Here is a 72,089-nt window from a genome sequence, read left to right on the forward strand (position 1 = left end):
GTGGCAATGGAACGCTGGCTGCGCGTGTCATAATAGGCTCTAAGCCTTTATATACCTGCGCACGGCAGCAGCCACCTTCAGTCTGCTGCTGGACAGCCAGCAGCAGCAGGAAAGGTAAGTAATCAGCAACACTCCTGCTAAGTGTAGACAGCTGCTCGTTCCACACCCCCCCCCTTAATTGGTTCTCCTCCCTTCCACCGGTGTTGAGGCGGGTGGGAACAGCAGGGGGTGAGGGTGCGGTGCTAAAATAGGAGGAGTTATGCAGATCTAAAACGCGTGGATTGCAGCAGCAGCAAGCCGAAAAGTGCAGGCATGTAAGGGATCTAGAGGTTGACAACATGTCTTCTTAACGGGAGTCCAGGTGCCCATCTCCACCAATGGACTTTTCAGGATCCGAGGGTGGTACCGTAGGCCGAAACCAATTCTGGTTATCGCTTCTCGGCCTGCTCAGAGACTATTCCATCGTGGACGGTCCGGAGGACGAGGATGAGGACTAAACTCCTCCTCCCCCTCTCCCCTTATGTGTCTTGTCTTTCAATAAAGCTTCGGGCCTGTAATTTTCCCCTCCCCATCCCCTTTTTCCCAATCCCCATCCCTTATCACGGCTCGTCGTACTGTATTGATTGACACGCTTTTTCTTTCAGATTGAGTGTTTTGTGTAGCATAGGGGTGTGATGTGTCTAGTTAGTGCGTCGTATCCTCATGCTATGTAAATATGATGTAGAATTCTGTGTGTACTGGTCTGCGGCACTGTACACTGTCTGTTAACTTATTTTCTGTGCTAATAAAAGATATATTCAACCAAAATCTGTTTTTATCAGTTTAATATCTGATACGTCCCCTATCTGGGGACCATATATTAAATGGATTTTTAGAACAGGGAGATGGTAAAAGAGCTTGCTCTGTCCACTCCACGCATTGACCTGGTATTGCAGCATTTCCAGGACCGGTGCACACCTTCTTTAATGCAGTTTCTAAAATCAGAAAGAATTGAATTCAATACATTTTGTTGCTTTTGCTTGTTTGTTGCATTTTTGGAAGGACATTTTAGCCTTGCTTTTCTTCCCCTCATTGGATTTTTCATGTTACAAGTTGCAGAAGCCAGATGACAAACTTGTTTTGGTTCAACTTCAGAAACTCTGCATTGCATTTTAATCTACTGTAATGCAATGCTATGTATCCAGCTATACCCCCCTTTTCTTCCTTTTGGATAAACAGCCATATTAGGCAAGCATTTTGGAGCTTTCACCTAACTAACTACAGGTGGTGAGATAAGCTGCACAATATAATTGTTCTTTCAGTATATTGTTGCACACACACCATCTATTTAGCAAATGCCCTTGTTATCAACAGCAGCCGTTTAAACTCACCTGAGCTAACAGGTATGTGCGCTGGTTATACTCTGCTGCACTTAAAATTTCTTTTTTGGCTTGCTCCAATGCCTTTTCTGAAACATTGTCTCCCTCTGGTGGAACACTGACTTCTTTCATTTAACGCCTGCAGACTATAAAAAATAACCCAACCCAAAAAGTTTGGTTGATTAGTCTGTGGCATTCTTTTAAACTGTTGCTTATGGCGGTCTCTGTGTGCTTCTCAGTGCCGTTCAGCCAGCCAGGTATCCTGCCTGCAGTAGATGGAATGTGGCAATGGAACGCTGGCTGCGCGTGTCATAATAGGCTCTGAGCCTTTATATACCTGCGCACGGCAGCAGCCACCTTCAGTCTGCTGCTGGACAGCCAGCAGCAGCAAGAAAGGTAAGTAATCAGCAGCACTCCTGCTAAGTGTAGACAGCTGCTCGTTCCACCCCCCCCCCCTTAATTGGTTCTCCTCCCTTCCACCGGTGTTGAGGTGGGTGGGAACAGCAGGGGGTGAGGGTGCTGTGCTAATATAGGTGGAGTTATGCATATCTAAAACGCGTGGATTGCGGCAGCAGCAAGCCGAAAAGTGCAGTCATGTAAGGGATCTAGAGGTTGACAACATGTCTTCTTAACGGGAGTCCAGGTGCCCATCTCCACCAATGGACTTTTCAGGATCCGAGGGTGGTACCGTAGGCCGAAACCAATTCTGGTTATCGCTTCTCGGCCTGCTCAGAGACTAATCCATCGTGGACGGTCCGGAGGATGAGGATGAGGACTAAACTCCTCCTCCCCCTCTCCCCTTATGTGTCTTGTCTTTCAATAAAGCTTTGGGCCTGTGATTTTCCCCTCCCCATCCCCTTTTTCCCAATCCCCATCCCTTATCACGGTTCGTTGTACTGTATTGATTGACACGCTTTTTCTTTCAGATTGAGTGTTTTGTGTAGCATAGGGGTGTGATGTGTCTAGTTAGTGCGTCGTATCCTCATGCTATGTAAATATGATGTAGAATTCTGTGTGTACTGGGCTGCGGCACTGTACACTGTCTGTTAACTTATTTTCTGTGCTAATAAAAGATATATTCAATCAAAATCTGTTCTTATCAGTTTAATATCTGATACGTCCCCTATCTGGGGACCATATATTAAATGGATTTTTAGAACAGGGAGATGGTAAAAGAGCTTGCTCTGTCCACTCCACACATTGACCTGGTATTGCAGCATTTCCAGGACCGGTGCACTCCTTCTTTAATGCAGTTTCTAAAATCAGAAAGAATTGAATTCAATACATTGTGTTGCTTTTGCTTGTTTGTCGGATTTTTGGATGGACTTTTTGGCTTTGCTTTTCTTCCCCTCATTGGATTTTTCATGTTACAAGTTGCAGAAGCCAGATGACAAACTTGTTTTGGTTCAACTTCAGAAACTCTGCATTGCATTTTAATCTACTGTAATGCAATGCTATGTATCCAGCTATACCCCCCTTTCCTTCCTTTTGGATAAACAGCCATATTAGGCAAGCATTTTGGAGCTTTCACCTAACTAACTACAGGTGGTGAGATAAGCTGCACAATATAATTGTTACATAGTTACATAGTTACATTGTTTATAAGGCCGAAAAAAGACAAGCGTCCATCCAGTTCAGCCTATTTCTTGTACACTGCAGCTATTCCGCAGCGTTGATCCAGGGGAAGGCAACAAAAACCCATGCGGTATAGGCCAATTTACATCATTGAGGAAAAATTCGCTTCCCGACACCAATCTGGCAGTCAGATTAAATCCCTGGATTAATTAACTAAGCATAAGATGTAATTTTATTGTTCTCAAGAAAGGCGTCCAGGCCTCTCTTGAACTCATTAAGTGAGTTGGACATCACCACTTCCTCTCCCAGAGAGTTCCAGAGTCTCACGGCTCTGACCGTAAAGAATCCCCTTCTATGCTGGTGCAGGAACCTCCTTTCCTCCAGACGCATAGTGTGCCCCCTCGTCTTTGTCACCATCCTTGGTATAAACAGGTCATGGGAGAGATCTCTGTAATGCCCCCTGATGTATTTATACATGTTTATGAGGTCTCCCCTAAGCCTTCTCTTTTCCAACGTAAATAGGCCTAATTTTGACAACCTCTCTGGGTATTCTAGTCCCTCCATTCCCTTTATTACCTTAGTCGCCCTCCTTTGTACCCTCTCTAGCTCCAATATGTCTTTCCTGAGCACCGGAGCCCAGAACTGTGCACAATATTCTAAGTGCGGCCTTACCAGCGCTTTATACAGAGGAAGAACAATGTTCTCATCATATGCCCCCATTCCTCTTCTGATGCATGCCATGACTCTATTTGCCTTCGCAGCTGCTGCCTGACACTGGGCACTCCAATTTAATTTGCTATTAACCAAGACGCCCAGGTCCTTCTCCATGTCAGATTTCCCCAACGGTTTCCCATTTAATATGTATGGGTGACTGCTGTGTTTCTTTCCCATGTGCATGACCTTACATTTATCGGCATTGAACCCCATTTGCCATTTTTTGGCCCAACTCCCCAATTTATCTAAATCCTCCTGTAGCTGTGCCCTATCCTCATCTGTATTAACTACTTTACAAAGTTTAGTATCATCTGCAAATATTGCTATTTTACTGTGCAACCCTTCCACTAGATCATTAATAATATATATTAAATAATATAGGGCCCAAGACAGACCCTTGAGGCACCCTGCTAGTAACCCTGACACACCCTGAGCTTACTCCATTGATAACCACCCTCTGCTTTCTATCACTCAGCCAGCTATTTACCCACTTGCACACATTATCCCCCAGACCAAGCATTCTCATTTTATATACCAACCTTTTGTGTGGCACGATATCAAACGCTTTGGAGAAGTCAAGGTATACAACATCCACTGACTCTCCCCGGTCCAGCTGTGAGCTCACCTCCTCGTAGAAGGCCATCAGGTTTGTTTGGCAGGAGCGATCCCTCATGAATCCATGTTGATATGGAGTTAGACAGTTATTATCATTAAGATATTCTACAATAGCATCTCTAAGAAATCCTTCAAACAATTTACCCACAACAGACGTTAAGCTGACTGGTCTATAGTTCCCAGGGTCACTTTTAGACCCCTTTTTGAATATTGGTACCACATTTGCTTGGCGCCAGTCTAGTGGGACAGTCCCTGTCCATAAAGAGTGCTTGAATATGAGATAGACAGACTGCTGTATCACATTACTTAATTCTTTTAGTACCCGGGGGTGTATGCCATCTGGGCCTGGTGACTTGTCTATTTTGATATTATTTAGGCGTTTCTGAACTTCCTCCTGGGTTAGGTGGGTGATATTTAGCGGAGGGTTTACTTTATCACTCTGCATTTCCTCCGATAAATTGTTTTCTTTTGTGAAAACAGTGGAGAAGAAGCTATTGAGTAGGTTTGCTTTACCCTCATCGCCCTCTATGATTTTACCCAGGTTATTTTTCAATGGGCCAACTCCATCAGTTTTAATCCTTTTACTGTTTATATAGTTAAAGAACAGTTTGGGATTAGTTTTACTTTCCTTGGCAATTAGTCTCTCTGTCTCCTCTTTTGCTATTCTTATTTGTTTCTTACAGATTTTGTTTTTTTCCCTATAAGATATTAGCGCTTCCTCGCTGCCTTCTTGTTTAAGTTTACCGAAAGCCCTTTTTATGTTTTTCATTGCCCTCTTGACTTCCTTATTTAGCCACATTGGCTTCCTCCTATTCCTAGCCCTTTTATTCCCATAAGGTATGTACCTTCTACAGTGACTATGTAGGACTGTTTTGAAAATTTCCCATTTTCTATCCGTGCTCCTATTACTAAAGATACTATCCCAATCTATAAGGTGAAGGGCATCTCTTAGCTGATCAAACTTTGCCCTCCTGAAGTTCAGTGTTTTTGTGACTCCCTTGCTGGGCACCTACTGAAGCACATGTGGAATTGTATAATGTTGTGGTCACTATTTCCCAGGTGCCCCCCGACCTGCACCTCAGTTATTCTGTCTGGCCTGTTAGTTAATATTAAGTTTAAAAGGGCCGTCCCTCTAGTTGGTTCCTGCACAAGTTGTGACAAATAATTGTCTTTGATAATTGACAGAAACCTGTTTCCTTTCTGAGATCTACAGCTTTCGGTTTCCCAGTCTATATCGGGGTAGTTGAAGTCCCCCATAATAATCACCTCGTTATTTTTTGCTACTTCATCTATTTGTCTCATTAATAGACTTTCCGTGGCTTCTGCTATATTTGGTGGTTTATAACAGACTCCTATAATAATTTTATTATTGTTTTTTGCCCCATGTATCTCCACCCATAAGGACTCGACCTCCTCATTTCCCTCCCATACATCCTCCCGTATTGTAGGCTTTAGACACGTCTTTACATATAGACAGACTCCACCCCCTTTCCGATTTCTTCAATCCCTTCTAAACAGACTGTAACCCTGTAAGTTAACTGCCCAGTCATAGCTTTCATCTAACCATGTCTCGGTTATTCCCACTATGTCATAGTTACCTGTAGATATTTCTGCTTCCAGTTCATCCATCTTGTTTGTCAGGCTCCTGGCATTTGCTAGCACGCAGTTTACACGATTTTGTTTTGTTCCAATCTTCTCCCTGTGGATTGTATTAGAAATTTTCTTACCTCCCTTCCAAGCATCTTGTCTTGGACCTTCTTTGTCGCACTTCATATCTTTCATTAGTATGTTCTCTGGTTGCATGTTCGTGTCCGGCGTTTTTCTTCCCATCCCCTCTTCTTCTAGTTTAACGCCCTCCTGATGAGTGTTGCGAGTCTCCTGGCGAATGTGTGTTTCCCGGGTTTGTTCAGGTGTAGTCCGTTTCTGGCACGGTGTCTGTCATAGAGGTAATTCACACCGTGGTCCAGGAATCCAAATCCTTGTTGTCTGCACCATCATCTCAGCCAGTTGTTCACATCAAGGATCCTGTTCCATCTCCTGACGCCATGCCCGTCTACTGGAAGGATAGAAGAAAAAACTACCTACGCATCCAGTTCTTTTACTTTCTTCCCCAATGCTTCAAAGTCCTTGCAGATTGTCGGTAGGTCCTTCCTTGCCGTGTCATTGGTGCCAACATGTATCAGAAGAAATGGGTGGACATCCTTGGAACTGATGTGCAGTCATCCGAGTTTACTCACAGTTCTGTTTAAGTTCCTCAGGTACACTGTGAGGGTGTCAGCCTCCCGCGTCGCACCGCGTTCACCAGACAGGGGTTCAGCACTTTCTCAGGTAGATCAGGAGTGCTTGACGGGACCCCGCTTTTGTGTGTTCCTCTCTAGACCGACTTCCCGCGCTGGGTCTTCTCCCTCCTGCCCTGCGCCTCCCAGTAAAGTCCCGAACAGGTACTCTGTGATCCCTCTGGGCAACCTGGAGTTCCCGGACCTTCTTAGTGCCCTCTCTCAGTGACTTAGATGTGGGAGTATGGTAACTGCACCCTGGAAGTGCAGAAGCCTCTGGTTTTCTGGCTGAGACGTGAAGTACTCGGCCAGTCCTGGGACCGGTTCCCCTCTTGCGGCCTGGTCCCTCTGACACCTGGCAGATTCGGGCGTATGGGTGGCTTCCTGGTCCTTCCTTACCCCTGGGATCCCTTTCCTTAACGGAGCCTTCTCCTCTGCTCCCCTCCTGGGCCTTCCTGGCTAAGCCCCACTCTGGAGCAGAGCTCCCGAAGAGCCTCTGCTCCCCTCCTCTCCAAGACTACTCCTCCTCAGACTCTGACTCCTTCTCCTTCTACCTTCCCTCTCAAGATGGCTTCTCTTTATATATGTTTTCCAAAGTGCTCCCATAAACTACGCCCTCCACCCACACCCACTACATGGTTCCCCCTCTCTTTGGTTCCCCCCACTCCAGCCAGGGACAAGGCAGCAAATCACAGTGCATCTTGCCCTTCCAGCTGGCCTGGAGCAGTGTAGTGTTGGGTGCAGGTGTTGGGGTCTGGGGCAGCACTCCATCCTTACCTGAGAAGGAGATACCACACCTCTGGGTGAGGTGCAGTACCCCTGTGGCGATTGAACCCTCAGGGGCGCCACATTGTCATGTGATGCAGGTCCTGGACGATGTGCAGGCAGGTCTTTGCAACAGCGGTGAATGGAAATGTCACTTAGCTCCTCCAAAATAGGAAATAATATTAAACAAAACCCAAAGCAGCTCCACCAGCAGTCCCAAAGGGACAAACAGTAGAAAGTAATGCTAGTATGCCAGTGATCTTAAGCGCTAGAGTGATGGATGGGGATAAAAAAACGCTGAATAAAACAGGGCTAAATGGTCAATTGAGACCTTTTATTAAAAAAAGACAGCAGGCAGGCCGTCTTCATCAGGTGATACAAGGGGGTAGGCTTGGAAAGTTTAAAAAGGGTCCAAGAGATACTGATTGGACCATCAATTGATGACGTAACAACAGGACAATTAACCCCTTATATTTTAAGGGGTTAATTGTCCCCATCCATTTTATCCCCATCCATCACCCTAGCGCTTAAGATCACTGGCATACTCGCATTACTTTCTATATATAAGAAAGGGGCTTAGTGACCGGCTGTGGAGAGGAGCGCCCAGAAGATGCTGGTTAGATGTTAGAGGAAGTGTTCAACATGAGGGCCAGGTCAAAACTTGTAGACAAGCAGACAAGATAGGTAATATGCCTTATACTTCTGTTCTACGTGGTCTAGGGTACCGGGTATGCTCCACACTCGGTACCCTGAACCACTTAGGTAATATGCCTTCCATTACGTCATGTTTGGTGTTTCTGCTTTGTGTTTTAAGAACGTAGATTTTGTTAGAATAGATTGTGGGCTCCATTAGCTGAGCCCCTGAGGTGTCAGAACACGCCCCAGGTGACCCCATATTGGAAACTTCACTGCCTAAGGAACTCATCTAGGGGTGTAGTGAGTAATTTGAACCCATAGGTGCCTTACAGAATTTTATAAAATTGAGTCATGGAAATATGACATTTTAGTGGTAAAAATGCAATTTTTTTAATTTGCTGCAAATTTGTCAGGTACACAAGGGTTAATAGGTGAAACTGGACCCCAAAATTTATAAAATAATTTCTCCTGAAAGCGGTGATGTCCCATATGTCATCAGAAATTATTGTTAGGCCACACGTCAGGGGCCTATCATCATGTCATCATGATGACATCCGGGTGACCAGAGCTAACAAGTTATTTAGGTCATGTGCAGTGCACGATCTATCTAACTGGTGTCAGTGCAGCACTGACTGTTATAAAGTGTAGCAAAGCTCTTACATTGCTATGCTTTACAATGACTGCGATCAGACGTGTGAAAGTGAAAATCTCATAGTGGGACTAAGTAATAAAAAAAGTAGAAAAAATAAAATTGTAAAAATATTTTTTTTTCATTTACAAAATAATAATTCTATATAATATTTTTTATGAAAAAAAAAATAGAAGAAAAGTACAATTGTTATCGTCGCGTCCAGAACGACCCGACCTATAAAACAGTCCCACTAGTTAACCCCTTCAGTGAACACTATAAAAAAATAATTAAAAAACAAGGCAGTGGGCGAGGCCTGATGCTTGATGTGAGCAGACACACGGACTGAGAGCTCCTGCTCATAATCCTGTAATCCCAGCCTGCACCGACCGAAAACAGATTTATACCGCTGATCCTACCTCCTAACACACTCCGGGACCTGTGAGGAGTTGATATCGGTGGTCCCCGATGAGAATGAACCGTCAAAAGAGCTGCACTGGCAAGGAGGACAGCCAGCCCAACATGGCACTGGCTGAAGAAACAAAACACTGAGATGTCAGAGACTGCAACTTCTCTGAGACGCTTTGCCCGGGTGACAGAGGCTGCTGTATATTCTCTTAAAGGTCAGCGTGGGGAGGAACAAGGAGAAGCGTGTGCTCCTGATAAAGTGCAGATGACGCAGCAAAAAATTCAGCAGCAACTTTCCTGGGTATCAAGTGAAGGAATTTACTTGGCTCCGGCAGTAAACATAGAGCATACCACAGACCAGGAACCCACCATGAGGAATGTGCTATCTGAGGTCAATATGTCCAACAAGTCCCTGACCAGCATTACCACCCATATGGGATTTATGAAGGAAGATATGTCATCTATAAGGAGAGACATTCAAAGGGCGTTTGAAAGAATTAAAGAAACAGAGGGCAGAATTAATAATATTGAGGATCAATTGTGTCCTATGCAAGATATGAAAACATACAAACAAAATCTGATTACCCTGCTTAATAAAGCGGATGACTTAGAGAACAGGCCCTGTTGAAACAATCTACTCCTTATAGGAGTCCCAGAAAGAGCTGAAGGCAAAAACGCGGTTGAATTTATGGAGACCTGGTTCAGGGATGTGTTTTGAATAGAGGCGCTGTCTCCTATGTTGGCAATAGAGTGTGCTCATAGGGCGCCTTTCAGACCCCCTCCACCAGGAGCTCCACCAAGGCCTTTTGTATTGAAGTTACTGCAATACAGAGATACAATCACGTGACTGTCCTAACTTATCCATTGAAAATACCAAGGTGGCCATCTTTCCTGACTTCTCTGCTGAAGTGCAGAAACGCAGAGAACAATTTACACCTGGAAAGAAAAGGCTGCGAGACTTACTACTCCCATATTCTGTGATGTATCCGGCACACCTGAGGATTGTAGTCTCAGGAAAGGGGCTCATCCATGAATCTCCGCGGGAAACTACACAATGGCTGGACATCAACGACGCTAAATTGAAAGCAGATAAATCCGGACCTCCATAATCATCAACACTTTTGCTTTGGTGGCTTTTGAATCTTGATGCCATTTGATATGGACCGCGGGAATCTCTGAAAAGGTTTTGAAGAAGAGTTTTTCTTTTTAAGTCAGGTGTTGGACTTATAAAGGCTTCCAATCTCCCTCTGGGGAGAAATGTCTGTGATGTTTGATTGATTGTATTGCAATGTTAGAAGTTATTTATGTTATGTGTTAAAAAGGGGTACATGCAAAAAGAAGGGAGGGTGGAGGAACAGCTCAAAACGGTCTACTGGTTAGTCTGTTTCCCTGCGCACATATGGCTAAGCTTGTAAATACTATAGCGTGGAAGGTGCGGGGAATGGGAGACCCAACCAAGAGGTGTGCTGTATATACTTGGCTACATCAATACCAACCAGCAGGTCGTGGATAGGCCATGCTTTTCATTCAGTATTTTCTTCTCATGCTGGAGGGGTATCTGTTTTGATTCATAAATCAATCCCATTTAAATCCCTTAAAACTGCATTGGATACTGAGGGACGATATATTGGTATATTAGTCTATATACAGAATTAAAATAATTTTGGTAGCTTTATATAAACTCCCTCCATATAAAGATACAATTATTAAAAACGTATTATACTTTACATTGGAATCTCCTAAGTCTCCAGTTTTTTGATGGGAGATTTCAATAATTATTTCCACCAGCATTGGGATAGACTACATATGGTTAACATACCTGACCCGGCCTCCTCTACGGGGATGGTTAGATTATTTTCAGAAATTGGGTATGTGGTTATTTGGAGACAAAGAAAACCCTCAATTAGACAATATTCATGCCACTCAATGTCACACCATTCCTTGTCAAGGACTGACTTGGCAATTGGAACAGAATCTCTGAATCCGTTAATTCACAAAGTGAAATATTTACCCAGGGGAATCTCAGACCATTCTCCGATATGTGTGCAATTGAGAACAGGGGGAATAGAGGGGGTAATGAAATGCCCGTGGCAATTAAATCCATAAAAGAGGACCTGATAGAATTTTTTTAAAATAAACGAGGGATCAACATCAAAAATCAAGATGATGAGTTGATTGAGAAATTTCCTCTAAGCCCTAATCAGACATTACAATTGGAACAAATTAGACGCTCTATCATGAGTCACCTGAAAGACACCTCCCTAGAAATTACTACTAATGGCTTTGATAGCTTAGTGAGGGCCACGAGGACGTCATCATCTATCTCTTTCTTATACAATGCAATGAGGGATGTGATGTTGGGAGTAAATACTGAATTTTTTTTCAAACACTGGGAGAAACAATTTAATGATCAAGACATTGGAGTTAAGATAAGAGAAGGTTGGGGAAAACCTGTAAAGCAATAACTAATGAGATGTGGAGGGAAACCCAATTTAAGATCATTCATAAAGCAAGATACGCCTTTGATCTCCCCAAAACGCCCCTTAAACCTGATAGAATTCTACAGACTTATTACATGGGCTTTGGCTGTGTCCAAGACTACATATCTTCTGGGGGGCTATTCTAGATTGCATTAACCCCTTTATGACCTGGAACGTATTAGTATGCCCCAGGTCATCACCCCCAGTTCAGCGTGGGCTTCGGCGCTGAGCCCGCACTGAACCGGGCACATGTCAGCTGATTTATACAGCTGACACGTGCCCGCAACAACCAAGGGGGGAATCGCGATCCACCCGCAGATGTTAACCAGTTAAATGCCGCTGTCAATCTCTGACAGCGGCATTTAACATTGCCGCGCCGGAAGCAAGGCATCAGCCCCGCCCATCGGTGACTCCGGGTCATCGATGGGTTGGCATGACAACCCAGGGTCTGCAACAGACCCCTGTGGTTGTCATGTCCTTATTTCTATGAGCGCCGCCCAGTGGTCGGCGCTCAGGCGCTCATAACAAGTGAGCATTTCTGCTGCATACAGGTGATCTGCTCACTGCCTGCATGCAGCAGAGGCAGACAAAAAGTGTAAAAAAATGTTTCTAAAAATATAAAAAAATAAAACAAATATGTATAAAAGTTTAAATCACCCTCCTTCCACCCCATTCAAAATAAAACAATAAAAAAAAACAAAAAACACATACACGTTTGGTATCGCCGCATTCAGAATCACCAGATCTATCAACATAAAAGAAGAATTAATTCGATTGGTAAACGCCGTAACGAGAAAATAATTCTAAATACCAGAATTACGTTTTTTGGTCGTCGCAACACTGCAATAAAATGCAATAACGGGCAATCAAAACATCGTATCTACCCCAAAATGATATCAATAAAAACGTCAGCTCGGCTCGCAAAAAATAAGCCCTCATCCGGCCCCAGATCACGAAAAATGGAGACGCCAGGCGTCTCGGAAAATGGCTTTTTTTTTTCCACCACTTAAATAAAAAAGAACCTATACATGTTTGGTGTTTACGAACTCGTAATAACCTTGAGAATAATAATGGCTGCTCAGTTTTAGCATTCAGTGAACGTGGTAAAAAAAACAACTGTAGAATTGCATTTTTTTGCAATTTCACCGCATTTGGAATTTTTTTCCCGTTTCCCAGTACATAATATTATAAAACCAGTAATGTTGTTCAAAAGTACAACTTGTCCCGCAAAAAATAAGCCCTCACATGGCCATATTGACCAAAAAATAAAAAAGCTATACCTCGGGGAACAAGGGGAGCAAAAACTAAAAATGCAAAAACGGAAAATCCCAAGGTCCTTAAGGGGTTAAAGAAATGTGGATCTTTAAAACACAACTCCCTCTTATGATGAAATTGTTCCACTTCTGGCCTAGAGATAAAATGAAAGAGGGAACTTCTCCGTTTAAGATCCCCCCATTATTCTATGTTTTGGTTCTATTGGCAAACCGTATGTTACGAGGCTGCTGGTTGGAATCTTCAATCCCGACTTTACAGGATTTCATCTCACAATTAAAAATCTATTATATTTAGAAAGAATAGAAGCAGAAAAAATTAAACTCATGAGCAAATACTTTGTTAAATGGAAAAACTTTTATTGGAAAACACTGAAATCAAAAAGAAATCACATATTGTAACGACGTTTGTTAACTCTGTTTGGTGTCACACTGAGAGATTGAGAGGGTCCCTAGAAAAACTCCTACAAGACCCAACAGATGATTCTGCAAATATTGTTTGATACATAAGAATCTATTGGTAGAAGTAATAGATATTAGAACATAATGAGAAACCAACTTGCATAAAGGTGTGAAATGGTTAGACAAAGATTAATAATCAATAGCATGTAGATCAGGGAAAGGAAGGAGGATGAGAATAAGAACAAATTAGAAAGGAAGGATTGATCCATGTCACAACGTATGGCTGAAAGCTCAAGAATCAACAGCAAGACCCATCTGGATTGATTATTTCTTGTGTTTGGATGTGTTTTGAATTATCTTTACAAAAATACCAATAAAATATGTTTAAAGAATAATAATACTATGGGATGCCATGAAGGCCTATGTTAGAGGAACACTTATAAGAGATATTATTAGATACAAAGCTAAAACTAAAGAATTCACACAAGATCTCCAAAATGGGGTACAACAGGCTGAGGTGCAATACACCCTAAACCCATCAGCTGGTAATGGCCGGGAGTAAGAGGCAGCTCAGAGATTATTTCATGATCATCTTATCTCTAAGGCGGAAAACAAGCAGTTCTTTACAAAGCAAAAATATTTTGAACAGGGGGAAAGTGTGGGGCATCTTCTTTCTACCGTAGATAAATCACAGGAGGGTCTAGAAAATGGAGACAACACATCAGGAAACAATAATGTGCTAAATGTCTTTCATACTTACTATTCTAGTATTTATGAATCAAGATTTAGAGGAAAAGAGGACGAACTTGGATTGTTTCTTGAGGATATAAAATTACCTAAGTTTAAAGAGGAAAGTAGCTCCTACCTAGGAAACCCACTGACAATGTCTGAACTTGAGGATGCATTACAGTCCCTTGCTAATGAAAAGTCACCCGGCTCTGATCGACTGCTATGTAAGAATATAAGGATCTCCTAATCCCTAAACTATTAGATACTTTTAATGAAGCATTAGAATCGGGTCACATGCCAAAATCTATGCTGTCATATCGTCCCATTTTTCTTCTATTGGTAGACACTAAAATTATTGCAAAGGCCCTGGCAAATAGATTATTTCACATTATTACAGAGATTATTCATCAGGATCAATCAGGCTTTATGCCAAACTGGTCCACAGCAATGAATTTACTAAGGCTTTTTTTGAATATTCATAAATCAGATGTAATAATAGGACATAAAGCTATTCTTTCTTTCTCTCGATGCGGTGAAATTGTTCAATGGCGTAGAATGGAAATACCTGTGGGAGGTTCTGAAAAGGTTTGGGTGGGTCCCAAATTCCTATCATACATACAGGTTTTGTACTCAGGATCTCAGGCTAAAATAAGAACTAACGGTCTCTTATCTGCTACAATCACGTTGGGGAGGGGCACACGGCAGGGATGCCCCCAGTCTCCCTTCCTTTCCGCGATGGCCATTGAACTTGTGGCCTGTATGTTGAGTGCTAGTCCGGATATTGTAGGCTTTAAATATGGTATCTTAGATGAACGAGTTTCACTCTATGCTGACGATTTACTGATATATATACAGGGTGGGCCTTTTATATGGATACACCTAAATTAAATGGGAATGGTTGGTGATATCAACCTCCTGTTTGTGGCACATTAGTATATGGGAGGGGGAAAACTTTTCCAGATGGTTGGTGACCATGGCGGCCATTTTGAATTCTGCCATTTTGGATCCAACTTTATTTTTTTCAATGGGAAGAGGGTCATGTGACACATCAAACTTATTGAGAATTTCATAAGAAAAACAATGGTGTGCTTGGTTTTAACATAACTTTATTCTTTCATGAATTTTTTACAAGTTTATGACCACTTATAAAATGTGTTCAAAGTGCTGCCCATTGTGTTGGAATGTCAATGCAACCCTCTTCTCCCACTCTTGACACACTGATAGCAACACCGCAGAAGAAATGCTGGCACAGGCTTCCAGTATCCGTTGTTTCAGATGCTGCATATTTTATTTCAAGCTAGGAAACATATTGCATCCAAATGGATTAACCCCTCACCTCCAGAAATGAGTGAACTCAAAAATAGGATAAATAATATCAGATTAGAAAAAGGGGTATATAAAAAACATAACTGAATGAATACATTTGAGAAAATATGGGGCTTAAGGTTGGATACACCTGGAATGCCATCAAGGGGGTTATTGTTGGAGAGACAATGACTTATAGGGGAAGGGGGGTATTGGCGAGGTCTAATGTTTCATTGTAATGTGTACTGGAATTCCTTAACATGTGGTATGGGTAATATAGCACACCTATATGTGTATAGGATTATAATGTTTATTACAACATTATGGTTATATAAAAGATTTCAAGAATGTGGAATGTTAATTGTAAGAAATAGTAACTGCAAGTTATCAGATGGTAATGGGCAAGCTGAAAGGATATAGAGGAGAGATGCATATATGTGATCCCTATGGTATGTTATTTTATTATTGTATGTACTGGTTTCTTGTTTTTTAAAAAAAATAAAAAAAAAACTAATGAAAAAAATCTCAAATGTATTGGATTAAAAAGAAAAAGATTAGGAAAAAGGCTTCTCCCCTGTGTGAGTTCTCTGGTGATTAACCAAAGCTGATTTCTGATTAAAACATTTCCCACATTCTGAACATGAAAAAGGCTTCTCCCCTGTCTGAGTTCTCTGGTGCTTAATCAAATCTGATTTCTGGTTACAACATTTCCCACATTTTGAACATGAAAAAGGCTTTTCCCCTGTGTGGGTTCTCTGGTGAATAACTAAAACCGATTTATTGTTAAAACATTTCCCACATTCTGAACATGAAAAAGGGCTTCTCCCCTGTGTGAGTTCTCTTGTGGCAATCAAGAATCATTTTACGATTAAAACATTTTCCACATTCTGAACATGAAAAAGGCTTCTCCCCTGTGTGGGTTCTCTGGTGATTAACCAAAGCTGATTTATGGTTAAAACATTTCCCACATTCTGAACATGAAAAAGGCTTCTCCCCTGTGTGAGTTCTCTGGTGCTTAATCAAATATGATTTCTGGTTACAACATTTCCCACATTCTGAACATGAAAAAGGTTTCTCCCCTGTGTGAGTTCTCTTGTGGCAATCAAGAGTCATTTTAAGATTAAAACATTTTCCACATTCTGAACATGAAAAAGGCTTCACCCCTGTGAGGGTTCTCTGGTGATTAACCAAAGCTGATTTCTGGCTAAAACATTTCCCACATTCTGAACATGAAAAAGGCTTCTCCCCTGTGTGAGTTCTCTTGTGGCTATCAAGAATCATTTTACGATTAAAATATTTTCCACATTCTGAACATGAAAAAGCCTTCTCCCCTGTGTGGGTTCTCTGGTGGCTAATAAATTCTGATTTCTGGTTAAAACATTTCTCACATTCTGAACATGAAAAACGCTTCTCCCCTGTGTGGGTTCTCTGGTGGTTAATCAAATTTGATTTCTGGTTACAACATTTCCCACATTCTGAACATGAAAAAGGCTTCTCCCCTGTGTGGGTTCTCTGGTGATTAACCAAAACCGATTTATTGTTAAAACATTTCCCACATTCTGAACAAGAAAAAGGCTTCTCCCCTGTGTGGGTTCTCTGGTGGTTAACCGAAACTGATTTATAGCTAAAACATTTCCCACATTCTGAACATGAAAAAGGCTTCTCCCCTGTGTGGGTTTTCTGGTGCTTCACAAAATCTGATTTCTGGTTAAAACATCTCCCACATTTGGAACAAAAAAATCTATTGTCCACTGTGTGAATTTTTTGATGTTTAAGAATAGAGTTTTCGAGGGTAAACCTATTTCCATTTTCTGAAAGTGAAAAAGTCTTCTTTGCTTTAGGAGCAGTTCGTTTTTTAATGCTTATTTTTTTATTTTGACTTTCCTTAGTAGTCTGTAATGAATCAGAAGACAGAACCTGTTTCAGAGGATCAGATGAAATATCTTTGCTGTGGAGGGATGATGGTATATCTGGAGTAATGATATTCACTTCAATTGTATCCTGTGGGATCTCAAGATAATCAGATTTAAAAATCTCCTGTCCCTCTGATCTCCTGGTACAGTCATCTGCCAAGAAAAAAAAACAATTATTAATTTTGAATAAAATATCCTTGAAATTTATATTTTTGAACATTTCTACTTAAAATGTCTGTAGAAATGACAAGTTATTGACAGAATAACAGTGAAACGTGAAAACCTCATAGGATGAACCAGTAGAGCGTGGTGTTCAACTGTTTGCTCATTCAGCCTCCAAAATATGGAATAAGACGCCATCAAAAAATGTTATGTAGGCGAAAATAATACCAATAAAAACTTCTACTCATCAATAACCCAATCCAGCAATATCCGCTCTCCCAAAGTCAAATCTCCCCCTCGCTTCTGAGTCTTGCGCCCAAACCACAATTATCATCCATGTATTTGGCATTACTATAGTGAGAAGAACCCACTTAATTTACGGTGTGTGTCTCCTGGAGCACAATCTGGGCACTATGTGTTGGGTATTAAAATAGTATATTTGCCATTTTCACTCTCCATTATCCACTGCATGCTAATTTCCAGAAGGTGCCTGTGGAGTCAAAATAGTCACTACTCCTATATATTAATTCACTGAGGGTTATAATTTCCAAAATGGAGTCACTTTATGGTTTTCTGCCATTTTGTCATATTAAGGTTTCTGTAAATGGTGTGTCCCATCTCCTCTGGGATCTGCTCCTGCGACGTCTGTTTCTGTGACGTCTGCTTCTGTCACCAGGAGCCACCTTAATCATTCTGCAGGTGGCACTGGTGATGAGGGACGTTAGAACCAGAAGCTCTGGGTGGCACAGAACTTGTCCAGCCACTACCATTAGGATGCCTGGGAGCTGTAGTACCATCCAGTCTGGCAGTATGGGTTGTGTGTGATGCAGATGGAGTAACCTCCTCCCTGCTTCAGCCAATTGGAAAGCACCGCACCCTACTAAAGCTGGAAGCATATTGCCGGGAGCTGCCAGATACAGCCTTGTTCTCCTCTGGTTCAGTCCTCTGTGCTCAGCTCCCGGCTTGTGGATTTGTTTCTTGTTGTGACCCCGGCCCGTTTACTGACTACTCTTGTGTCTTCTGATTTTGTATTTTCTCTGCCCTCCTGGTTCTGACCTGGCTACCGGACTATTCTTCTTGGGTTTAAAAGGTGATGAGCAAGGCAATCCCTGGGACCTGGAAAATGGAGTATATAGCGCCAAGTTTGTTTGTGGTAGCCATGTTTTGAGTTGCCAGGTGACCATGAACAGTGCCCCCAATACATTGTGTCTGCAATCTATTCCAGCAAGATCTGCCTTCAAATAGCTAAATGTTGCTCCTTCCCTTCTTAACCTGCCATGTGCCCAGACAGTAGTGTACAACCATATATAGGGCATTGTCACATTCAAGAGAAGTTGGAAAATAATTTGTAAGGTCCATTTGTTTCCTATTATCCTTTGTGAAGAATTCCAACACTTATCACCACATAAAGTGACAAATGTCAGATTTAAAAAATGGTAACAAAGAAAATGACGGCACTTCCACTACAAGAAATAGGTGTGAACAGGTGCTTACTAAGAGCAGCTACCTCCATATATAATGAACAAATAAAGTAGCACACTGTAACTCTGAGTATATAGATATGAAATATGAATAGCATAACCGCTGTAGAAAATAGAAATAAATGAAAAAAATTTTTGAAACATTTTTTTTAGCGCATGTAAATATGAATTATGGAAAATGAATAGCATTACTGCTGTAAATAAATGAGAAATTTTAGCGCATAAATTGGCCAATTCATGTGTACCTGACAGCCGCTGTAAGGCGTTTCCCGATGTCAGGACCTACCAATGTGAATACCTCTCTAAGAGACCTCCGTCTGCTTATGTGTGGGAAAGACAGATCCTGATGCATTTAAAACCACCTGCGGCATGGGGGTGGGGGTGGAGTGCTCAGTCAATGCTAAATCTAGTAACAAAGAAAATGACGGCACTTCCACTTCAAGAAATAGGTGTGAACAGGTGCTTACTAAGAGCAGCTACCTCCATATATAATGAACAAATACATTTTTTCATTTATTTCTATTTTCTACAGCGGTTATGCTATTCATATTTCATATCTATATACTCAGTGTTACAGTGTGCTACTTTATTTGTTCATTATATATGGAGGTAGCTGCTCTTAGTAAGCACCTGTTCACACCTATTTCTTGAAGTGGAAGTGCCATCATTTTCTTTGTTACTAGATTTAGCGTTGACTGAGCACTCCACCCCCACCCCCATGCCGCAGGTGGTTTTAAATGCATCAGGATCTGTCGTTCCCACACATAAGCAGACGGAGGTCTCTTAGAGAGGTATTCACATTGGTAGGTCCTGACATCGAGAAACGCCTTACCGCGGCTGTCAGGTACACATGAATTGGCCAATTTATGCGCTAAGATTTCTCATTTATTTACAGCAGTAATGCTATTCATTTTCCATAATTCATATTTACATGCGCTAAAAAAAAATTTCTAAAATTTTTTCATTTATTTCTATTTTCTACAGCGGTTATGCTATTCATATTTCATATTTCATATCTATATACTCAGAGTTACAGATTTAAAAAATGGGGCCTGATTGGGAACAGAAAACTGGCTGCAGGAAGAGGTTAAATCAGAGTATTTTGAGCACTAACTACTATAGTAAAAAGCAGTGACTATAAACAATAACACATCTACTGAAATGATCAAACTCAACAGTCTCCATCAGTAAAAAAAGAGTAACAAGTATGGGGCTCGGTGGTTCTTCGTAATCTAAACTATCGTAAGGGCCAATATTTTCTGTCAGATGACTTTCAAGAAGAAATATTAGACATTGAAGGAGAACTTTTTATAAATAGTGCAGAGCTGAGGTGTCTTAAATTTAGCCCTCGGGCATTGGGAAGACGTAATGGAGACCTTCTTTTAAAGACTACCAGGAAGTAGTGTTGTCCTCTTACTGGATAGATCTGGAGGAAATATACAGGGTGTAACGGGTCCGGGAGGCGGAACCTCTGAGCTACTATACAAGGGGGCGGCCCTTGTAAGGGAGCGGGTGGCAGTCTCTGGGTGAACGGACAGGGAGTTACGGCAAGTGATCAGGGCAGTCTCTGGGTAAGGGGTAGGTACGACCTGTGATGGCAGAGCCTCCGGGTAGGCTAGCAGGCAGATGGTAGATGTGTGCTCCCAGGTGAGCAAGCGAGAGTCTCTGGAATAGCAGGTGGTCACGGCACGTGACGGCGGAACCTCCGGGCTGGCAGGCAGGTAGGTAACGGAGAAGCGCTCCCAGGTGAGCGGGCAAGAGTCTCTGGAATAGCTGGTGGTCACCGCACGTGACAACGGGACCTCCGGGCTGGCAAGCAGGCAGGTAACGGAGATGCGCTCCCAGGTGAGCGGGCAAGAGTCTCTGAGATAGCTGGTGGTCACAGCACGTGACAACGGAGCCTCCGGGCTGGCAAGCAGGCAGGTAGCGGAGAAGCGCTCCCAGGTGAGCGGGCAAGCTGGTCCATAGACAGACTGACCGGAGTTGTAAGGCAGACCGTCGGACCTCAGGCAAGCAGGCAGGTAGCTGATGTGCGCTCCCAGGTGAGCGGACAAGTTGGTCCTTAGACAGACTGACCGGAGTTGTAAGGCAGACCGTCGGACCTCAGGCAGGCAGGCAGGTAACAAGTATTCAGGCAGGAATCAGGCAGGTAACTAGCAGGAAACTGGCAGGAAACTGGCAGGTAACTGGCAACGGGACCTGAGGGCTGAAGCACAGGTGAGACACAGGTGCAAACAACATTGCTCGGGCACCTCCATTTTGGAGGAGGTGCCTTATATATGATGAAGTCCTCCGGCCATTGGCCGGGGACTCCTTAGGACGGCGCGCGCGGCCCCTTTAAGAGGAGGGGAGCGCGCGCGCGCGCGCCCTAAGCACAGGGGCCGGGAAGGAGCGCGCGCTGAGAGCAGAGCGGGAGGAGGACGCCGGGAAGGAGCGCGCGCTGACAGCAGAGCGGGGAGAGGACGCCGGGCACGGAGCAGAGCGGTGAGGGGAGCAGCGTCCCTGCCTAGCAGAGGGCAGGGACGCCAGCGCTACAGTACCCCCCCCTTTAGGCCCCCCCTTTTTTAGGCCAGACAGAAATTTAGCTAGGATGAGAGGGGCATGGATGTTCTCCCGGGGCTCCCACGTTCTCTCCTCAGGACCAAACCCCTTCCAATCTACCAGAAAAAAGGTCTTTCCTCTTACCCTTTTGGTGGCAAGAATGTTCTCTACCTCAAACTCGTCCTCAGCAGAAACCGGAGCAGGAGGCGTACCTGTAGACTTGGAAAAAGAGTTAAGCACCACAGGTTTGAGGAGAGACACATGGAAGGAGTTAGGGATCCGTAAGTTGGCCGGGAGTTTCAATTTATAGGCCACCGGGTTGATCTGACTGATGACCTCCAGTGGGCCAATGAACCGAGGCCCTAACTTATAGGAAGGGATCTTGAGCCGGACATATTTGGACGAGAGCCAGACTTTATCCCCAGGGCGGAATTGAGGAGGGTCCAGACGTTTTTTGTCAGCGTGTCTTTTCATACGCTCGGATGACAGAAGGAGTGCGGACCGGGTACTCTCCCATATGGAGGAAAATTTGTTAACAAGAGATTCCGCAGCCGGATTGTCCGCCGAGGTGGAGACGGGAAACGGGATCCGAGGATGCTGACCGTAGACTACAAAAAACGGGGATTTGGAGGAAGACTCGCTCTCGTGATTGTTGTACGAGAATTCGGCCCATGGCAGGAGATCCACCCAGTCAGAATGGTGGGCATTAACGAAGTGCCGAAGGTAACTGGTCAGGTTCTGATTGATCCGCTCCACTTGACCATTAGACTGTGGGTGGTAAGCGGAGGAGAAGTCCAGGGTGACGTCCAGCAATTTACAAGTGGCTCTCCAGAAACGGGAAGTGAACTGTACCCCACGATCCGACACGATGTGACGGGGCAGGCCATGAAGACGGAAGATGTGGCGGATAAAGTCTTTAGCCAGCTCGGGTGCAGACGGAAGACCTGGCAGTGGAATGAAGTGAGCCATCTTGGAGAAGCGGTCAGCGACCACCCAAATGACCGTACAACCGGCAGAGACGGGTAGATCAGTAATGAAGTCCATCGCTATATGCTGCCAGGGGGCAGCAGGTACTGGCAGAGGTAGGAGGCGGCCGGCCGGCAGGTGTCTCGGAACTTTGTTGCGGGCGCAGGACACACAGGCAGAAACAAAGTCTATTACATCCTTGTGCAGGTTAGGCCACCAGTAGTGCCGGGTAATAAGCTGGAGGGTCTTTTTCTGACCGGCGTGGCCAGCTAGTTTAGACGAATGACCCCAGTGTAGGATCTTCTCCCGATCAGGTACTGGTACGAACGTCTTACCAGGAGGAAGACGATTTAGACTCACGGGAGCCACCTGCATTACTCTGGCGGGATCGATGATATGTTTCGGATCCTCCTCGAGATCAGACACCAGAAAGGACCGAGACAAGGCGTCCGCCTTGACGTTTTTGTCAGCCGGGCGAAAATGAAGGACAAAATCAAAACGAGCAAAAAACAAGGACCACCGGGCTTGGCGCGGGTTAAGTCTCTGGGCATGCTGGAGGTAAGCCAAGTTCTTGTGGTCAGTGTAAATTATTACCGGGTGAAGAGCCCCCTCGAGCAGGTAACGCCACTCCTCCAATGCCAGTTTGATGGCCAATAACTCTCGGTCTCCTATGGAATAGTTGCGCTCAGAGGAGGAGAAGAGTTTAGAGAAGAAGCCACAAGTTACCATCCTCCCGGAAGATGATTTTTGAGTAAGTACCGCTCCGGCTCCAGAGGAGGAGGCGTCAACTTCCAGGAAGAACTGTTTGTTGCCATCTGGGCGATGCAGCACCGGGGCGGAAGAGAAGGCCTGTTTAAGGGAAAGAAAGGCCTCCTCTGCTTCGGGTGGCCACTCTTTGGGATTAGTACCTTTACGGGTGAGCGCAGAAATTGGGGCCGTCCGGGAAGAGAAGTGTGGTATGAAGAGGCGGTAGTAGTTGGCGAAGCCCAGGAATCGCTGAATGGCCTTCAACCCCTCCGGTCGGGGCCATTTCTCGATGGCAGACAGTTTCTCAGGATCCATTTGTAGGCCGGTCTGAGAGATAATGTAGCCCAGAAACGGAAGCGAGGTCTGCTCAAAGAGGCACTTCTCAAATTTAGCGTAGAGATGGTTCTGCCTTAGCCTGAGCAGGACCTGAAGAACGTCCCTCCGGTGAGTCTGGAGATCCGGAGAGAAGACCAAGATGTCGTCCAGGTACACCACTACGCAGGAGTAGAGAAGGTCCCGGAAGATGTCATTGACCAACTCTTGAAAGACGGCAGGAGCGTTACAGAGACCAAAGGGCATTACCAGGTATTCATAGTGGCCGTCCCGAGTGTTGAATGCCGTCTTCCATTCATCCCCCTGACGAATACGAACCAGGTTGTACGCCCCACGAAGGTCCAGTTTGGTGAAGATCCTAGCCCCCCTCAGGCGATCAAATAATTCTGGAATGAGCGGAAGGGGGTACTTATTCTTCACCGTGATCAGGTTTAGGCCTCTATAGTCTATACAGGGACGGAGAGAGCCGTCCTTCTTTTTGACGAAAAAGAAGCCTGCTCCCGCCGGGGAGGTAGATTTCCGGATGAATCCTCTGGCCAGATTCTCCTCAATATATTCGGACATTGACCGGGTCTCAGCAGCGGATAAAGGATAGATACGCCCACGGGGAGGAGTAGTACCGGGTAGCAGATCGATGGGACAGTCGTATGGTCTATGTGGTGGTAATGTCTCTGCCTCCTTTTTATTAAAGACATCTGCATAAGACCAATAAGGAATCGGAAGTCCAGGTAGATTAGCTGGGGTAGGAGAGGGACGGACGGGATGGACGGGAACCAGGCAGGTTTTATGACAGTCTTGTCCCCAGCGAAGGACCTCTCCGGTTTGCCAGTCTAGCACGGGTGCATGTCTCTGGAGCCAGGGCAGACCTAGCAAGAGGGCGTGAGAGAGTCCAGGCAGAACATGAAAGGAGATACTTTCAGAATGCAGCATTCCCACCTGCAGGGTAATGGATTCGGTGATGAGTTGAATGGGGCGAGGTAAGAGGCCCCCATCCACGGCAGCGACAGACAAGGGTACAGCCAGAGGTTTGGTGGGGATGCGGTATTTCTCAACCAGGGACTGTGAAATAAGGTTCCCGGCTGCTCCAGAGTCAAGTTGGGCTAGTTCGAAATAACGGCTCTCCCCGTAGATGATCGAAACTGACAACAGCAGGGATGGAGAGGATTTATTCTTGTCTAGGTGGACCTCTCTGAGCGAACCTAGACACAGGCGTTTCCCGACCTCTCCGGGCAGGCACGGATCCGGTGCTCCTTACTGCCACAGTAGAAGCAGCTCCCCTCGGCACGGCGTGAGTCCTGACGGGTTTTGACCATCTTGGTCTGGTCGACCTGCATAGGCTCAGGAGAGTGTACCTGGGGAGAGATGGAGGGAATGACGGGTTTCTGGAAAGTAGGAGCTAAACGTGGAATCCTTCTCTCACGGGTGACCTCTTTGGCACGCTCCTGGAACCGTAGGTCAATCCGGGTGGCAAGGGTTATTAGATCATCGAGAGAGGTAGGAATGTCCCGACCAGCAAGTTCATCTTTAATACGACCGGACAGACCCTCCCAGAAGACGGATACCAGAGCGTCGTTATCCCAGGCCAGCTCCGAGGCAAGGGTGCGGAACCGTATGGCATATTGGCCCACGGTGAGACCCTCCTGACGGAGGCGTAGCAGAGAGGATGCGGATGAGGTCTTCCGTCCGGGTTCGTCGAAGACTTTCCGGAAAGCCGAGAGAAAAGCAGGCAAGTTGGACACCAGGGGGTCTCCTCTCTCCCATAGAGGATTTAGCCAGGCCAGGGCCTCCCCGGTGAGATGGGACATGATAAAGGCAATTTTGGCCCGGTCGGAATTAAACTGATGGGACAAAAGTTCAAAGTGCAGGGTGCACTGATTTATGAAGCCCCGAGCCTGGACGGGGTCGCCTCCGAAGCGAGGAGGTGCAGAGAGCCGGGGTCCGGGGTAGGATACCATAGTATTAGTGGGCAGCGGAGCTGCCGGATTGCAAGATATGGCACTGGCGGAGGTTGTTGGTGGATCAGACAGAGTGTTCAGGCGAGTATTAACATTCCGCAGGTGACCCAGGATGGCCTCCTGTTGGGACCTCTGACGGGACAGTTCAAGACAGAGGTCCGAGAGCGAGGGAGCTTGGGTGCCACCGGGTTCCATGGCCCGAGCAAACTGTAACGGGTCCGGGAGGCGGAACCTCTGAGCTACTATACAAGGGGGCGGCCCTTGTAAGGGAGCGGGTGGCAGTCTCTGGGTGAACGGACAGGGAGTTACGGCAAGTGATCAGGGCAGTCTCTGGGTAAGGGGTAGGTACGACCTGTGATGGCAGAGCCTCCGGGTAGGCTAGCAGGCAGATGGTAGATGTGTGCTCCCAGGTGAGCAAGCGAGAGTCTCTGGAATAGCAGGTGGTCACGGCACGTGACGGCGGAACCTCCGGGCTGGCAGGCAGGTAGGTAACGGAGAAGCGCTCCCAGGTGAGCGGGCAAGAGTCTCTGGAATAGCTGGTGGTCACCGCACGTGACAACGGGACCTCCGGGCTGGCAAGCAGGCAGGTAACGGAGATGCGCTCCCAGGTGAGCGGGCAAGAGTCTCTGAGATAGCTGGTGGTCACAGCACGTGACAACGGAGCCTCCGGGCTGGCAAGCAGGCAGGTAGCGGAGAAGCGCTCCCAGGTGAGCGGGCAAGCTGGTCCATAGACAGACTGACCGGAGTTGTAAGGCAGACCGTCGGACCTCAGGCAAGCAGGCAGGTAGCTGATGTGCGCTCCCAGGTGAGCGGACAAGTTGGTCCTTAGACAGACTGACCGGAGTTGTAAGGCAGACCGTCGGACCTCAGGCAGGCAGGCAGGTAACAAGTATTCAGGCAGGAATCAGGCAGGTAACTAGCAGGAAACTGGCAGGAAACTGGCAGGAAACTGGCAGGTAACTGGCAACAGGACCTGAGGGCTGAAGCACAGGTGAGACACAGGTGCAAACAACATTGCTCGGGCACCTCCATTTTGGAGGAGGTGCCTTATATATGATGAAGTCCTCCGGCCATTGGCCGGGGACTCCTTAGGACGGCGCGCGCGGCCCCTTTAAGAGGAGGGGAGCGCGCGCGCGCCCTAAGCACAGGGGCCGGGAAGGAGCGCGCGCTGAGAGCAGAGCGGGAGGAGGACGCCGGGAAGGAGCGCGCGCTGACAGCAGAGCGGGGAGAGGACGCCGGGCACGGAGCAGAGCGGTGAGGGGAGCAGCGTCCCTGCCTAGCAGAGGGCAGGGACGCCAGCGCTACACAGGGACTGAATTCATTTTTTACACATAATTAGATAAGATAATTATAGGCTGTGTGTATTTAGTCCTGTCTATTACCTGGTGATGTGAGGGGCTGGGGAACCTCCATCATGACGTTCTTGTACAGATCTTTGTGTCCTTCTAAATACTCCCACTCCTCCATGGAGAAATAGACAGCGACATCCTGACACCTTATAGGAACCTGACACATACAATGATACCGTCATCCCCTCGATCCCTTCATAGCATTACTGTATAATGTCCCAGCAGTGTCACCTCTCCAGTCAGCAGCTCAATCATCTTGTAGGTGAGTTCTAGTATCTTCTGGTCATTGATGTCCTTATGTATCAGGGGGTGAGATGGAGGTCCTGTGATTGGGCTCAGGGGTCTTCCCCATCCCTCAGACACAGGGTCCTGACAGCGCCCACTAGAGGTCTTCTTCACTACTGTGTAATCCTGGTTATGGAGAGACACATTAATAAATCTCACTACAGACATTTCCAGAGTCCTCACCTCTCCAGTTCTGTCCATCTGTTATTCCCATAGATAAGAATGATGTAATGTGACGTCATCAGAATCTCTCACCTCTCCAGTAAGCCGGAAGAGGATCTCTAGGGTGAGGTGCAATATCCTCTCCACCATCTTGTCTCTGTCCATATCCATCCTTGATAGGTGATTCAGAAAAATTCTCTTAATATAGAAGATCTTCACTGAGAGAATCCGATATTGTAGAGACCTGAATGAGAAGAAGATGAGCCGATGTAACATCATAAAGATCCTGTGTAATAATACAATTACTGGAGACAATAAGGGAAATATATCAGAAGATGTGTAGATGTTGTACAATAAGGGAAATATATCAGAAGATGTGTAGATGTTGTATTCTCTAGTCTTTTATGGACTGGAACACAGGTTGAATTGATGACTTAGACATCTCCTCCATACTTCCAATCACTGGCTAAGTTGACCACTGCTTCAGTAAGAATCACCCAGAAACCCAAGCAGCAATGGTATTTTTATTATTTTACAACATTCTGCTTTTGTCCCTGACGTACTAATAAAACCTATATATTTTAGGCCACAGACAACAAGCAGTTTCTTCCTTGGAGTCTGCAGCTGAATACGTGTCTTATAGACTCATCTTCCATAAAGCTAATTCTCGTCATATACATTACACATGGCATGAGAAATAACAACTTCATGATGAGGACGACATCTTCATCTTCTAATACGGCTCTAGAAACAAATTTGGCCAGAGTCCGTCGCTGACCTCATCATCACTGACTGTCCACATGAATGTTTCCCGTCTTTCCCAGGTTGTAATCTTTTATCACGTTAGATCTCATTTATAAGAGCTTGTTTGTAAGAACACAGACAGGAGTTATTTGATGCTAATGTCTCCATGTACAGTGTTTTTTTTCCTGGATATTATGTTTCTTTTAGCATTTTCCTGTAGGCTTCCATATATTACATGAAAAACACCAAAAAAAGAAAACCAAGTGTTAAAACATAAAATAAAATTGGGGTTGGCGGCACTGTGGGATCATTATACTGTATGTGGGGGGGATGGTGGTATTGTGAGAACATTATACTGTATGTGGGGGGGTTATTGTGGGAACATTATACTGTATGTGGGAAGATTGCGGTACTGTGGGAACATTATACTGTATGTGGGAAGATGGCGGTACTGTGGGAACATTATACTGTATGTGGGAAGATTGCGGTACTGTGGGAACATTATACTGTATGTGGGAAGATGGCGGTACTGTGGGAACATTATACCACTGTATGTGGGAAGATTGCGGTACTGTGGGAACATTATACTGTATGTGGGAAGATGGCGGTACTGTGACAACATTATACTGTATGTGGTTAGATGGCGGTACTGTGGGAATATTATACTGTATGTGGGAAGATGGCGGTACTGTGAGAACATTATACTGTATGTGGGTAGATGGCGGTACTGTGGGAACATTATACTGTATGTGGGAAGATTGCGGTTCTGTGGGAACATTATAGTGTATGTGGGAAGATGGCGGTACTGTGGGAACATTATACTGTATGTGGGAAGATGGCGGTACTGTGAGAACATTATACTGTATGTGGGAAGATGGCGGTACTGTGGGAACATTATACTGTATGTGGGAAGACGGCGGTACTGTGGGAACATTATACTGTATGTGGGAAGATGGCGGTACTGTGAGAACATTATACTGTATGTGGGAAGATGGCGGTACTGTGGGAACATTATACTGTATGTGGGAAGATGGCGGTACTGTGGGAACATTATACTGTATGTGGGAAGATGGCGGTACTGTGGGAACATTATACTGTATGTGGGAAAATGGCGGTACTGTGATAACATTATACTGTATGTGGGAAGATGGCGGTACTGTGACAACATTATACTGTATGTGGGAAGATGGCGGTACTGTGGGAACATTATACTGTATGTGGGAAGATGGCGGTACTGTGAGAACATTATACTGTATGTGGGAAGATTGCGGTACTGTGACAACATTATACTGTATGTGGGAAGATTGCGGTACTGTGGGAACATTATACTGTATGTGGGAAGATGGCGGTACTGTGAGAACATTATACTGTATGTGGGTAGATGGCGGTACTGTGGGAACATTATACTGTATGTGGGAAGACGGCGGTACTGTGAGAACATTATACTGTATGTGGGAAGATGGCGGTACTGTGGGAACATTATACTGTATGTGGGTAGATGGCGGTACTGTGAGAACATTATATTGTATGTGGGTAGATGGCGGTACTGTGGGAACATTATACTGTATGTGGGAAGATGGCGGTACTGTGAGAACATTATACTGTATGTGGGTAGATGGCGGTACTGTGGGAACATTATACTGTATGTGGGAAGATGGCGGTACTGTGGGAACATTATACTGTATGTGGGTAGATGGCGGTACTGTGGGAACATTATACTGTATGTGGGAAGATGGCGGTACTGTGGGAACATTATACTGTATGTGGGAAGATGGCGGTACTGTGGGAACATTATAGTGTATGTGGGTAGATGGCGGTACTGTGGGAACATTATAATGTATGTGGGTAGATGGCGGTACTGTGGGAACATTATACTGTATGTGGGTAGATGGCGGTACTGTGGGAACATTATAGTGTATGTGGGAAGATGGCGGTACTGTGGGAACATTATACTGTATGTGGGAAGATGGCGGTACTGTGGGAACATTATAGTGTATGTGGGTAGATGGCGGTACTGTGGGAACATTATAGTGTATGTGGGTAGATGGCGGTACTGTGAGAACATTATACTGTATGTGGGTAGATGGCGGTACTGTGGGAATATTATACTGTATGTGGGAAGATGGCGGTACTGTGAGAACATTATACTGTATGTGGGTAGATGGCGGTACTGTGGGAATATTATACTGTATGTGGGAAGATGGCGGAACTGTGAGAACATTATACTGTATGTGGGAAGATGGCGGTACTGTGGGAACATTATACTGTATGTGGGAAGATGGCGGTACTGTGGGAACATTATAGTGTATGTGGGAAGATGGCGGTACTGTGAGAACATTATACTGTATGTGGGTAGATGGCGGTACTGTGGGAATATTATACTGTATGTGGGGGGATGGCGGTACTGTGGGAACATTATAGTGTATGTGGGTAGATGGCGGTACTGTGAGAACATTATACTGTATGTGGGTAGATGGCGGTACTGTGGGAATATTATACTGTATGTGGGAAGATGGCGGAACTGTGAGAACATTATACTGTATGTGGGAAGATGGCGGTACTGTGGGAACATTATACTGTATGTGGGAAGATGGCGGTACTGTGGGAACATTATAGTGTATGTGGGTAGATGGCGGTACTGTGAGAACATTATACTGTATGTGGGTAGATGGCGGTACTGTGGGAATATTATACTGTATGTGGGAAGATGGCGGAACTGTGAGAACATTATACTGTATGTGGGAAGATGGCGGTACTGTGGGAACATTATACTGTATGTGGGAAGATGGCGGTACTGTGAGAACATTATACAGTGTGGGGAAATAGAGGTACTATGAGAGCATTATATTGAGAGGCTTAATGACTGCAGTCGCTCCTGTGACCGGGCCCAGCGAACACCAACCCCTGCTGCAGCTGGATGTGTGTTCTCGGACTGACATTCACCTTAGTGCCACAATACACGCTGCCGACCAATCAGAGGCCAGCAGCTGACATCGGCATGTACGTCATTAGGGGCGCATGGAAGTAACATCATCCTCTCCTGTCGCTTCCAGCTGAAGTCAGCGGCAGCTCCAGAAAAAGACACCGCGCGGTGAGGGAGCGGAGAGAAGGCGAGTATAATGTTTTGGTATTTTTTAAATCAGCGAGTACACGGTGCCCTTGGCCATAATACTACATGTAAGAGTGTGGGCTGTGCATTACACTACATGTACGGACTATGGGCTGTGCATTATACTACATGTACGGACTATGGGCTGTGCATTATACTACATGTACGGACTATGGGCTGTGCATTATACTACATGTACGGACTATGGGCTGTGCATTATACTACATGTACGGACTATGGGCTGTGCATTATACTACATGTAAGAGGATGGGCTGTGCATTATACTACATGTATGGACTATGAGCTGTGCATTATACTACATGTACGGACTATGGGCTGTGCATTATACTACATGTACGGACTATGGGCTGTGCATTAGACTACATGTACGGACTATGGGCTGTGCATTACACTACATGTACGGACTATGGGCTGTGCATTATACTACATGTACGGACTATGGGCTGTGCATTATACTACATGTACGGACTATGGGCTGCGCATTATACTACATGTACGGACTATGGGCTGCGCATTATACTACATGTACGGACTATGGGCTGCGCATTATACTACATGTACGGACTATGGGCTGTGCATTATACTACATGTAAGAGGATGGGCTGTGCATTATACTACATGTATGAGTATGGGCTGTGCATTATACTACATGGATGACTATGGGCTGTGCATTACACTACATGTACGGACTATGGGCTGTGCATTATACTACATGTAAGAGGATGGGCTGTGCATTATACTACATGTACGGACTATGGGCTGTGCATTATACTACATGTACGGACTATGGGCTGTGCATTATACTACATGTACGGACTATGGGCTGTGCATTATACTACATGTAAGAGGATGGGCTGTGCATTATACTACATGTATGAGTATGGGCTGTGCATTATACTACATGTATGGACTATGAGCTGTGCATTACACTACATGTACGGACTATGGGCTGTGCATTATACTACATGTACGGACTATGGGCTGTGCATTATACTACATGTAAGAGGATGGGCTGTGCATTATACTACATGTACGGACTATGGGCTGTGCATTATACTACATGTACGGACTATGGGCTGTGCATTATACTACATGTACGGACTATGGGCTGTGCATTATACTACATGTAAGAGGATGGGCTGTGCATTATACTACATGTATGAGTATGGGCTGTGCATTATACTACATGGATGACTATGGGCTGTGCATTACACTACATGTACGGACTATGCATTACGCTACATGTACGGACTATGGGCTGTGCATTATACTACATGTACGGACTATGCATTACGCTACATGTACGGACTATGGGCTGTGCATTATACTACATGGATGACTATGGGCTGTGCATTATACTACATGGATGACTATGGGCTGTGCATTATACTACATGGATGACTATGGGCTGTGCATTATACTACATGTAAGAGTATGGGCTGTGCATTATACTACATGTATGGACTATGGGCTGTGTATTATACTACATGTACGGACTATGGGCTGTGCATTATACTACATGCATGACTATGGGCTGTGCATTATACTACATGGATGACTATGGGCTGTGCATTACACTACATGTACGGACTATGGGCTGCGCATTATACTACATGTAAGAGTATGGGCAGTGCATTATACTACATGTATGGACTATGGGCTGTGTATTATACTACATGTACGGACTATGGGCTGTGCATTATACTACATGTACGGACTATGGGCTGTGCATTATACTACATGCATGACTATGGGCTGTGCATTATACTACATGCATGACTATGGGCTGCGCATTATACTACATGTAAGAGTATGGGCTGTGCATTATACTACATGTAAGAGTATGGGCTGTGCATTATACTACATGTATGGACTATGGGCTGTGTATTATACTACATGTACGGACTATGGGCTGTGCATTATACTACATGTACGGACTATGGGCTGTGCATTATACTACATGTACGGACTATGGGCTGCGCATTATACTACATGTACGGACTATGGGCTGCGCATTATACTACATGTACGGACTATGGGCTGCGCATTATACTACATGTACGGACTATGGGCTGTGCATTATACTACATGTACGGACTATGGGCTGTGCATTATACTACATGTACGGACTATGGGCTGTGCATTATACTACATGTACGGACTATGGGCTGTGCATTATACTACATGTACGGACTATGGGCTGTGCATTATACTACATGTACGGACTATGGGCTGCGCATTATACTACATGGATGACTATGGGCTGTGCATTATACTACATGTACGGACTATGGGCTGCGCATTATACTACATGGATGACTATGGGCTGTGCATTATACTACATGGATGACTATGGGCTGTGCATTATACTACATGTACGGACTATGGGCTGTGCATTATACTACATGCACGACTATGGGCTGTGCATTATACTACATGTACGACTATGGGCTGTGCATTACACTACATGTACGGACTATGGGCTGCGCATTATACTACATGTACGGACTATGGGCTGTGCATTATACTACATGTACGGACTATGGGCTGTGCATTATACTACATGTACGGACTATGGGCTGCGCATTATACTACATGTACGGACTATGGGCTGCGCATTATACTACATGGATGACTATGGGCTGTGCATTATACTACATGTACGGACTATGGGCTGCGCATTATACTACATGGATGACTATGGGCTGTGCATTATACTACATGGATGACTATGGGCTGTGCATTATACTACATGTACGGACTATGGGCTGTGCATTATACTACATGCACGACTATGGGCTGTGCATTATACTACATGTACGACTATGGGCTGTGCATTACACTACATGTATGGACTATGGGCTGTGCATTATACTACATGTGTGGACTATGGGCTGTGCATTACACTACATGTACGGACTATGGGCTGTGCATTACGCTACATGTACGGACTATGGGCTGTGCATTACACTACATGTACGGACTATGGGCTGTGCGTTATACTAGATGTATGGACTATGGGCTGTGCATTATACTACATGTACGGACTATGGGCTGTGCATTATACTACATGTAACAGTATGGGCTGTGCATTATACTACATGTAAGAGGATGGGCTGTGCATTATACTACATGTACGGACTATGGGCTGTGCATTATACTACATGTAAGAGGATGGGCTGTGCATTATACTACATGTACGGACTATGGGCTGTGCATTACACTACATGTACGGACTATGGGCTGTGCATTATACTACATGTACGGACTATGGGCTGCACATTACGCTACATGTACGGACTATGGGCTGCACATTACGCTACATGTACGGACTATGGGCTGTGCATTATACTACATGTACGAACTATGGGCTGTGCATTACACTACATGTACGGACTATGGGCTGTGCATTATACTACATGTACGGACTATGGGCTGTGCATTATACTACATGTAACAGTATGGGCTGTGCATTATACTACATGTAAGAGGATGGGCTGTGCATTATACTACATGTACGGACTATGGGCTGTGCATTATACTACATGTTCGGACTATGGGCTGTGCATTATACTACATGTATGGACTATGGGCTGTGCATTATACTACATGTACGGACTATGGGCTGTGCATTATACTACATGTAACAGTATGGGCTGTGCATTATACTACATGTAAGAGGATGGGCTGTGCATTATACTACATGTACGGACTATGGGCTGTGCATTATACTACATGTACGGACTATGGGCTGGGCATTATACTACATGTACGGACTATGGGCTGTGCATTACACTACATGTGCGGACTATGGGCTGTGCATTACGCTACATGTACGGACTATGGGCTGTGCATTATACTACATGTACGGACTATGGGCTGTGCATTATACTACATGGATGACTATGGGCTGTGCATTATACTACATGGATGACTATGGGCTGTGCATTATACTACATGTACGGACTATGGGCTGTGCATTATACTACATGTACGGACTATGGGCTGCGCATTACACTACATGTACGGACTATGGGCTGTGCATTACACTACATGTACGGACTATGGGCTGTGCATTACACTACATGTACGGACTATGGGCTGTGCATTACACTACATGTACGGACTATGGGCTGTGCATTACACTACATGTACGGACTATGGGCTGTGCATTATACTACATGTACGGACTATGGGCTGTGCATTACACTACATGTACGGACTATGGGCTGTGCATTACACTACATGTACGGACTATGGGCTGTGCATTACACTACATGTACGGACTATGGGCTGTGCATTATACTACATGGATGACTATGGGCTGTGCATTACACTACATGTACGGACTATGGGCTGTGCATTATACTACATGTATGGACTATGGGCTGTGCATTATACTACATGTACGGACTATGGGCTGTGCATTACACTACATGTACGGACTATGGGCTGCGCATTACACTACATGTACGGACTATGGGCTGTGCATTATACTACATGTATGGACTATGGGCTGTGCATTATACTACAAGTACGGACTATGGGCTGTGCATTATACTACATGTACGGACTATGGGCTGCACATTATACTACATGTACGGACCATGGGCTGTGCATTATACTACATGTACGGACCATGGGCTGTGCATTATACTACATGTACGGACCATGGGCTGTGCATTATACTACATGTACGGACTATGGGCTGTGCATTATACTACATGTACAGACCATGGGCTGTGCATTATACTACATGTACGGACCATGGGCTGTGCATTACACTGTGTTCCAAATTATTATGCAAATAATATTTTCTCAGATTTTCCCAAATTACCTATATGAATTGCAGTCATTGTAATTTTCCAGTCAAATAACTATTAGAGTACAATTGAAAGGTTTTTGTACAAACTGCCTATGATAACAGTATATTTAAAAAAAAAAAAAAAAACTCAAACTGCACTCAAAATGCATGTTCCAAATTATTATGCACAGCAGAGTTTTCAACCTTTTCATTTTAATAAAGAACAAAAAAATGGTCATTTTTGAAATTATAAGCATTGGCAGGTTATTACAAACTGAAATCAAACAGTTTTCAACTCAAAACTTTATTCTAGGTGATGTTACATTTGCACATAGGACCCCTTGTTGGAAAGGAGCTTTTGAACTCTCTTATCTATTGAATTTGTCAGGTTTTGGATGGTTTCTGCTTCAATTGTTTTGCATGAGGACAGAATACCCTCCCAGAGCTGTTGCTTAGATGTGGCAAGCAATCCCCGCAATGTGCATATCCGAGCACCCGATGCAAACTCAAGTAGCGAACACTTGCGCTCAACACTAGTCGCCATATCGTCATCTATTTTTTTTTTAAATATCCCAACCTTACCCCCAACCCTAATACAACCCCAACCCTAACCCTAGAGTTTGTTTTTTGCGCCGTTCCTCGTGCGGTATAAGTGATTAGACGACTTTATTCTTCGGGTTGGTGCGATTGCAGCGATACTAGAATCATATCGGGTTTTTATGATTGACAGCTGTCACTCACTAAAAGACGCATTTTTTGTAAAATCTAGCTTTTGCATCGCCATATTTTGAGAGCTATAATTTTTCTATATTTTGGCCGACAGAGTCATGTGACAGCTTGTTTTTTGCAGGATGAGTTGACGTATTTATTGGTATCATTTTCAGGCACGTGACATTGCTTTCTATTCCGATTTTTGGGAGGCAGAATAAACAAAAAACAACAATTCAGGAAATGTTTTTTTTTTTTTACAATTTTTTTATGCCGTTCCGCGTGTGGTAAAATTGATAAGGCAGCTTTATTCTTCGGGTCAGTACGTTTACAGCGGTACCACATTTATATAGTTTTTCTATGTTTTGACGCTTTTACACAATAAAAGCTATTTTATAGAATTTTTTTTTTTGCATCGCTTTATTCTGAGAGCTATAACTTTTTTATTTTTCGGCTGATTGAGCTGTATGGCGGCTTGCTTTTTTGTGGGACAAGATGACGTTTTCAGCGGTACCATTTTTATTTATATTCGTCTTTTTGATCGTGTGTTATTCCATTTTTTGTTTTTGCGGTATGATGATAAAGCATTGGTTTCTGCTTAGTTTTTTTTTTACCGTGTTCACTAAAGGGGTTAACTAGTGGGACAGTTTTATAGGTCAGGTCGTTCCGGACGCAGCGATACCAAATATGTGTACTTTTATTGTTTTGTTGTTTTTTTTTCATAATAATATTTATTGATGGGTACATTATATTTTTATTTTTGGTGGATTATTTTTTTGATTTTTTTTTTTTAAATATTTTTACAATTTTTTTTTTCATTTTTTAACAATTTTTTTTTTACTTTTAGACTTTTTCCCACAATAGGACTTTTTTCACTCTGATCACCTGTATAGCATAGGGATGGAGCACCATCCCTGTGCTATACAGGCTGTCAGTGCTGCAGATGCAGAAGATACTTTGGTCGTGCACTGCATATGACCAAAGTATCCTCCTGCTGTCTGGTGACCCGGATGTTTTTATGACATGGCAACATCCGGGAAGCCGCGGCAGACAGTGTTGGACGCCGGCAGGAGAGGTGAGTATGGGCGATCACCTCCCCAATCGACTTTGATCGTACATTGCATGGGTTAATGTGCCAGGCACATAGCACCGGGTGTCAGCTGTGACAATCAGCTGACACCCGGCGGCGATCACGCCCGCACAGCCTATGTGCGGGCAAAATCAACAGGGCGCACTAATACGTACCTGGCTCTGAAAGCCCAGGGGGCAGGTGCGTATTAGTACGCCCTGGGCTTTTAAGGGGTTAAAGTACACTCTGCACCCCATCTTGACTGAAAAAAAACAGAAATGTAGAAACTTTTGCAAATTTAATAAAAAAGAAAAACTGAAATATCACATGGTCATAAGTATTCAGACCCTTTGCTCAGTATTGAGTAGAAGCCCCCTTTTGAGCTAGTACAGCCATGAGTCTTCTTGGGAATGATGCAACAAGTTTTTCACACCTGGATTTGGGGATCCTCTGCCATTCTTCCATGCAGATCCTCTCCACTTCCGTCAGGTTGGATGATGAACGTTGGTGGACAGCCATTTTCAGGTCTCTCCAGAGATGCTCAATTGGGCTTAGGTCAGGGCTCTGGCTGGGCCAGTCAAGAATGGTCACAGAGTTGTTCTGAAGCCACTCCTTTGTTATTTTAGCTGTGTGCTTAGGGTCATTGTCTTGTTGGAAGTTGAACCTTCAGCCAAGTCTGAGGTCCAAAGCACTCTGGAAGAAGTATTCATCCAGAATATGTACTTGGCCGCATTCATGTTTCCTTCAATTGCAAGCAGTCATCCTGTCCGTGCAGCTGAAAAACACCCCCATAGCATGATGCTGCCACCACCATGTTTCACAGTTGGGATTGTATTAGGCAGGTGATGAGCAGTGCCTGGTTTTCGCCACACATACCGCTTAGAACTTTTTGATGATAATTCTATCTTCGTCTCATCAGACCAGAGAATCTTATTTCTCATAGTCTGGGAGTCCTTCATGTGTTTTTGTTCAAACTCTATGCTGGCTTTCATATGTTTTGCACTGCGGAGAGGCCTCCGTCGGGCCACTCAGCCATAAAAGCCCGACTGCTGGAGAGCTGCAGTGATAGTTGACTTTGTGGAACTTTCTTCCATCTCCCTACTGCATCTCTGGAGCTCAGCCAAGTGATCTTGGGGTTCCTCTTTACCTCGCTCACCAAGGTTCTTCTCTCACGATTCCTCAGTTTGGCTGGACAGCCATGTCTAGGAAGACTTCTGGTGGTCCTAAACTTCTTCCATTTAAGGAATATGGATGCCACTGTGCTCTTGGGAACCTTGAGTACTACAGAAATTCTTTTGTAACCTTGGCCAGATCTGTGCCTTGCCACAATTTTGTCTCTGAGCTCCTTGGGTAGTTCCTTTGAGCTCATGATTCTCATCTGGTCTGACATGCACTGTGAGCTGTGAGGTCTTATATAGACAGGTGTGTGCCTTTCCAAATCAAGTCCTATCAGTTTAATTAAACACAGCTGGACTCCAATTAAGGAGTAGAACCATCTCAAGGAGGATCACAAGGAAATGGACAGCATGGGACTAAAATATGAGTGTCTGAGCAAAGGGTCTGAATACTTATGACCATGAGATATTTCAGTTTTTCTTTTTTAATAAATTTGAAAAAACTTCTACATTTGTTTTTTTTTCAGTCAAGATGGGGTGCAGAGTGTACTTTAATGAGAAAAAATGACCTTTTTAGAAGTTACCAAATGGCTGCAATGAAAAAAAAAGTGAAAAATGTAAAGGGGTCTGAATACTTTCCGTACCCACTGTATATATCAGGATGGGTGGTGGTCAAAATCAACAAGCAACAGGTCCCATCATAGTTATGCCTCTGATTATACTGTGTGGGGGGATGGCGGTACTATGGGAACAATACACTGTGTGGGGGCGTCATACATCCTACATAAGGGGCATAATGGGGGAATTACACTGTGTGGGGCATCATACATCCTGCATAAGGGGTATAATGGGACATTACACTGTGTGGGAGCATCATACATCCTGCATAAGGGGCATAATGGGGGCATTACACTGTGTGGGGCATCATACATCCTGCATAAGGAGCATAATGGGGGCATTACACTGTGTGGGGGGCATCATACATCCTGCATAAGGGGCATAATGGGGGCATTACACTGTGTGGGGGCATCATACATCCTGCATAAGGGGCATAATGGGGGCATTACACTGTGTGGGGGCATCATACATCCTGCAAAAGGGGCATAATGGGGGCATTACACTGTGTGGGGGCATCATACATCCTGCATAAGGGGCATAATGGGGGCATCATACATCCTGCATAAGGGGCATAATGGGGGCATTACACTGTGTGAGGGCATCATACATCCTGCATAAGGGGCATAATGGGGGCATTACACTGTGTGAGGGCATCATACATCATGCATAAGGGGCATAATGGGGGCATTACACTGTGGGGGCATCATACATACTGCATAAGGGGCATAATGGGGGCATTACACTGTGGGGGCATCATACATCCTGCATAAGGGGCATAATGGGGCATTACACTGTGTGGGGGCATCATACTTCCTGTATAAGGGGCATAATGGGGGCATTACACTGTGTGAGGGCATCATACATCCTGCATAAGGGGCATAATGGGGGCATTACATTGTGTGGGGGCATCATACATCCTGCATAAGGGGCATAATGGGGGCATTACACTGTGTGAGGGCATCATACATCCTGCATAAGGGGCATAATGGGGGCATTACACTGTGTGAGGGCATCATACATCATGCATAAGGGGCATAATGGGGGCATTACACTGTGGGGGCATCATACATACTGCATAAGGGGCATAATGGGGGCATTACACTGTGGGGGCATCATACATCCTGCATAAGGGGCATAATGGGGCATTACACTGTGTGGGGGCATCATACTTCCTGTATAAGGGGCATAATGGGGGCATTACACTGTGTGAGGGCATCATACATCCTGCATAAGGGGCATAATGGGGGCATTACATTGTGTGGGGGCATCATACATCCTGCATAAGGGGCATAATGGGGGCATTACACTGTGGGGGCATCATACATCCTGCATAAGGGGCATAATGGGGGCATTACACTGTGTGGGGGGCATCATACATCCTGCAAAAGGGGCATAATGGGGGCATTACACTGTGGGGGCATCATACATCCTGTATAAGGGGCATAATGGGGGCATTACACTGTGTGGGGGGCATCATACATCCTGCATAAGGGGCATTACACTGTGTGGGGGCATCATACATCCTGCATGAGGGGCATAATGGGGGCATTACACTGTGGGGGCATCATACATCCTGCATAAGGAGCATAATGGGGGCATTACACTGTGTGGGGGCATCATACATCCTGCATAAGGGGCATAATGGGGGCATTACACTGTGTGGGGGCATCATACATCCTGCATAAGGGGCATAATGGGGGCATTACACTGTGTGGGGGCATCATACATCCTGCATAAGGGGCATAATGGGGGCATTACACTGTGTGGGGGCATCATACATCCTGCATAAGGGGCATAATGGGGGCATCATACATCCTGCATAAGGGGCATAATGGAGGCATTACACTGTGTGAGGGCATCATACATCCTGCATAAGGGGCATAATGGGGGCATTACACTGTGTGAGGGCATCATACATCATGCATAAGGGGCATAATGGGGGCATTACACTGTGGGGGCATCATACATACTGCATAAGGGGCATAATGGGGGCATTACACTGTGGGGGCATCATACATCCTGCATAAGGGGCATAATGGGGCATTACACTGTGTGGGGGCATCATACTTCCTGTATAAGGGGCATAATGGGGGCATTACACTGTGTGAGGGCATCATACATCCTGCATAAGGGGCATAATGGGGGCATTACATTGTGTGGGGGCATCATACATCCTGCATAAGGGGCATAATGGGGGCATTACACTGTGGGGGCATCATACATCCTGCATAAGGGGCATAATGGGGGCATTACACTGTGTGGGGGGCATCATACATCCTGCAAAAGGGGCATAATGGGGGCATTACACTGTGGGGGCATCATACATCCTGTATAAGGGGCATAATGGGGGCATTACACTGTGTGGGGGGCATCATACATCCTGCATAAGGGGCATTACACTGTGTGGGGGCATCATACATCCTGCATAAGGGGCATAATGGGGGCATTACACTGTGGGGCATCATACATACTGTATAAGGGGCATAATGGGGGCATTACACTGTGTGGGGGGCATCATACATACTGTATAAGGGACATAATGGGGGCATTACACTGTGTGGGGCATCATACATCCTGCATAAGGGGCATAATGGGGGCATTACACTGTAGGGGCATCATACATACTGCATAAGGGGCATAATGGGACATTACACTGTGGGGGCATCATACATACTGCATAAGGGGTATAATGGGGGCATTACACTGTGGGGGCATCATACATACTGCATAAGGGGCATAATGGGGGCATTACACTGTGGGGGCATCATACATCCTTCATAAGGGGCATAATGGGGGCATTACACTGTGGGGGCATCATACATCCTGTATAAGGGGCATAATGGGGGCATTACACTGTGTTGGGGGCATCATACATCCTGCATAAGGGGCATAATGGGGGCATTACACTGTGTGGGGGCATCATACATCCTGCATAAGGGGCATAATGGGGGCATTACACTGTGGGGCATCATACATACTGTATAAGGGGCATAATGGGGGCATTACACTGTGTGGGGGGCATCATACATCCTGTATAAGGGACATAATGGGGGCATTACACTGTTTGGGGCATCATACATCCTGCATAAGGGGCATAATGAGGGCATTACACTGTGTGGGGGCATCATACATCCTGCATAAGGGGCATAATGGGGGCATTACACTGTGTGGGGGCATCATACATCCTGCATAAGGGGCATAATGGGGGCATCATACATCCTGCATAAGGGGCATAATGGGGGCATTACACTGTGTGAGGGCATCATACATCCTGCATAAGGGGCATAATGGGGGCATTACACTGTGTGAGGGCATCATACATCATGCATAAGGGGCATAATGGGGGCATTACACTGTGGGGGCATCATACATACTGCATAAGGGGCATAATGGGGGCATTACACTGTGGGGGCATCATACATCCTGCATAAGGGGCATAATGGGGCATTACACTGTGTGGGGGCATCATACTTCCTGTATAAGGGGCATAATGGGGGCATTACACTGTGTGAGGGCATCATACATCCTGCATAAGGGGCATAATGGGGGCATTACATTGTGTGGGGGCATCATACATCCTGCATAAGGGGCATAATGGGGGCATTACACTGTGTGAGGGCATCATACATCCTGCATAAGGGGCATAATGGGGGCATTACACTGTGTGAGGGCATCATACATCATGCATAAGGGGCATAATGGGGGCATTACACTGTGGGGGCATCATACATACTGCATAAGGGGCATAATGGGGGCATTACACTGTGGGGGCATCATACATCCTGCATAAGGGGCATAATGGGGCATTACACTGTGTGGGGGCATCATACTTCCTGTATAAGGGGCATAATGGGGGCATTACACTGTGTGAGGGCATCATACATCCTGCATAAGGGGCATAATGGGGGCATTACATTGTGTGGGGGCATCATACATCCTGCATAAGGGGCATAATGGGGGCATTACACTGTGGGGGCATCATACATCCTGCATAAGGGGCATAATGGGGGCATTACACTGTGTGGGGGGCATCATACATCCTGCAAAAGGGGCATAATGGGGGCATTACACTGTGGGGGCATCATACATCCTGTATAAGGGGCATAATGGGGGCATTACACTGTGTGGGGGGCATCATACATCCTGCATAAGGGGCATTACACTGTGTGGGGGCATCATACATCCTGCATGAGGGGCATAATGGGGGCATTACACTGTGGGGGCATCATACATCCTGCATAAGGAGCATAATGGGGGCATTACACTGTGTGGGGGCATCATACATCCTGCATAAGGGGCATAATGGGGGCATTACACTGTGTGGGGGCATCATACATCCTGCATAAGGGGCATAATGGGGGCATTACACTGTGTGGGGGCATCATACATCCTGCATAAGGGGCATAATGGGGGCATTACACTGTGTGGGGGCATCATACATCCTGCATAAGGGGCATAATGGGGGCATCATACATCCTGCATAAGGGGCATAATGGAGGCATTACACTGTGTGAGGGCATCATACATCCTGCATAAGGGGCATAATGGGGGCATTACACTGTGTGAGGGCATCATACATCATGCATAAGGGGCATAATGGGGGCATTACACTGTGGGGGCATCATACATACTGCATAAGGGGCATAATGGGGGCATTACACTGTGGGGGCATCATACATCCTGCATAAGGGGCATAATGGGGCATTACACTGTGTGGGGGCATCATACTTCCTGTATAAGGGGCATAATGGGGGCATTACACTGTGTGAGGGCATCATACATCCTGCATAAGGGGCATAATGGGGGCATTACATTGTGTGGGGGCATCATACATCCTGCATAAGGGGCATAATGGGGGCATTACACTGTGGGGGCATCATACATCCTGCATAAGGGGCATAATGGGGGCATTACACTGTGTGGGGGGCATCATACATCCTGCAAAAGGGGCATAATGGGGGCATTACACTGTGGGGGCATCATACATCCTGTATAAGGGGCATAATGGGGGCATTACACTGTGTGGGGGGCATCATACATCCTGCATAAGGGGCATTACACTGTGTGGGGGCATCATACATCCTGCATAAGGGGCATAATGGGGGCATTACACTGTGGGGCATCATACATACTGTATAAGGGGCATAATGGGGGCATTACACTGTGTGGGGGGCATCATACATACTGTATAAGGGACATAATGGGGGCATTACACTGTGTGGGGCATCATACATCCTGCATAAGGGGCATAATGGGGGCATTACACTGTAGGGGCATCATACATACTGCATAAGGGGCATAATGGGACATTACACTGTGGGGGCATCATACATACTGCATAAGGGGTATAATGGGGGCATTACACTGTGGGGGCATCATACATACTGCATAAGGGGCATAATGGGGGCATTACACTGTGGGGGCATCATACATCCTTCATAAGGGGCATAATGGGGGCATTACACTGTGGGGGCATCATACATCCTGTATAAGGGGCATAATGGGGGCATTACACTGTGTGGGGGGCATCATACATCCTGCATAAGGGGCATAATGGGGGCATTACACTGTGTGGGGGCATCATACATCCTGCATAAGGGGCATAATGGGGGCATTACACTGTGGGGCATCATACATACTGTATAAGGGGCATAATGGGGGCATTACACTGTGTGGGGGGCATCATACATCCTGTATAAGGGACATAATGGGGGCATTACACTGTTTGGGGCATCATACATCCTGCATAAGGGGCATAATGAGGGCATTACACTGTGTGGGGGCATCATACATCCTGCATAAGGGGTATAATGGGGGCATTACACTGTGTGGGGGCATCATACATCCTGCATAAGGGGCATAATGGGGGCATCATACATCCTGCATAAGGGGCATAATGGAGGCATTACACTGTGTGAGGGCATCATACATCCTGCATAAGGGGCATAATGGGGGCATTACACTGTGTGAGGGCATCATACATCATGCATAAGGGGCATAATGGGGGCATTACACTGTGGGGGCATCATACATACTGCATAAGGGGCATAATGGGGGCATTACACTGTGGGGGCATCATACATCCTGCATAAGGGGCATAATGGGGCATTACACTGTGTGGGGGCATCATACTTCCTGTATAAGGGGCATAATGGGGGCATTACACTGTGTGAGGGCATCATACATCCTGCATAAGGGGCATAATGGGGGCATTACATTGTGTGGGGGCATCATACATCCTGCATAAGGGGCATAATGGGGGCATTACACTGTGGGGGCATCATACATCCTGCATAAGGGGCATAATGGGGGCATTACACTGTGTGGGGGGCATCATACATCCTGCAAAAGGGGCATAATGGGGGCATTACACTGTGGGGGCATCATACATCCTGTATAAGGGGCATAATGGGGGCATTACACTGTGTGGGGGGCATCATACATCCTGCATAAGGGGCATTACACTGTGTGGGGGCATCATACATCCTGCATAAGGGGCATAATGGGGGCATTACACTGTGGGGCATCATACATACTGTATAAGGGGCATAATGGGGGCATTACACTGTGTGGGGGGCATCATACATACTGTATAAGGGACATAATGGGGGCATTACACTGTGTGGGGCATCATACATCCTGCATAAGGGGCATAATGGGGGCATTACACTGTGGGGGGCATCATACATACTGCATAAGGGGCATAATGGGACATTACACTGTGGGGGCATCATACATCCTGCATAAGGGGTATAATGGGGGCATTACACTGTGGGGGCATCATACATACTGCATAAGGGGCATAATGGGGGCAATACACTGTGGGGGCATCATACATCCTTCATAAGGGGCATAATGGGGGCATTACACTGTGGGGGCATCATACATCCTGTATAAGGGGCATAATGGGGGCATTACACTGTGTGGGGGGCATCATACATCCTGCATAAGGGGCATAATGGGGGCATTACACTGTGTGGGGGCATCATACATCCTGCATAAGGGGCATAATGGGGGCATTACACTGTGGGGCATCATACATACTGTATAAGGGGCATAATGGGGGCATTACACTGTGTGGGGGGCATCATACATCCTGTATAAGGGACATAATGGGGGCATTACACTGTTTGGGGCATCATACATCCTGCATAAGGGGCATAATGGGGGCATTACACTGTGGGGGGCATCATACATACTGCATAAGGGGCATAATGAGGGCATTACACTGTGGGGGCATCATACATACTGCATAAGGGGTATAATGGGGGCATTACACTGTGGGGGCATCATACATACTGCATAAGGGGCATAATGGGGGCATTACACTGTGGGGGCATCATACATCCTTCATAAGGGGCATAATGGGGGCATTACACTGTGGGGGCATCATACATCCTGTATAAGGGGCATAATGGGGGCATTACACTGTGTGGGGGGCATCATACATCCTGCATAAGGGGCATAATGGGGGCATTACACTGTGTGGGGGCATCATACATCCTGCATAAGGGGCATAATGGGGGCATTACACTGTGGGGCATCATACATACTGTATAAGGGGCATAATGGGGGCATTACACTGTGTGGGGGGCATCACACATCGTGTATAAGGGACATAATGGGGGCATTACACTGTGTGGGGCATCATACATCCTGCATAAGGGGCATAATGGGGGCATTACACTGTGTGGGGGCATCATACATCCTGCATAAGGGGAATAATGGGGGCATTACACTGTGGGGGCATCATACATCCTGCATAAGGGGCATAATGGGGCATTACACTGTGTGGGGGCATCATACATCCTGCATAAGGGGCATAATGGGGGCATTACACTGTGTGAGGGCATCATACATCCTGCATAAGGGGCATCATGGGGCCATTACACTGTGTGAGGGCATCATACATCCTGCATAAGGGGCATAATGGGGGCATTACACTGTGGGGGCATCATACATACTGCATAAGGGGCATAATGGGGGCATTACACTGTGGGGGCATCATACATCCTGCATAAGGGGCATAATGGGGCATTACACTGTGCGGGGGCATCATACTTCCTGCATAAGGGGCATAATGGGGGCATTACACTGTGCGAGGGCATCATACATCCTGCATAAGGGGCATAATGGGGGCATTACATTGTGTGGGGGCATCATACATCCTGCATAAGGGGCATAATGGGGGCATTACACTGTGGGGGCATCATACATCCTGCATAAGGGGCATAATGGGGGCATTACACTGTGTGGGGGGCATCATACATCCTGCATAAGGGGCATAATGGGGGCATTACACTGTGTGGGGGGCATCATACATCCTGCATAAGGGGCATAATGGGGGCATCATACATCCTGTATAAGGGGCATAATGGGGGCATTACACTGTGTGGGGGCATCATACATCCTGCATAAGGGGCATAATGGGGGCATTACACTGTGTGGGGGGCATCATACATACTGTATAAGGGGCATAATGGGGGCATTACACTGTGTGGGGGGCATCATACATACTGTATAAGGGACATAATGGGGGCATAACACTGTTGGGGGCATCATACATCCTGCATAAGGGGCATAATGGGGGCATTACACTGTGGGGGGCATCATACATACTGCATAAGGGGCATAATGGGGGCATTACACTGTGGGGGCATCATACATACTGCATAAGGGGTATAATGGGGGCATTACACTGTGGGGGCATCATACATACTGCATAAGGGGCATAATGGGGGCATTACACTGTGGGGGCATCAAACATCCTTCATAAGGGGTATAATGGGGGCATTACACTGTGGGGGCATCATACATCCTGTATAAGGGGCATAATGGGGGCATTACACTGTGTGGGGGGCATCATACATCCTGCATAAGGGGCATAATGGGGGCATTACACTGTGGGGGCATCATACATACTGCATAAGGGGCATAATGGGGGCATTACACTGTGGGGGCATCATACATCCTGCATAAGGGGCATAATGGGGCATTACACTGTGCGGGGGCATCATACTTCCTGCATAAGGGGCATAATGGGGGCATTACACTGTGCGAGGGCATCATACATCCTGCATAAGGGGCATAATGGGGGCATTACATTGTGTGGGGGCATCATACATCCTGCATAAGGGGCATAATGGGGGCATTACACTGTGGGGGCATCATACATCCTGCATAAGGGGCATAATGGGGGCATTACACTGTGTGGGGGGCATCATACATCCTGCATAAGGGGCATAATGGGGGCATTACACTGTGTGGGGGGCATCATACATCCTGCATAAGGGGCATAATGGGGGCATCATACATCCTGTATAAGGGGCATAATGGGGGCATTACACTGTGTGGGGGCATCATACATCCTGCATAAGGGGCATAATGGGGGCATTACACTGTGTGGGGGGCATCATACATACTGTATAAGGGGCATAATGGGGGCATTACACTGTGTGGGGGGCATCATACATACTGTATAAGGGACATAATGGGGGCATAACACTGTTGGGGGCATCATACATCCTGCATAAGGGGCATAATGGGGGCATTACACTGTGGGGGGCATCATACATACTGCATAAGGGGCATAATGGGGGCATTACACTGTGGGGGCATCATACATACTGCATAAGGGGTATAATGGGGGCATTACACTGTGGGGGCATCATACATACTGCATAAGGGGCATAATGGGGGCATTACACTGTGGGGGCATCAAACATCCTTCATAAGGGGTATAATGGGGGCATTACACTGTGGGGGCATCATACATCCTGTATAAGGGGCATAATGGGGGCATTACACTGTGTGGGGGGCATCATACATCCTGCATAAGGGGCATAATGGGGGCATTACACTGTGTGGGGGCATCATACATCCTGCATAAGGGGCATAATGGGGGCATTACACTGTGGGGCATCATACATACTGTATAAGGGGCATAATGGGGGCATTACACTGTGTGGGGGGCATCATACATCCTGTATAAGGGACATAATGGGGGCATTACACTGTGTGGGGCATCATACATCCTGCATAAGGGGCATAATGGGGGCATTACACTGTGGGGCGCATCATACATACTGCATAAGGGGCATAATGAGGGCATTACACTGTGGGGGCATCATACATACTGCATGAGGGGTATAATGGGGGCATTACACTGTGGGGGCATCATACATACTGCATAAGGGGCATAATGGGGGCATTACACTGTGGGGGCATCATACATCCTTCATAAGGGGCATAATGGGGGCATTACACTGTGGGGGCATCATACATCCTGTATAAGGGGCATAATGGGGGCATTACACTGTGTGGGGGGCATCATACATCCTGCATAAGGGGCATAATGGGGGCACTACACTGTGTGGGGGCATCATACATTCTGCATAAGGGCATAATGGGGCCATTACACTGTGGGACATCATACATACTGTATAAGGGGCATAATGGGGGCATTACACTGTGTGGGGGGCATCATACATCGTGTATAAGGGACATAATGGGGGCATTACACTGTGTGGGGCATCATACATCCTGCATAAGGGGCATAATTGGGGCATTACACTGTGGGGGGCATCATACATCCTGCATAAGGGGCATAATGAGGGCATTACACTGTGGGGGCATCATACATACTGCAAAAGGGGCATAATGGGGGCATTACACTGTGTGGGGGCATCATACATCCTGCATAAGGGGCATTACACTGTGGGGGCATCATACATCCTGCATAAGGGGCATAATGGGGGCATTACACTGTGTGGGGGCATCATACATACTGCATAAGGGGCATAATGGGGGCATTACACTGTGTGGGGGCATCATACATACTGCATAAGGGGCATAATGGGGGCATTACACTGTGTGGGGGCATCATACATCCTGCATAAGGGGCATAATGGGGGCATTACACTGTGGGGGCATCATACATCCTGCATAAGGGGCATATGGGGGCATTACACTGTGGGGGCATCATACATCCTGCATAAGGGGCATAATAGGGGCATTACACTGTGTGGGGGCATCATACATCCTGCATAAGGGGCATAATGGGGGCATTACACTGTGGGGGCATCATACATCCTGCATAAGGGGCATAATGGGGGCATTACACTGTGTGGGGGCATCATACATACTGCATAAGGGGCATAATGGGCGCATTACACTGTGGGGGCATCATACATACTGCATAAGGGGCATAATGGGGGCATTACACTGTGTGGGGGCATCATACATCCTGCATAAGGGGCATAATGGGGGCATTACACTGTGGGGGCATCATACATCCTGCATAAGGGGCATAATGGGGGCATTACACTGTGGGGGCATCATACATCCTGCATAAGGGGCATAATAGGGGCATTACACTGTGTGGGGGCATCATACATCCTGCATAAGGGGCATAATGGGGGCATTACACTGTGGGGGCATCATACATCCTGCATAAGGGGCATAATGGGGGCATTACACTGTGTGGGGGCATCATACATACTGCATAAGGGGCATAATGGGGGCATTACACTGTGGGGGCATCATACATCCTGCATAAGGGGCATAATGGGGGCATTACACTGTGGGGGCATCATACATCCTGCATAAGGGGCATAATAGGGGCATTACACTGTGTGGGGGCATCATACATACTACATAAGGGGCATAATGGGGGCATTACACTGTGGGGGCATCATACATCATGCATAAGGGGCATAATGGGGGCATTACACTGTGTGGGGGCATCATACATCCTGCATAAGGGGCATAATGGGGGCATTACACTGTGGGGGCATCATACATCCTGCATAAGGGGCATAATGGGGCATTACACTGTGTGGGGGCATCATACATCCTGCATAAGGGGCATAATGGGGGCATTACACTGTGTGAGGGCATCATACATCCTGTATAAGGGACATAATGGGGGCATTACACTGTTTGGGGCATCATACATCCTGCATAAGGGGCATAATGGGGGCATTACACTGTGGGGGGCATCATACATACTGCATAAGGGGATAATGAGGGCATTACACTGTGGGGGCATCATACATACTGCATAAGGGGTATAATGGGGGCATTACACTGTGGGGGCATCATACATACTGCATAAGGGGCATAATGGGGGCATTACACTGTGGGGGCATCATACATCCTTCATAAGGGGCATAATGGGGGCATTACACTGTGGGGGCATCATACATCCTGTATAAGGGGCATAATGGGGGCATTACACTGTGTGGGGGGCATCATACATCCTGCATAAGGGGCATAATGGGGGCATTACACTGTGTGGGGGCATCATACATCCTGCATAAGGGGCATAATGGGGGCATTACACTGTGGGGCATCATACATACTGTATAAGGGGCATAATGGGGGCATTACACTGTGTGGGGGGCATCACACATCGTGTATAAGGGACATAATGGGGGCATTACACTGTGTGGGGCATCATACATCCTGCATAAGGGGCATAATGGGGGCATTACACTGTGTGGGGGCATCATACATCCTGCATAAGGGGCATAATGGGGGCATTACACTGTGGGGGCATCATACATCCTGCATAAGGGGCATAATGGGGCATTACACTGTGTGGGGGCATCATACATCCTGCATAAGGGGCATAATGGGGGCATTACACTGTGTGAGGGCATCATACATCCTGCATAAGGGGCATAATGGGGCCATTACACTGTGTGAGGGCATCATACATCCTGCATAAGGGGCATAATGGGGGCATTACACTGTGGGGGCATCATACATACTGCATAAGGGGCATAATGGGGGCATTACACTGTGGGGGCATCATACATCCTGCATAAGGGGCATAATGGGGCATTACACTGTGCGGGGGCATCATACTTCCTGCATAAGGGGCATAATGGGGGCATTACACTGTGCGAGGGCATCATACATCCTGCATAAGGGGCATAATGGGGGCATTACATTGTGTGGGGGCATCATACATCCTGCATAAGGGGCATAATGGGGGCATTACACTGTGGGGGCATCATACATCCTGCATAAGGGGCATAATGGGGGCATTACACTGTGTGGGGGGCATCATACATCCTGCATAAGGGGCATAATGGGGGCATTACACTGTGTGGGGGGCATCATACATCCTGCATAAGGGGCATAATGGGGGCATCATACATCCTGTATAAGGGGCATAATGGGGGCATTACACTGTGTGGGGGCATCATACATCCTGCATAAGGGGCATAATGGGGGCATAACACTGTTGGGGGCATCATACATCCTGCATAAGGGGCATAATGGGGGCATTACACTGTGGGGGGCATCATACATACTGCATAAGGGGCATAATGGGGGCATTACACTGTGGGGGCATCATACATACGGCATAAGGGGTATAATGGGGGCATTACACTGTGGGGGCATCATACATACTGCATAAGGGGCATAATGGGGGCATTACACTGTGGGGGCATCAAACATCCTTCATAAGGGGTATAATGGGGGCATTACACTGTGGGGGCATCATACATCCTGTATAAGGGGCATAATGGGGGCATTACACTGTGTGGGGGGCATCATACATCCTGCATAAGGGGCATAATGGGGGCATTACACTGTGTGGGGGCATCATACATCCTGCATAAGGGGCATAATGGGGGCATTACACTGTGTGGGGGGCATCATACATCCTGCATAAGGGGCATAATGGGGGCATTACACTGTGTGGGGGGCATCATACATCCTGCATAAGGGGCATAATGGGGGCATCATACATCCTGTATAAGGGGCATAATGGGGGCATTACACTGTGTGGGGGCATCATACATCCTGCATAAGGGGCATAATGGGGGCATAACACTGTTGGGGGCATCATACATCCTGCATAAGGGGCATAATGGGGGCATTACACTGTGGGGGGCATCATACATACTGCATAAGGGGCATAATGGGGGCATTACACTGTGGGGGCATCATACATACGGCATAAGGGGTATAATGGGGGCATTACACTGTGGGGGCATCATACATACTGCATAAGGGGCATAATGGGGGCATTACACTGTGGGGGCATCAAACATCCTTCATAAGGGGTATAATGGGGGCATTACACTGTGGGGGCATCATACATCCTGTATAAGGGGCATAATGGGGGCATTACACTGTGTGGGGGGCATCATACATCCTGCATAAGGGGCATAATGGGGGCATTACACTGTGTGGGGGCATCATACATCCTGCATAAGGGGCATAATGGGGGCATTACACTGTGGGGCATCATACATACTGTATAAGGGGCATAATGGGGGCATTACACTGTGTGGGGGGCATCATACATCCTGTATAAGGGACATAATGGGGGCATTACACTGTGTGGGGCATCATACATCCTGCATAAGGGGCATAATGGGGGCATTACACTGTGGGGCGCATCATACATACTGCATAAGGGGCATAATGAGGGCATTACACTGTGGGGGCATCATACATACTGCATGAGGGGTATAATGGGGGCATTACACTGTGGGGGCATCATACATACTGCATAAGGGGCATAATGGGGGCATTACACTGTGGGGGCATCATACATCCTTCATAAGGGGCATAATGGGGGCATTACACTGAGGGGCATCATACATCCTGTATAAGGGGCATAATGGGGGCATTACACTGTGTGGGGGGCATCATACATCCTGCATAAGGGGCATAATGGGGGCACTACACTGTGTGGGGGCATCATACATCCTGCATAAGGGCATAATGGGGCCATTACACTGTGGGACATCATACATACTGTATAAGGGGCATAATGGGGGCATTACACTGTGTGGGGGGCATCATACATCGTGTATAAGGGACATAATGGGGGCATTACACTGTGTGGGGCATCATACATCCTGCATAAGGGGCATAATTGGGGCATTACACTGTGGGGGGCATCATACATCCTGCATAAGGGGCATAATGAGGGCATTACACTGTGGGGGCATCATACATACTGCAAAAGGGGCATAATGGGGGCATTACACTGTGTGGGGGCATCATACATCCTGCATAAGGGGCATTACACTGTGGGGGCATCATACATCCTGCATAAGGGGCATAATGGGGGCATTACACTGTGTGGGGGCATCATACATACTGCATAAGGGGCATAATGGGGGCATTACACTGTGTGGGGGCATCATACATACTGCATAAGGGGCATAATGGGGGCATTACACTGTGTGGGGGCATCATACATCCTGCATAAGGGGCATAATGGGGGCATTACACTGTGGGGGCATCATACATCCTGCATAAGGGGCATATGGGGGCATTACACTGTGGGGGCATCATACATCCTGCATAAGGGGCATAATAGGGGCATTACACTGTGTGGGGGCATCATACATCCTGCATAAGGGGCATAATGGGGGCATTACACTGTGGGGGCATCATACATCCTGCATAAGGGGCATAATGGGGGCATTACACTGTGTGGGGGCATCATACATACTGCATAAGGGGCATAATGGGCACATTACACTGTGGGGGCATCATACATACTGCATAAGGGGCATAATGGGGGCATTACACTGTGTGGGGGCATCATACATCCTGCATAAGGGGCATAATGGGGGCATTACACTGTGGGGGCATCATACATCCTGCATAAGGGGCATAATGGGGGCATTACACTGTGGGGGCATCATACATCCTGCATAAGGGGCATAATAGGGGCATTACACTGTGTGGGGGCATCATACATCCTGCATAAGGGGCATAATGGGGGCATTACACTGTGGGGGCATCATACATCCTGCATAAGGGGCATAATGGGGGCATTACACTGTGTGGGGGCATCATACATACTGCATAAGGGGCATAATGGGGGCATTACACTGTGGGGGCATCATACATCCTGCATAAGGGGCATAATGGGGGCATTACACTGTGGGGGCATCATACATCCTGCATAAGGGGCATAATAGGGGCATTACACTGTGTGGGGGCATCATACATACTACATAAGGGGCATAATGGGGGCATTACACATCATGCATAAGGGGCATAATGGGGGCATTACACTGTGTGGGGGCATCATACATACTGCATAAGGGGCATAATGGGGGCATTACACTGTGGGGCCAGTAAAGGGGTCCTGTACTATGAGAACAATACGTTTCCTCCCTTCCTGTCTCCATAGTTGGGTCGTATGTATCTATTACAGGAAACAGAACAAAAACCTTATGAATCTTATAAAGGGGCAACACAAGACCCCAAAAGAGTCTCCGTGCTGAAGGGGTTAATGCCCCCTGCGCCCAGTAATGGGGTCTCCACATACCTCCACCTGCAGAGCCGCCACCACATATATGGCTGCTCTGTGCGCACAGGACCTGTGATGAGGTCACAGGAGGGGAGGAGTCAGGGGTCACATGATCAGGGGCCTCAGTGGATGCAGGACTCTGCTGTGCTGGTTGTCATGGTGCTGGATGAGCTGAAGTTTATGTGTGGGGTCAGGAGGGGTTTACAGTGTGGATGTAGCAGAGCCGCGTGTGTACGAGGTGTACGGAGCGGAACCACGTGTGTACGAGGTGTACGGAGCAGAGCCGCGCGTGTACGAGGTGTACGGAGCAGAGCCGCGTGTGTACGAGGTGTACGGAGCGGAGCCGCGTGTGTACGAGGTGTACGGAGCAGAGCCGTGTGTGTACGAGGTGTACGGAGCGGAGCCGCGCGTGTACGAGGTGTACGGAGCAGAGCCGCGCGTGTACGAGGTGTACGGAGCAGAGCCGCCTGTGTACGAGGTGTACGGAGCAGAGCCGCCTGTGTACGAGGTGTACGGAGCAGAGCCGCGTGTGTACGAGGAGTACGGAGCAGAGCCGCGTGTACGAGGTGTACGGAGCGGGCGTGTACGAGGCATGCAGAGCGGAGCAGCGCGTGTACGAGGCGTACGGAGCGGAGCCGGGCGTGTACGAGGTGTACCGAGCAGAGCCGCGTGTGTACGAGGTGTACGAAGCGGAGCCGCGCGTGTACGAGGTGTACGGAGCGGAGCCGCGCGTGTACGAGGCGTACGGAGCGGAGCCGGGCGTGTACGAGGTGTACGGAGCGGAGCCGCGCGTGTACGAGGTGTACGGAGCGGAGCCGGGCGTGTACGAGGTGTGCGGAGCGGAGCCAGGCGTGTACGAGGTGTACGGAGCGGAGCCGCGTGTGTACGAGGCGTACGGAGCGGAGCCGCGTGTGTACGAGGTGTACGGAGCGGAGCCGCGTGTGTACGAGGTGTACGGAGCGGAGCCGCGTGTGTACGAGGTGTACGGAGCAGAGCCCTGTGTACGAGGCGTGCGGAGCGGATGCTGCCCCTCTCCAGGAGCGATCACAGCAGCATGCACGGCATGAGACGTTCTTGTACTACACTGACTGTCCTGACAGAACACAGCTCGTCAGGACATAGCCCCGACCTCCAGCGACAGCCGGACAGTCCCATTGGATCGGGGACGGTTGGGAGGTTTCTGTATATAAGTTGTGTGTGATAATTGCAGAATTATTAATGTCTTAGCATAAAAGGATGTGCCTGAGTGTTTGTGCCGGGGTCCACATGCATGGAGGGGTTGAGGCGGTGCTGGCTGTATTATGCAGACGGTATCTGCCTGTAACAGTAGTAACCAGAAACTACTAGAAACTCTGCACCAAAATGAAGCAAATCCTTATTCTGGGACCTTCGCCTTGTACGTAACACCCCCGGATCCGGTACAAGCTGGGCAGATGTTCTCATTCATGTCACTTTCTGCTTAAGGTTCTGCGGTTTTCTGGCCAACTATAAAAAAGAAAAAGCGTAAAACAATATTTGTTGCTGCTGCATTGACATAAGTACAATCTTTCATTATTATATAAATCTATTACACGTCGGGTCAATGCTGTAAAGAACATTAAAGTGCCAGGGTTGTGGTTGTGGTTTTTGGGTCACTCTTCTTCCCTCCCAAAAATGCAATCAGAAACTTGTAACTACTGATCTCTCCACAAGAAAAAGCCGACAACTCCATCAATGGGATCATTTTATAAAATTAGGTCTTCGCAAGATGAAAATGGTCTCACAAACCACATTTTTTTTTAAATGTTCCTAAAAAACCCCAAAGAAACAAAAATAATAACCTTACTTTGATTTTTCCCCCATTTTTCAATACTTTATGTGGTAAATTGAATGTTCTCATTCCAAACAACAACTAGTCCCACAAAACACAAGCCCTCCGTCTGTTAATGAAAAAACAAAGTTATATTTTTTGGGAAAAGGGGAGGAAAAAAATAAAAAATTGGTCTTGTCAGAATAATGTAATTGCTATATATATTTTTAAAATTGAATAATTTTACCCCAAAATTTTGATCTGTTATAATATTATCATTCTTCTTGCGAGATTAATCATTAGTCTGTAAATAAATCCAAACATCTGGAAGATGTAGAACAATATATCTCTGATCCTCTTCTGCCAGGATAAGCGCCTCCTTTCTGTCCTTTCTGTGATGGAGAAAACGCTGGAAAGATTCAGAAAGTCCGATGAGTTTTTGGAGCTTATTGTAAAGGGCCTTAATGACGACCTGGGAAAGAAACCACCAGAAACAAAGGATCCAACCAGGTAAGTTCTAATGATCCCATCTGATAAAATGATCAGCTTTATTTCCATGGGATTGTTCTGTAGAAGAGATGGGACCTGCAGCATTTTGATCCTGAACTTCACTATGTATAGATGTAGCAAAGCTTAATGTGACAATTCACACAGCGCAGTGATAAATTGTCTCAGAAGGTTAGCTCTCATAACAGAATTAACATCACTTATAGTGGAACTAAACTTACAATTTGTTTTCAGAATTGTGAAAATTATGGCACTTTGCAAAGCACTTCATTAGTTTCTTTGGCGTCATATCCATAAAATGATGATATTAAAGTGGCCTCCAGACCCTGCTTTTCCCCAGTGCAGGAGCGTTGCTGGGGTCCTAAGAGATCAGGGACCCCAGCCCCAAAGTACATGTTTCCCCATATAACCTCCCTGCCACTTAAAAGAGGATTTATACCTATATAATTACAGTATACCACTGTTACTAATCTAAAATACACTATACAAAGACCAATATTCCCAAAATTACTACTATACAAGGCCAAAATGATCCTGCTACACAATGTCCTCTACCATCACCACCACACAGTGAGTACATACAGTACAGACCAAAAGTTTGGACACACCTTCTCATTTAAATATTTTTCTGTATTTTCATGACTATGAAAATTGTACATTCACACTGAAGATATCAAAACTATGAATTAACACATGTGGAATTATATACTTAACAAAAAAGTGTGAAACAACTGAAAATATGTCTTATATTGTAGGTTCTTCAAAGTAGCCACCTTTTGCTTTGATGACTGCTTTGCACACTCTTGGCATTCTCTTGATGAGCTTCAAGAGGTAGTCACCGGAAATGGTCTTCCAACAATCTTGAAGGAGATCCCAGAGATGCTTAGCACTTGTTGGCCCTTTTGCCTTCACTCTGCGGTCCAGCTCACCCCAAACCATCTCGATTGGGTTCAGGTCTGGTGACTGTGGAGGCCAGGTCATCTGGCGTAGCACCCCATCACTCTCCTTCTCAGTCAAATAGCCCTTACACAGCCTGGAGGTGTGTTTGGGGTCATTGTCCTGTTGAAAAAGAAATGATGGTCCAACTAAACGCAAACCGGATGGAATAGCATGCCGCTGCAAGATGCTGTGGTAGCCATGCTGGTTCAGTATGCCTTCAATTTTGAATAAATCCCCAACAGTGTCACCAGCAAAGCACCCCCACACCATAACACCTCCTCCTCCATGCTTCACGGTGGGAACCAGGCATGTAGAGTCCATCCATTCACCTTTTCTGCGTCGCACAAAGACACGGTGGTGGGAACCAAAGATCTCAAATTTGGACTCATCAGAGCAAAGCACAGATTTCCTCTGGTCTAATGTCCATTCCTTGTGTTCTTTAGCCCAAACAAGTCTCTTCTGCTTGTTGCCTGTCCTTAGCAGTGGTTTCCTAGCAGCTATTTTACCATGAAGGCCTGCTGCACAAAGTCTCCTCTTAACAGTTGTTGAAGAGATGTGTCTGCTGCTAGAACTCTGTGTGGCATTGACCTGGTCTCTAATCTGAGCTGCTGTTAACCTGCGATTTCTGAGACTGGTGACTCGGATAAACTTATCCTCAGAAGCAGAGGTGACTCTTGGTCTTCCTTTCCTGGGGCGGTCCTCATGTGAGCCAGTTTCTTTGTAGCGCTTGATGGTTTTTGCAACTGCACTTGGGGACACTTTCAAAGTTTGCCCAATTTTTCGGACTGACTGACCTTCATTTCTTAAAGTAATGATGGCCACTCATTTTTCTTTACTTAGCTGCTTTTTTCTTGCCATAATACAAATTCTAACAGTCTATTCAGTAGGACTATCAGCTGTGTATCCACCAGACTTCTGCACAACACAACTGATGGTCCCAACCCCATTTATAAGGCAAGAAATCCCACTTATTAAACCTGACAGGGCACACCTGTGAAGCGAAAACCATTTCCGGTGAGAATGCCAAGAGTGTGCAAAGCAGTCATCAAAGCAAAAGGTGGCTACTTTGAAGAACCTAGAATATAAGGCATATTTTCAGTTGTTTCACACTTTTTTGTTAATTATATAATTCCACATGTGTTAATTCATAGTTTTGATGCCTTCAGTGTGAATGTACAATTTTCATAGTCATGAAAATACAGAAAAATATATAAATGAGAAGGTGTGTCCAAACTTTTGGTCTGTACTGTATATGAAAGAAAACCCCACAGGGTAAAAGACCATCAAAGGAGTCCAGGGAGTATAAAATCTATAATATTTATTCAGCAATAGAAAAATAGGATGATGGGGGAAGGGACACAACACATATGTGATTGTTAGACATGTAAGCGAAAAAAGCAAGGCACGCAAGGAAGGGGCTATTCCAGGTATAATGGCTGTCTATAGTATCATCATGGGTATACTAAAATATCCCAAAATAGACACCGCATATATTCCACTGGGGGCAACAGTCATGATATACAGGTGCATCTCACTAAATTAGAATATCATCAAAAAGTTAATTTATTTCAGTTCTTCAATACAAAAAGTGAAACTCATATATTATATAGAGTCATTACAGACAGAGAGATCTATTTCAAGTGTTTATTTCTGTTAATGTTGATGATTATGGCTTACAGCCAATGAAAACACAAAAGTCATTATCTCAGTAAATTAGAATAATTAACAAAAAACACCTGCAACGGCTTCCTAAGTGTTTAAAAATGTCCCATAGTCTGTTTCAGTAGGCTCCACAATCATGGGGAAGACTGATAACTTGACAAATGCCAAGAAGGCAGTCATTGACACACTGCACAAGGTCCCAGAGTTCCAATTTTCCTTTGGAAATCAAGGTCCCAGAGTCTGGAGGAAGAGTGAAGAGGCCACAATCGAAGCTGCTTGAGGTCTAGGGTGAAGTTTCTACAATCAGTGATGGTTTGGGGAGCCATGTCATCTGCTGGTGTAGGTCCACTGTGTTTTATCAAGACCAAAGTCAGCGCAGCCGTCTACCAGGACATTTTACAGCACTTCATGCTTCCCTCTGCCGACAAGCTTTTTGGAGATGGAAATTTCATTCTCCAGCAGGACTTGGCACCTGTCCACACGGCCAAAAGTACCAATACCTGGTTTACACACAACAGTATCACTGTGCTTAATTGGTCAGCAAACTCGCCTGACCTTAACCCCATAGAGAATCTATTATGGAGAATCTATGGGGTATTGTCAAGAGGAAGATAAGATACACCAAACCCAACAAAGCAGACGAGCTGAAGGCTGCTATCAAAGCCACCTGGGCTTCCATAACACCTCAGCAGTGCCACAGGCTGATCGCTTCCATGCCACGCCGCATTGATGCAGTAATTGATGCAAAAGGAGCCCTGACCGAGTATTGAATGCATTTACTGACCATACATTTCAGTAGGCCAACATTTCGGATTTTAAAAACATTTTTCAAGCTGATGTTATAAAGTATTCTAATTTACTGAGATAATGACTTTTGTGATTTCATTGGCTGTAAGCCATAATCAGTGGCGTACCGCCAATGGTGGCGGGCCACACCACCTCTATGGGGCCCGTGAGCCTCGGGGGAGCGAGGAGGATAGGTGAGTACTGGGGGGGTGGGAGGTTGCGGCAGAGGAGTGGGCACACGCAGTAGCGGCTGCTGTAGCTACCACGTGTGCCCGCTGCTAAAGGGACATGAATATTCCCTCTTCTCCACTTCCATGGGCGTGGAGAAGAGGGAATATTCATTCTCTTTAGTAGCGGGCACGGAGGAGCGCTGAGCCGTGGCTCCTGCTTACAGTGCCCGCTACTAAAGAGAATGCAACTGAGACCGCGCGCTGCTCAGTTACCAACATGAGCTGCTGGCAGACAGAACACAGCAGCTCTGGAGCAGAGGTGAGGAAGGAAGGCGAGTATAAGTGTTTATTTTTTGTGTGTGCAGTGATGGGACCACACATACCAGGATTGGGGGCTGAGGAGGCCATACATACCAGGATTGGGGGATGAGGAAGCCATGCATACCAGGATTGGGGGATGAGGGGGCCACACATACCAGGATTGGGGGATGAGAAGGCCACACATACCATTCCTGACCCCATTTTTGGCGATTGGATATTTCCCTGGATCTCGTGTATCCTGCTGCATATTGCTGTATATAACATAGGCTTACGTCATGTGAACAATGGCCAAATAGCTGTTGGCTGAGAACTCGTCCTGTATGATAAAATCTGCGATGGAGGTTCCTAATACGGCTTCCAACGAAGATGTGAAATCATCCAAATGTGTATAAGAACTAGCGAGTGATAAAGGAGACAATGGCTGGTAGGTAATAAGTCATTACCTGTCTGCCAATATCTTGTTCTGGAAGACTTCAAGATATCATGTATTACATATTACATATTATTCTGAAAGAGCACCATGTAATACCACATGTGTCCTGGAGAGGCCGCTACGTCCAGCAAAACACAGCTGATTGCTGAGGGGGTTCACTGCCAGACCCCCGACTATCAACTGATCGCCTGCAAGTCCTCATTTGGGGACAGGAGTTGTTCACACTTGGCATATTTTGTGATTCATGAGGGGAGGACAGTAGCCGGATATAGACTTTTTCTATAAAGTCAGATTAAAGGGGTTTTCAGGAATGTTTTTATGTAATATATAGGAGGTTCCCAGTGGTAGAGAAAACACACAGAGCTTTTCTTTCTCCTGCTGCCCCAGCTCTGGATCTTCAGCGCTTCCTGTGCTCTATTGTGACTGGCTGCAGGGGTGATGGCTCAACTTCAGCACACATCATTGCTGCAGCCAATCACTGAGCTTAGAAGCTCTGTCAGCGTGGCCCACTGAGCCAAGTGATTGGCTGCAGAGCTGCAGTCATGATGTCACCCTTGAAGCCAGTGACTAAAGATCAGCGGCAGCGGTGAAGTGCTGGACCTGGAGCAGGAGGTAGTAAAGCTTCATCTGTTCTACTTAAGTGACGATTTAGATGATTTATATTTAAGTGATGAAAAATAGTTTGCTTGTGTCGCCACTTTCCGAGATCTGAAAGCCGCGGCGTTTTCATGTTTCGGGAATGGCGCTGCGTGAGGGCTAGTTTTTTGCACCACAAACTGATGGTTATATTGATATCATTTTGGGGTATATACAATGTTTTGATTGCCTGTTATTATATATTTTTTTCTTGTTCAACAAATGAAAATCTGTAATTCTGGCATTTTATGTAATGTTCTAGTTACGCTGTTTACTAAATGGATTAATTTATTTTATATTTTGATGGATCTGACTTTTACAAACGCAGCGATACCAAATATGTGTATTTTTTAAATGTTTTATATTTCTTAATTTTTAATGGGGGGAAAACTGGGATGATTTGAACTTTTATACTTTTTTCATTTTTTTTTTTACTTTTCACTGTATTTGTTCGTCTCTTTAGAGGGCTTGAACCTGCAATCATCTGATTGCTTGTGCTATATACAGCATTGCTATATATAGCAGAAATCACGGTCTCCTATGAACACTTGCAACAGGCTGGCTGTCACAGGAATGCAGTGATGACAGACAGTGTGCAGTGATGGGGCCACACATACCAGGATTGGGGGGTGAGGAGGCCCCACATACCAGGATTGGAGGATGAGGGGGCCATGCATACGAGGATTGGGGGTTGAGGGGGCCACACATACCAGGATTGGCATTGTGAGGAGGCCCCACATACCAGGATTGAGGGATGAGGGGGCCATGCATACCAGGATTGGGGGATAAGAAGGCCACACATACTAGGATTGGGGGATGAGGAGGCCACACATACCAGGATTGGGGGATGAGGAGGCCACACATACCAGGATTGGGGGATGAGGAGGCCACACATACCAGGATTGGGGGATGAGGAGGCCACAGATACCAATATTGGGGGATGAGGAGGCCATACATACCAGTATTGGGGGATGAGGGGGCCAGGCATACCAGGATTAGGGGATGAGGGGGCCACGCATACCAGGATTGGGGGATGAGGGGGGGCACGCATACCAGGATTGGGGGATGAGGGGGGGGCACGCATACCAGGATTGGGGGATGAGGGGTGCCATGCATACCAGGATTGGAGATGAAGTGGGCCATATATACCAGGAATGGGGGATGAAGAGGCCATGCATACCAAAATTGGGGGATGAAGAGGCCATACATACCAGGATTGCGGGATGAGGAGACCATTCATATTAGGATTGGGGAATGAAGAGACCATGCATACCAGGATTGGGGGATGAGGGGGGGCCATGCATGCCAGGATTGGGGGATGAGGGGTGCTATGCATACCAGGATTGGTGGATGAGGGGTGGCCATGCATACCAGGATTGGGGGATGAGGGGGGCCATGTATACCAGGATTGGGGGATAAGGGGTGCCATGTGTACCAGGATTGGGGGATGAGGGGTGCCATACATACCAGGATTGGTGATGAGGGAGCCATACATACCAGGATGGTGAAATTTTCCAGTAGCTGCTGCATTTCCCGCCCTAGGCTTATACGCAACTCAATACGTTTTCCCAGTTTTTTTGTGGTAAAATTAGGGGCCTCGGCTTATACTCGGGTCGTCTTATTTAAAACATACGGTATTTTAAAATCAGTGAGTACGTGGTGCCCATAACACGGCAGGACTGTGGCATTATACTATATGGGGGCTGCATTTTACCCTTTGGGGTGTGAAATATACTGTATGGAGGACTATGGCGAGTGCATTATATTCTATCGAGGACCATGGGAAGTTCATTATACTATATGGAGGATTATGGGGGGTTCATTATACTATATGGAGGATTTTGGAGGGTGCATTATACTATATGGAGGATTATGGGTGGCATATTATACTATATGGAAGTCTATGTGGGGCCATTATGATATTTTGAGGGCTATGTGGGGGGCCGTTATACTGTATGAAAGCAATTATACGGTGTGAAGGTTTGTGTGGGGTCCATCATACTGTTTGGAGGGCTGTGTGGGGCCATTATACTGTTTGGAGGGCTAGTGTGGGCCATTATACTGTATGTAGGCCCATTATACTGTATGGAGGGCTGTGTGGGAGTCACAGTTGGGGGATCATACAGTGTTAGGGTCACCATACTTTGCCTTGGGAGTTGAAGTGGGGTACAATAAGGTCATTATACTGTTCATGTAGAGGCTAATGTGGAGGAATGCACCATGGGGGTATCATACTGTGTTTGGGGGGCACTTTTATTGGCATCATACTTCATGGGGGCAATGAAAGAGGGATCTAGGACTTCAGTAGGAGGAACATTAGAAAAGCGAAGTAAAGGCTGGAAAGTTGTGAGATCGGCTCTTCTGTGACACAGACAAATATTTCTTTATTTTTTTGGTGGGGGGGTCCAATTAGAACTTCTGCTATGGGGCCTCATGATTTCTATGTGCGCCCCTGGCCATAATCATCAACATTAACAGAAATAAACACTTGAAATAGATCACTTTGATTGTAATGACTCTATATAATATATGAGTTTCATTTTCAGCATTGAAGAACTAAAATAAATAAACTTTTTGATGATATTCTAATTTAGTGAGATGCACCTGTATATATAAGGGGTGTGGGTGCCATCATACTATAAGGGGCTATGGGAGTCATCATGCTATATATAAGGGCCAGTGGGGCCATCATATTATATAAAATGGGGAGTGGGTGCCAGAATACAGTTTATAAGGGGCCGTGGGGCCATCATACAGTATAAAGGGAGCTGTAGGGGCCATAATATAGTGTACAAGTGGGTGTGGGGGCCATCATACAGTATATATTGGGCTGCGGGGGCCATCATACAGTACTGTATATATGGGGCTGTGAGGGCCATTATACAGGATATAGGGAGTTGTAGGGACCATCATGCCAGTTATAAGGAGTTGTAGAGACCATCATACAGTGCATAGGGAGCTGTGGAGACCATCATACAGGGCATAGGGAGCTGTGGGGACCATCAGACAATACATAGGGAGCTGTGGAGACCATCATACAGTGCATAGGGAGCTGTGGGGACCATTATGCAGTGCATAGGGAGCTGTGGGAACCATCATACAGTGCATAGGGAGCTGTGGGGACCATCAGACAATGCATAGGGAGCTGTGGAGACCATCATACAGTGCATAGGGAGCTGTGGGGACCATTATGCAGTGCATAGGGAGCTGTAGGGACCATCAGACAATGCATAGGGAGCTGTGGGGACTATGATACAGTACATAAGGAGCTGTCGGGACCATCATACAGTGTAAAAAGAGCTGTGGGGACCATCATACAGTGCATAAGGAGCTGCGGGGACCATCATACAGTGCGTAGAGAGCTGTGGGGACCATCAGACAATGCATAGGGAGCTGTGGAGACCATCATACAGTGCCTAAGGAGCTGTGGGGACCATCATACAGTGCATAGGGAGATGTGGGGACCATCATACAGGGCATAGGGAGCTGTGGGGACCATTATGCAGTGCATAGGGAGCTGTGAGTACCATCATACCGAGCGTAGGGAGCTGCGGGGACCATCATACAGTACATAAGGAGCCGTGGGGACCATCATACAGTGTATAAGGAGCCGTGGGGACCATCATTCAGTGCATAAGGAGCTGCGGGGACCATCATACAGTGCGTAGAGAGCTATGAGGACCATCATACAATGCATAGGGCACTGTGGGGACCATCATACAGAGCTTAGGAAGCTGTGGGGACCATCATACAGAGCATAGGGAGCTGTGGGGCCATCATACCGAGCATAGGGAGCTGTGGGGACCATCATACAGTGTCTAGGGAGCTGTGGGGACCCTCATACAGTATCTAAGGAGCTGTGGGGACCATCATACAGTGTATAGGGAAGTATGAGGACCATCATACAGTATCTAAGGAGCTGTGGGGACCATCATACAGTATCTAAGGAGCTGTGGAGACCATCATACAGTGCATAGAGAGCTGTGGGGACCATCATACAGAGCGTAGATAGCTGTGGCGACCATCATACAGTGCATAGCGAGCTATTGGTACCATCATACAGGGCATAGGGAGCTGTAGGGACCATCATACAGAGCATAGAGAGCTGTGGGGACCATTATGCAATGCATAGGGGAGCTGTGGGGATCATCATACAGTGTATATGGAGCTGTGGGGACCCTCATACAGTATCTAAGGAGCTGTGGGGACAATCATACAGTGTGTAGGAAGCTGTGGGGACCATTATACAGTTTCTAAGGAGCTGTGGGGACCATCATACAGTGTATAAGGAGCTGTGGGGATCATCATACAGAGCGTAGGGAGCTGTGGGGACCATGATACCAGTGCATATGGAGCTGTGGGTACCATCATACAGTGCATATCGAGCTGTGGAGACCATTATACAGTGCATAGGGAGCTGTGGGGACCATCATACAGGGTATAGGGAGCTGTGGAGACCATCATACAGAGTGTAGGGAGCTGTGGGGACCATGATACAGAGCATATGGAACTGTTGGTACCATCATACAGTGCATAGGGAGCTGTGGGGACCATTATGCAGTGCATATGGAGCTGTGGGGACCATCATACAGTGTGTACGGATCTGTGGGGACCATCATACAGTGTCTAGGGAGCTGTGAGGACCATCATGCAGTGCATAGGGAGCTATGGGGACCATCATGCAGTGTATAGGGATCTGTGGGGACCATCATACAGTGCATAGGGAGCTGAGGGGACCATCATACAGTGTGTACTGAGCTGTGGGACTATCATACAATATACAGGGTGCTATGGGGGCACTCAGGACATTATTTCTTTTAAATGGGTGCATCATCAGAAATTTCTTCTTTCACCACCCCGAAATCATCGTCCATAGACTTGAAGAAGAACTTTGTAGTTGGGTGTAGTTTGATTGTGACTTTAAGGGGGCATTATTACTTAAAGGGGATACTCAACGGTATTTGTTGCTTGGAGGGAACACTTCAGACATTGAAACTTTCATAAGAGCATATCTGGCATTATTACTTGCTAGCTAGCACAGTGGGGTCTTTATTACTTTCTATGGGATTCTATTATTTTTATAGGTCCCCTCTATCTGGCACACAGTCTTTGTAGCATTATTTGGTGGAGGGTAATCATAGTAATGACATAATTTTTGAAGTATTGAGGTTCCTATTCCACATCGGAAGAGCAGGCAGCATGGGGAGGTTGTGCAGGGTGGGAATAGATGGGGACGGTGCTGGAGATGTGAGAAGTCAGATGGTCTTTGTACAGTGTGTTTTTTATGTAGAGGCAATGGTCATATCATAATACTATGTACTCACTGTGTAGTGTTGATGGTAGAGGGCATTGTGTAGCGGGATTATTATTGCCTTGTATAGAAGTAATTTTGGGAATATTGGTCTTTCAGTTGTGTATTTTAGGTTAGCAACAATGGTGTACTGTAATTATATATGTATAGGTCCTCTTTTAAGTGGCGGGGAGGTTGTATGGGGAAATACCTACTTTGGGGCTTTGGCCCCTGATCTTTTAGGACCCCAGCAACGTCCCGGCATACAAGGGATATGGGGCACAAAGTGTTCTGGACGTTTCCTTTACAGTATGAAGCATTTTCCACACAGTATCCTTCCTGTGTAATATACTCCAGGACTGGTGGGGCGCACTGTCGCTCCCTATTTCGCCATAACTCGGCCTCAGGACTGCAGTGCTGATCAGCAGGTCTGCTTACTTGTTCTTCGGTTTCGCGCACTATGTCTTCCACTACTGGCGCCCTTGAACCCTTGCACTCGTGACTCCCACTAGTACATCATATTCAGTGCTGCTTTGGGGTCCGTAACTCGGCGTCCAATCCAAGGACCCTTCTCTGTAAGGCCACTCTGTCTCATCGGTCCAAAAAAGTCGGGCGCACTTCATGGCCGCCTCATATAGAATGAATGGAGCAGCATTTTAGCATGCGGACCACCGTTCCAATCTAAAGGGGATGAAGGTTCCTGTAGATTGGAGCTTGTTTTCATTGGACAACCCCTTTAATTTTTCACACCCTGTTTCTGCATTTAAGTCTATTTTTTGGTAAATATTCGATGACCTGGTGTAATTTGTGATGTGTTGTTGTTCACCTGAGGTTGTATTGACCTCATTTTATAACTTCTAAGGACCAGACTTTCTTTAATATTTCCTGAATAGAACACAATAGAATTGTATGGAAAACATTATTGTGTTCTTCACAATTCAAGGCAACGTGTCCTTATGAGATCTTTTTCTTGAAGGTATATGGCCCTCAGGTTCTTTATCACCATGCAATCTGAAGAGCCAACTTAGACTAAGTCACAGGGGTCGACAAAGTTGTTCAGAATCTAGGAGCCAGCCAAAAAATTTAGGAGCCAGAATTTTTTTTGTTGACAAACTGTACATATAGACCCCCTCACACACGGCGTCTCCCCGGGGAGCACGGCCTTTGTATGTACTTACACAGGTAGCGGCCCCCCGGCCACAGCGATCCTTCCCCCCAGGGCCGGCTCCAGGTTTTTCTGGGCCCCGGGCGTAAGAGTCTCAGTGGGCCCTTTTAACACATACACGATTCATGATGCACAGATACGGCGGAGAAATAAATATATAAATATATATATATATATATATTTATTTATTACACATGGCCCAGCCTGCCCCCTCATCCTTCACATACGCAGACATATGCGCGCGCACACACGGTACGCAGACATATGCGTGCGCACACACGGTACGCAGACATATGCGTGCGCACACACGGTACGCAGACATATGCGTGCGCACACACGGTACGCAGACATATGCGTGCGCACACACGGTACGCAGACATATGCGTGCGCACACACGGTACGCAGACATATGCACGCACACACGGTACGCAGACATATGCACGCACACACGGTACGCAGACATATGCACGCACACACGGTACGCAGACATATGCGTGCGCACACACGGTACGCAGACATATGTACACATACAGACATACACATAGATAAAACAGACAAATATATATACACAGTCATATACACTGACATTCACATACATGCACTCACACAGACCCATTACTAATATTTTTAATATGGGGATTGGGGAAGCCTCACTCACCTGTTCCCGGTCCAGTGTCCTGTCCAGCAGCTCCTCGGGTATGGGGCAGTGCAGGGCCCCAGGCGTGTCACAGCCATCATGGTCCTGGACCATCAGAGGGGCCCACTTGCGGTCGGGTCCGGGCCGCTCCCCCCCATCTGTGCAGGACCTCCGCTCCGACGGTGTTTGATTGCCGGCACTTCCCCCAGACATGGCCGCGCGCTGTGCGACTGTGTCTGCTAGTAATGACGCGGCAGGAGCGACACACAAGCACAATTAAAGGTGCAGTGCCGTCGACCCTGCCGTGTCATTACTAGCAGACACAGCCGGACAGCGCGCGGCCATGTCTGGGGGAAGTGCCGGCAATCAAGCAGCGCCTGCGTCCCTGAACAGGTGCCGAGGAAGCGGCCCGGGCCCCGACAGTGAGTGGGCGGGTGGGTGTGTGAGCCCGGCCCCGACAGTGAGTGGGCGGGCGGGTGTGTGGGCTAGGCGCCAGACAACATTTTCTAGGCGCCACTGGCGACCAGGCGCCTGGGTTTGTCGAGCCCTGGACTAAGAGTGGCCACCACTGGGCATACACCATGGTGCAGCAAGGGCTAGCAATCTGTCCCTCCAATTGTGTGGGTACTTATTGCTTAGGGAATGTCAGTCCAATTCTTCTTTTTAAGAGGGTTCACTGTCTGTGCATCTCTGTGCCCGAAGAATATTAACCTGGTGTTACTGTATTACTGCTGTTCCAAGTGGCAAGCACATGGTTCTCTTAGAGACAGGGCCCTTGTTTAAACCCAAGTAGACTTGAATTGGAAAGGCCACTGGTCTGGACCAGGACTCTGGTTGTGGACGGTGATGGCGGCATGCACGGTTTCTATGGACGTGTCTGTGTGTAGTCAGAAAAGCATTTCAGTGGTGGCCTAATAACTGCAAGGAGCGACGGAGGTGTTGGACAAAGGTAAACGAGTGGCTGCAGAACGGTTGGTAAATGTGGCCACTTCATGGGAATATTGGCCACTGATGACTGAGGCCTCCCTCCTGGTTTGGTCCTGGAGCCCCCCGGCCACTTGTTGAACATCTTTCCTGTTTTTTACTGTTACACAAGACCCTGTGTCTCCTGTATTCTGCGGCTGCGTCCCGTTCTTCAGTCTTCTTTCTGTAGCATGGTGTGTACGACGTCCTGGATACAATGTTACTGCTCCATCACAGACTGAACCCCAGAACAATTGTCATGGAATTTGGTACCAGAGTTCTCTCTGTGTATGGAGCCCCCATATTTTGTGATTACTCTTATCATTCTCACTGTGTAAGGTGAAATCCAGGAAAAAAACACACAAAGCAATATATATATATAATTAATTTTTTTATTGAAATAGCAATAAGCAACATTGTAATGAAAATATTACTGGCCCTTTAAGAAATTAAACTATGGTCACAGTCACTCTCAGATTGGCCCCGGTGGAGACTACAAAACGAGCTGCGGTCATTGGGGACCACCTGAGAGTCATTGGGACCCAAAGATCCAGAAGAAGGCAAAGAAACCCCCCCAAAAGAATTCTGATTCAAGGGGGAAAAAAATTCCTTCCTGACCCCATTTCTGGCGATCGGATATTTCCCTGGATCTCGTGTATCCTGCTGCATATTGCTGTATATAACATAGGCTTACGTCATGTGAACAATGGCCAAATAGCTGTTGGCTGAGAACTCGTCCTGTATGATAAAATCTGCGATGGAGGTTCCTAATACGGCTTCCAACGAAGATGTGAAATCATCCAAATGTGTATAAGAACTAGCGAGTGATAAAGGAGACAATGGCTGGTAGGTAATAAGTCATTACCTGTCTGCCAATATCTTCTTCTGGAAGACTTCAAGATATCATGTATTACATATTACATATTATTCTGAAAGAGCACCATGTAATACCACATGTGTCCTGGAGAGGCCGCTACGTCCAGCAAAACACAGCTGATTGCTGAGGGTGTTCACTGCCGGACCCCCGACTATCAACTGATCGCCTGCAAGTCCTCATTTGGGGACTGGAGTTGTTCACACTTGGCATATTTTGTGATTCATGAGGGGAGGACAGTAGCCGGATATAGACTTTTTCTATAAAGTCAGATTAAAGGGGTTTTCAGGAATGTTTTTATGTAATATATAGGAGGTTCCCAGTGGTGGAGAAAACACACAGAGCTTTACTTTCTCCTGCTGCTCCAGCTCTGGAT

The 72,089-nt window shown here is 46.4% G+C and overlaps 1 protein-coding gene and 2 pseudogenes across 2 annotated transcripts; 2 read left to right on the forward strand and 1 right to left on the reverse strand.

The window, feature by feature from the left end:
- Positions 1 to 791: 791 nt before the first annotated feature.
- LOC141192472 (U2 spliceosomal RNA) lies at positions 792 to 960 on the forward strand (annotated as a pseudogene).
- A 1,471-nt stretch (positions 961 to 2,431) lies between these two features.
- Positions 2,432 to 2,600, forward strand: LOC141192478 (U2 spliceosomal RNA; annotated as a pseudogene).
- Positions 2,601 to 15,808: 13,208 nt separating this feature from the next.
- LOC141192465 (uncharacterized) lies at positions 15,809 to 55,626 on the reverse strand. 2 transcript variants are annotated; one of them, XM_073662002.1, is made up of 3 exons: positions 55,560 to 55,626; positions 27,078 to 27,300; positions 15,809 to 17,228 (listed from the first exon to the last, which is right to left on the reverse strand). In XM_073662002.1, the coding sequence occupies exons 2-3, from the start codon at positions 27,106 to 27,108 to the stop codon at positions 15,946 to 15,948; spliced, it is 1,314 nt and encodes a 437-aa protein (XP_073518103.1). In that variant the 5' UTR covers positions 27,109 to 27,300; positions 55,560 to 55,626; the 3' UTR covers positions 15,809 to 15,945. The 2 variants fall into 2 exon arrangements, with proteins under 2 accessions (XP_073518103.1, XP_073518102.1); XM_073662001.1 differs by lacking the exons at positions 27,078 to 27,300; positions 55,560 to 55,626 and adding an exon at positions 26,643 to 27,003.
- Between the last annotated feature and the right edge of the window lie 16,463 nt (positions 55,627 to 72,089).

The sequence above is a fragment of the Phyllobates terribilis genome, unplaced genomic scaffold (genome assembly GCF_046119375.1).
Source record: "Phyllobates terribilis strain yellow unplaced genomic scaffold, ASM4611937v1 Scaffold_61__1_contigs__length_8056638, whole genome shotgun sequence".
Lineage (NCBI taxonomy): Eukaryota > Metazoa > Chordata > Amphibia > Anura > Dendrobatidae > Phyllobates > Phyllobates terribilis.

What these genes read in the sequence shown, in the direction of transcription:
- LOC141192465 (XM_073662001.1), bottom strand. Translation starts at nt 26,775, where the DNA reads ATGTGTCAGGTTCCTATAAGGTGTCAGGATGTCGCTGTCTATTTCTCC. An exon ending in CCAGCCCCTCACATCACCAG is followed by an intron (nt 17,229 to 26,642) that starts GTAATAGACAGG and finishes TTTTCTTGGCAG; the next exon opens with ATGACTGTACCAGGAGATCA.